We start from the raw sequence: 72,089 nt of genomic DNA on the forward strand, positions 1-72,089 counted from the left end.
AGAGGGGTGAGTGTGGTGGTGGTACCTGTACCAGACAGGGGGAGACAGGCCAGGGCAGACGGTGAACAGACAGGGGGAGACAGGCCAGGGCAGGCGGTGAACAGAGAGGGGTGAGTGTGGTGGTGGTACCTGTATCAGACAGGGGGAGACAGGCCAGGGCAGACGGTGAACAGATCGCCAGGTGGAATCCAAGCAGCAGTGCAGCAGGCAACGGGAGTAGCTTGGGAGAAGCTTTTATTTCTGCAGGCAGATTTCTTGTAGAAAATGCCAGTGGATGGTCTTTGAACAGCAGGGGGAGGGGGGCTTCAGAGGACGCTTCAAATACTACTGACACTAGTTGGGCCCAAAGGCCTTTTACTTCACACCTTAGTGCTAATTGAATTTGTATCTGGCATGTCCTTGAAAGCATGGGAGCCTTAACTCAGCATTCAGTCCCCATAAAGTAAAATATATCATTGTAATGTACTTTCATTTTGCTTTTTCTTCTTGGCTTTCAAAATAGCATCAGACCAAACACTACTCACTCAGTTCCAGGTTGGATGGTGTCCTCAGGTCTCTGCTGTTTGTTTGCTAGAGAACCCTCCGTATAGCTTGGAAAAAGAAAACCTTGGAAGCAGTAATCTCTCCAGTTAATTTTGGTCAAAATTAGGTTTTAGGTTTGGAGTTTTGATCTGGAGCGAAGGCCATGCTGTGGAGGGTAGCATCCTGCATATGTACCTGCCCAAAAAATCCAAATCTATCCTTTTGTAAAAAACATGTTAAACAATGTGAGGGCTCATTAAGCTGTGTGATCCTGCTGTCGTCTTCCTCTATCCATCTATACCTGCTCTCCTCACCGTGACCTCTGACCCATTCTGCTGTCCTCACCATGACCTCTGACCCATTCTGCCGTCCTCACCGTGACCTCTGACCCATTCTGCTCTCCTCACCGTGATCTCTGACCCATTCTGCTCTCCTCACCGTGACCTCTGACCCATTCTGCAGTCCTCACCGTGACCTCTGACCCATTCTGCTGTCCTCACCGTGACCTCTGACCCATTCTGCTGTCCTCACCGTGACCTCTGACCCATTCTGCTGTCCTCACCATGACCTCTGACCCATTCTGCTCTCCTCACCATGAACTCTAACCCATTCTGCTCTCCTCACCATGACCTCTGACCCATTCTGCTCTCCTCACCATGACCTCTGACCCATTCTGCTCTCCTCACCGTGACCTCTGACCCATTCTGCTCTCCTCACCATGTTCTCTGACCTTTGACCCGTTCTGCTATCCTCACCATGACCTTTGACCTCTGACCCATTCTGCTGTACTCACCATGTTCTCTGTTCTCTCAACACTGAGGAAATTAAAGACTTCTATCTGCTGACTGACTGGTGTGCACACTGTAGACTACTATGAGTTAGTGGTTGTTACATGCAGTGTCATACGCTGGCCACTAGGTGTCCCCAACCATTCTTATGGTGACAGTTACCAGGCAGTTCAGTTGAACCTTTATTCACATACTGGCATAAGACACTGAACAATAATAAATACATCTCATCAAAACACACACACACACACACACCAATATATACACACATACCTCCATTATATACAGTATACACACTCAGTTTATTAGATACACCACCCCTTTCACGATAATGAAATCGCTGCTACAGACAGCGAGTCACGTGGTCGTGACTTGCTATATAACGCAGGCAGGCATTGAGGCATTCGGTTACTGTTCGATTGAACGTTAGAATGGGAAAAACAAGTGACCTAAGCGATTTTGAGCGTGGTATGATTGCCGGTGCCAGGCGCGCCGGTTCCAGTTTCTCAGAAACGGCCAGCCTCTTGGGATTTTCAGGCACGACAATGTCTAGGGTTTACCGAGAATGGTGCGACAAACAAAAAAAAGCATAAAGTCAGCAGCAGTCCAGTGAGCAGAAACAGCTTGTTGAAGAGAGAGTTCGGAGGATAACAGACGGGCCACAAACAGGCAAATAACGGCACAGTTCAACAGTGGTGTGCAGAGCATCATCTCAGAATGCACAACTCGTCATAAATGGACTATTATAGCAGATGACCACCGGGTTCCACTCATATCAGCTAAAAACAAGAAGAAGACGCTCCAGTGGGCACACGATCACCAACACTGGACAATTGAGGAGTGTAAAAACATCGCCTTGTCCCACAAGTCCCAGTTCCTGTTGCATCATGCTGATGGCAGAGTCAGGATGAGTACATGTCCCCATCCTGCCTGGTGTCCACCGGTACAGGCTGGTGGCGTAATAGTGTGGGGAATGTTTTCCCAGCACACGTTAGGTCCCTTGATACCAATTGAGCAACGTTTGAACACCACACCTTGTAGAATCCATGCACCAAAGAAGTCAGGTTGTTCTGGAGCAAAGGGAGGTCCGACCCAGTACTAGATGAGTATACCTAACACACTGGCCACTGAGTGTACATATATTAAAAACAAAAAACTACATTTTAAGTGAGAATAGGCACTGGTCTGAAGTATAGGAAATTCCCATGAGCTCCAAAAATGCCTATTCCACCTATTCTCTACCAAGGGTTTCCAGCACACAGCTTCGACCTACTAGAGTAGTTATGTTGGTATTGTACTTCAGACCTGTAGGCAGGTTGCTAAGGATTCAAACCTCCTCATACAGCCTGATTCATACAGTACTATTAGAGGTGCAAGCCAAATTGATGGATTCTTCAAACACCACAGTAAGACAGTATCCCATCACGCTACCTTTTTATGCTTCATTTGTATTAAATGAAAGCAACCTTTGCTTTTATACTTACAAGACCATCAGGCTTGATTGATCTGTTTTGTCTTGTAACGCAATGCATACCTGTATTTCCTTAACTTTATTTTTAAAAAAAATGTAATTGAGAAAAATGATCATAATTACATATTTCTGGGGTCAGTTAGTAACAACATAACAACAGGTTGTGGTGTGTTGGACACAGTAGCTCAGATAAAGAGCCGGTCTGCATTCCTGATTTCTGGAACTGGTAGCTTACCTGTGTAATATTGACATATGCTCAGGACCACTTGTTTCAAACATGGTCCTGTTTTATCAGTTGCTGTGCTGATCAATGGACAGTTCATTACCTCTGTCAAAATAATACGTAGCTTAAAATTGTTTGTACTTGTATTTATTTTTGAAATAAAGATAGTGACGCAACAATACACATTTACAATAGGCCTAAATCTAAAAATACGTACAGCCAAATCATTAATATATACATGTAATGAACACGGGGGAGACAGAGAGATGGTTTCAAGCGCAGGGCGCAGCAGGTGTTTATTGGAAAGGACCACAGGAGGAGGCAGGTAGCTGGGTCCAGGGGCAGGCAGAAGGTCATACACAGGGGGTCCAAAAGGACAACAGTACAGGCAGGGAAAAGGCTAGTAACATAGTCTGGGAGATCAGGCAATAGGTTGATAACAGGGAATCCAATAGGCTATAGTACAGGCAGGGAATAGGCAAAAACGATCATACACGGGATGAGTAACTCACTGGAAACCCAGATTTCTGAAAGACGTGTGTCACAAAACAAACAATACCTCACAGTGATGGGGTGCAAAGAACTGAACTAAATAGTGTGTGATAATGACATACAGGTGTGTGAACATTAGAATTCACGTGATTGGGATCTGGAGAGTGAGCTGCGTTCAGGGGAACTAGGTGTTTGAGAGTGTGAGCTGGAAAGTGGGCTGGAAAGTGAGCTGCGTTCATGGAATCTAGGTGTTTGAGGAGTTGGAAGCAAACGTTACAATACACCACCGATCAAAATTTTGGGGTCACTTAGAAATGTCCTTGTTTTTTAAATAAAAGCAATTTTTTTTTACCATTAAAATAACATCAAATTGATCAGAAACACAGTGTAGACATTGTTAATGTTGTAAATGACTATTGTACCTGGAAATGGCAGAGTTTTTATGGAAAATCTACATAGGCGTACAGAGGCCCATTATCAGCAACCATCTCTCCTGTGTTCCAATGGCACGTTCTGTTAGCTAATCCACGTTTATCATTTTAAAAGGCTAATTGATCATTAGATAACCCTTTTGCAATTATGTTAGCACAGCTGAAAACTGTTGTGCTGATTAAAGAAGTAATAAAACTGGCCTTCTTTAGACTAGCTGAGTATCTGGAGCATAAGCATTTGTAGGTTCGATTACAGGCTCAAAATGGCCAGAAACAAAGACCTTTCTTCTGAAACTTGTCAGTCTATTCTTGTTCTGAGAAAGTAAGGCTATTCCATGCGAGAAATTGCCAAGAAACTGAAGATCTCGTACAACGCCGTGTACTACTCCCTTCACAGAACAGTGCAAACTGGCTCTAACCAGAATAGAAAGAGGAGTGGGAGGCCCTGGTGCACAACAGAGCAAGAGGACAAGTACACTAGAGTGTCTAATTTGAGAAACAGACGCCTCACAAGTCCTCAACTGGCAGCTTCATTAAATAGTATCCGCAAAACACCAGTCTCAATGTCAACAGTGAAGAGGTGACTCCGGGATGCTGGCCTTCTAGGCAGAGTTGCAAAGAAAAAGCCATATCTCAGACTGGCCAATAAAAATAAAAGATTAAGATGGGCAAAAGAACACAGACACTGGACAGATTAACTCTCTTTCTCTCTCCCCCTATAGCATGTTCCCCTTCCCAGTGGTGGCTGTGCCCTCTGTCTCTGCTGTGCTGGGTAGGACCAGTTTTCTCTCTCTCTTTGTTCCCCTCCCCAGCGGTGGCTGTGCCCCCTGTCTCTGCGATTGTCTCTGTGTCCTGATAGTGGACCTGAAGCTTGACAGGCGTCGTCTGAAGCCTTCTCCAGAGAAGAAGTAGAGCAGGGGGTCGAAGCAGGAGTTGGAGGCAGCCAGACAGAGTGTCACCACCACACTCTTCTGCATGTACACCAGCTCCGAACAGGAAGTGGCAGTCTGGGACAGGAAGCTGAGGTGGACAGAGCGCTGAATGTGGTACGGCATGAAGCACAGCAGGAACGCCAGCATCACAATGATGATCATTCGGATAGCCTTAGACCCCGCCCCCTTCTGGCGCTGTGCAGTATGTTGCCGTGACAGCAGGGCCCGGATGATCCCAGCGTAGCACAGCAGGATGACCAGGAAGGGAAGGACGAAGCCCACAGCCAATGATAAATAGTTGAGCATGATGAGCTTGTTAAGCCCGCCCCCTGTTCTGCGCTCTGGAGGCTCGAAGCACTTGGTCTTATTGGTGGCTGGGTGGAGGTGTTGACCAGTCATGAGGAAGGGGGAGGAGACAGCGCAGATGAACACCCAGATACAGACACACACCAGACGGGCGCGGCGCTCTGAGACCAGGCGCAGGTTCTGCACGGGGAACACAATGGCGAGGAAGCGTGTGACGGACATGGCAGTCATGAAGAACACGCTACAGTAGAGGTTCACGTAGAGGGCATAGGACGAAAGCCTGCACAGGAAGTCTCCCAGGTTCCAATGACCCTGAGGGAGAGGGTCAACAACAACAATCATTTATTTTAATAGCATCCTTAAGACCGGGATTCATTCAAAGGTGCGTTGTCGACAATGTGCCTTTTATTAAAGGCAGTTTCCCCCGAAGTAAATTACCTGTAAAAGTCAAGTGAAATGCGCTTGTCGACAACTCACCTTTGATTGAGTTCGGCAAAAACGCTGTTCCAGAGCACAACCCCCCCGAAAACAAGAAGTAGAAATAGTCCTACCTTATTAACGTAGTAGAGGACCCGTAGCGGCAGCGTGGAGACACACAGCAGGTCGGACACGGCCAGATTCAACATGTAGATGTGGAACGCAGAACGCTGACGGAACGTTTTAACCAGAACCAGCAGGGCGAAACCATTACCAGCCAGGCCGAACACAGTGATGATAGAGTACACCGTAGAGTACACCTGGAGAGACAGAAACACCTGGTAACAAATAGATACACCTGGAGAGACAGAAACACCTGGTAACAAATAGACACACCTGGAGAGACAGAAACACCTGGTAACAAATAGATACACCTGGAGAGACAGAAACACCTGGTAACAAATAGATACACCTAGAGAGACAGAAGCACCTGGTAACAAATAGATACACCTGGAGAGACAGAAGCACCTGGTAACAAATAGACGCACCTGGAGAGACCGAAAGACCTGGTAACAAATAGACACACCTGGAGAGACAGAAACACCTGGTAACAAATAGATACACCTGGAGAGACAGAAGCACCTGGTAACAAATAGATGCACCTGGGGAGACAGAAGCACCTGGTAACAAATAGATACACCTGGAAAGACAGAAGCACCTGGTTACAAATAGATACCCATGGTATTACACTGTAGAAGAAAACTGGTAACATAGATACACCTGGTATTACACCATAGTAGAAACCTGGTAACAAATAGACACACCTGGAGAGACAGAAGCACCTGGTTACAAATAGATACCCATGGTATTACACTGTAGAAGAAAACTGGTAACATAGATACACATGGTATTACACCGTAGAAGAACCTGGTAACAAATAGATACACCTGGTATTACACCGTAGTAGATCCTGGTAACATAAATACACCTGGTATTACACTGTAGTAGAACACCTTCTCTTTCTGTGAGAGACTGACCAGGTGAAAGCTATATGATCCCTTATGGACGTCACCTGTTAAATCCACTTAAAATCAGTGTAAATGAAGGGGAGGAGACAGGTTAAAGAAGGATATTTAAGCATTGAGAATTGAAACATGGATTGTGTATATGTGACATTCAGAGAGTGAATTGGCAAGACAAAAGATTTAAGACCCTTTTGAACGGGGAATGGTAGTAGGTACCAGGCGCACCGGTTTTTGTCAAGAACTGCAACTATGCTGGGCTTTTCACGCTCAACAGATTCCAGTGTGTTTCAAGAATGGTCCACCACCCAAAGGACATCCAGCCAACTTGACAACTGTTGGAAGCAACATTCATGTGGAACGCTTCGACTCCTTGTAGAGTCCATGCCTCGACGAATTGAGGCAGTTCTGGGGGGGGGGGGGGAAGGAGTCTACTCAATATTAGGAAGGTGTTCCTAATGTTTAGTATAATATATATATCTATCTATCTCAATTTGTCATGTCCTGACCAGTGAAAGGGGTTTTGTCATTGTAGTTTGGTCAGGGCATGGCAGGGGGTGTTTGTTTTGTGTGTTTCGGTGTTTTTGGTTTAGGTTCTGTTTTCTATTTCTATGTTTAAATCTAGTTTTCTATTTCTATGTTGGGGTTTTGGCAATGACCTCCAATTAGAGGCAGCTGGTTGTCATTGTCTCTAATTGGAGTCCATATTTAGTTGTGTTTGTTTCACTTGTGTTTTGTGGGTGGTTATTTTCTGTATAGCCTGGGAGCCTTATGGAACTGTTTTGCATCATTTGTTTATTTTGATTATGTCACGTCCTGACCAGTAAAGAGGGGTGTTTGTTTAATGTGTTTCGGGGTTTGTTGGGCAATGTTATATGTTAGTCTATTTCTATGTCTTTGTCTAGTTTATCTATTTCTATGCTTGGTTTATTGGTTTGACCTTCAATTGGAGGCAGCTGTTTCTCGTTGCCTCGGACTGAAGGTCCTATTTAGTAGGGGTGTTTTTTCATGGGTTTTTGTGGGTAGTTGTTCCATGTGTAGCTGTATGTCTCACAGGACTGTTTTTTTGTCGTTCTTTTTATTAAGTGCTTTTGTTTTCTTCTCAATAAACAAGAAGATGAGCATACACATTCCTGCTGCGCCTTGGTCCCATCTTTACGACAAACGTGACAGTTTAAGTGTTTTCTTGAAATAAATTAAGAAGATGAGCACTTTACCCGCTGCGCCTTGGTCCAATCCTTACGACGCCCATGACACAATTAGCTCGTACCCCTGCACATCAACTCGGTACTGGTACCCCGTGTATATAGCCAAGTCATCATTACTCATTCTGTACTTGTTATTACAGGTTTTACTTTTCTATAATTTCTCTATTTTTTCTCTCTGCATTGTTGGTAAAGGACCCATAAGTAAGAATTTCACTGTTAGTCTACACCTGCTGTTTATGAAGCAAGTGACAAAATAAATCTGAGTTTAACCTGTTGGGGATAGGGGGCAGTATTTGCACGGCCGGATAAAAAACGTACCCGATTTAATCTGGTCACTACTCTTGCCCAGTAACTAGAATATGCATATAATTAGTAGATTTGGATAGAAAACACTCTAAAGCTTCTAAAACTGTTTGAATGGTGTCTGTGAGTATAACAGAACTCATATGGCAGTCAAAACCCTGAGAGAAATCCTAACAGGAAGTGGAAATCTGATGTGTGGAATCACTTCAAACCTTTGGCATTGAAACACACAGGGACTTATTAATCATTTAGCACTTCCTAAGGCTTCCACTAGATGTCAACAGTCTTTACAAAGTGGTTTGAGTCTGCTATGGTAGAAACTGACCCAAAGAGAGGCTTGGGAAGTTGCTCACAGGGGGAGGGCCATTACTACTATGACGCGGGCGCCCATGGGAACCCTTTTGTTCCGAAACGTTTAGTAAGACAATGCAATTGTCCGCCTTGAATATTATTGAAACTCTGGTTGAAAAAGGCCCTAAAGATGTATGTTATACAACGTTTGACATGTTTGAACGAACGTAAATATATATTTTTTGCACATTCGTGACGACAAGTCCCGCGCGCTTCAGTACATTATGAGTAGCCTTCGGAACGTGCTAACAAGAAGGAACTATTGGGACATAAATTATTAACTTTTTCGAACAAAACTACATTTGTTGTGGACCTGGGATTCCTGGAAGTGTCTTCTGATGAAGATAATCAAAGGTATGGGAATATTTACAATAGTATTTTTGATTTTAGATGGTTCCAAGATGGCGCTAACATGTATCGCCTAGCCTATTTTTCTGAGCATACCACGTCGTTTATTGCAAAGTGTGATTTCCCAGTAAAGTTATTTTTAACCTGTTAGGGCTAGGGGGCAGCATTGACACGGCTGGATAAAAAACATACCCGATTTAATCTGGTTACCACTCCTACTCAGTAACTAGAATATGCATATACTTATTACATATGGATAGAAAACACCCTAAATTTTCTAAAACTGTTTGAATGGTGTCTGTGAGTATAACAGAACTCAAATGGCAGGTCAAAACCTGAGAGATTCCTTTACAGGAAGTGGCCTGTCTGACCATTTCTGGAACTTCTTTGCCATCTCTATCATTTACTAAGGATCTCTGCTCTAACGTGACACTTCCCACGTCGTCCATAGGCTCTCATAGCCCGGGAAAAAAGAGAATGTCGTCATTCCAGCCCCAGGCTGAAACACATTATCGCCTTTCTCAAGTGGCCCATCAAGAGACACTAGCTTATGCGCGTGACCCCGACCGCCCCCGCCTTTGGGATTTTTTCCTCTGTTTGCCGAAAAGGAGATTCCCTGTCGGAATTTTATCGCTTTTCTACGAGAAAAATGACGTAAAAATTGATTTTAAACAGCGGTTGACATGCTTCGACGTACGGCAATTGAATACTTTGAATTTTATTGTCAGGAATTGCGCCAAGCGCGCGACACTTCTTTACTATTTCGGATAGTGTCTGGAACGCACGAACAAAACGCCGCTATTCGGATATAACGATGGATTATTTTGGACCAAACCAACATTTGTTATTGAAGTAGACGTCCTGGGTGTGCATTCTGACGAAGACAACAAAAGGTAATGACATTTTTATAATAGTAAATATGATTATGGTGAGTGCTAAACTTGCCGGGTGTCTAAATAGCGAGCCCGTGATGCCTGGGTTATGTACTTAGAATATTGCAAAATGTGCTTTCACCAAAAAGCTATTTTAAAATCGGACATATCGAGTGCATAGAGGAGGTCTGTATCTATAATTCTTAAAATAATTGTTATGCTTTTTGTGAACGTTTATCGTGAGTAATTTAGTAAAATGTTAGCGAATTCCCCGTAAGTTTGCGGGGGGTATGCTAGTTCTGAACGTCACATGCTAATGTAAAAAGCTGGTTTTTGATATAAATATGAACTTGATTGAACAAAACATGCATGTATTGTATGACATAATGTCCTAGGGTTGTCATCTGATGAAGATCATCAAAGGTGAGTGCTGCATTTAGCTGTCTTCTGGGTTTTGGTGACATTGTATGCTGGCTTGAAAAATGGGTGTCTGATTATTTCTGGCTTGGTACTCTGCTGACATAATCTAATGTTTTGCTTTCGTTGTAAAGCCTTTTTGAAATCGGACAGTGTGGTTAGATTAACGAGAGTCTTATCTTTAAATGGCTGTAAAATAGTCATATGTTTGAGAAATTGAAGTAATAGGATTTTGAAGATTTTGAAAATCGCGCCACAGGATGGCAGTGGCTGTTACGTAGGTGGGACGAATTCGTCCCGCCGGTCCCATAGAGGTTAAATCTGGCAATGCGGTTGCATTCACGAGATGTTAATCTATAATTATTTGAATGACAATATTACATTTTAACAATGTTTTCGAATAGTAATTTTGTAAATTGTAGCGCTGATTCACCGGAAGCATTTGAGGTAAAATATTTTCTGAACGTCACGCGCCGATGTAAAATGCTGTTTTTATATATAAATATGAACTTATCGAACAAAAAATGCATGTATTGTGTAACATGATGTCCTAGGAGTGTCATCTGATGAAGATTGTCAAAGGTTTGTGCTGCATTTAGCTGTGTTTTGGGTATTTGTGATGCATCTAGTTGCTTTGAAAATGGCAGAGGTATTTTTTTCGCAGGGTATTCTAACTTAATCTAATGTTTTGCTTTTGCTGTAAAGCCTTTTTGAAATCAGACAACGTGGTTCGATTCAGAAGAGGTGTATCTATAAAATGATGTAAAATAGTCATATGTTTGAGAAATTTAAGTTTTAGCATTTATGAGGTATTTGGACATAAATATGGAGTATTTCCAACAAAAATAAAATTTATTGTGGAAGTGGGAGTCCTGGGAGTGCATTCCGACGAAGATCAGCAAAGGTAAGGGAAGATTTATAATACTAATTCTGAGTTTAGTTGACTCCAGAACTTGGCGGGTAACTGTATAGCTTGCTTTGATGGTTGAGCTCTGTACTCAGAATATTGAAAAATGTGCTTTCGCCGAAAAGCTATTTTAAAATCTGACACAGCGGTTGCTTTAAGGAGTAGTCTCTCTATAATTCTTTCAACAACTGTTGTAAAGTTTATCAACGTTTATGATGAGTATTTTTGTAAATTGATGTGCTCAATCACCGGTAGTTTTGGTGGGAATACAGTTTCTGAACATCACGCGCCAATGTAAAATGGGGTTTATGGATATAAATATGAACTTAATCGAACAAAACATACATGTATTTTGTAACATTGAGTCCTGGGAGTGTCATCTGATGATGATCAAAGGTTAGTGATTCATTTTAGCTGTATTTCTGGTTTTGGTGACGTCTCTCCTTGCTTGGAAAATGGCTGTGTGGTTTTTCTTGTCGAGGTGATGTCCTAACATAATCTAATGTTTTGCTTTCGCCGTAAAGTCTTTTTGAAATTGGACACTGTGGTTTGATTAACCTCTCTAGGGTAGGTGGCACCAAATCGTCCCACCTATGTAACAGCCAGTGTAATCCCGTGGCGCGTTATTCAAAAACCTCAAAAATGCAAAAACTTCCATTTTTCAAACATATGACTATTTTACACCATTTTAAAGACAAGACTCTCGTTAATCTAACCACACTGTCCGATTTCAAAAAGGCTTTACAACGAAAGCAAAACATTAGATTATGTCAGCAGAGTACCCAGCCAGAAATAATCAGACACCCATTTTTCAAGCTAGCATATAATGTCACATAAACCCAATCCACAGCTAAATGCAGCACTAACCTTTGATGATCTTCATCAGATGACAACCCTAGGACATTGTTATACAATACATGCATGTTTTGTTCAATCAAGTTCATATTTATATCAAAAACCAGCTTTTTACATTAGCATGTGACTAGCATGTGACTAGCATTCCCACCGAACACTGCCGGTGAATTTACTAAATTACTCACGATAAATGTTCACAAAAAACACAACAATTATTTTAAGAATTATAGATACAGAACTCCTCTATGCACTCGATATGTCCGATTTTAAAATAGCTTTTCGGTGAAAGCACATTTTGCAATATTCTCAGTAGATAGCCCGGCATCACAGGGCTAGCTATTTAGACACCCAGCAAATGTAGCACTCACCAAAGTCAGATTTACTATAAGAAAAATGTTATTAACTTTGCTGTCTTCGTCAGAATGCACTCCCAGGACTCCTACTTCAATAACAAATGTTGGTTAGGTTCAAAATAATCCATAGTTATATCCAAACAGCGGCGTTTTGTTCGTGCGTTCAAGACACTATCCGAAAGGGTAAATAAAGGTCACGAGCATGGCGCAATTCGTGACAAAAAAATTCTAAATATTCCATTACCGTACTTCGAAGCATGTCAACCGCTGTTTAAAATCCATTTTTATGCCATTTTTCTCGTAAAAAAGCGATAATATTCCGACCGGGAATCTGCGTTTAGGTAAACAGAGGAAAGAAAACAAAGCATTCGGTCGACGCGGGCACGCACCTGAGTCTCACAGTACTGTAACCAGCCACTACCCAAACGCGCTACTTTTTTTCAGCCAGAGCCTGCAAAGCCACAATTCAGCTTTTTGCCGCCTTCTGAGAGCCCATGGGAGCCGTAGGAAGTGTCACGTAACAGCAGAGATCCTTTGTTTTGGATAGAGATGGCAAAGAAGGCCAAGAAATGGTCAGACAGGGTACTTCCTGTACAGAATCTTCTCAGGTTTTGACCTGCCATTTGAGTTCTGTTATACTCACAGACACCATTCAAACAGTTTTAGAAACTTGAGTGTTTTCTATCCAAAGCCAATAATTATATGCATATTCTAGTTACTGGGCAGGAGTAGTAACCAGATTAAATCGGGTACGTTTTTTATCCAGCCGTGTCAATACTGCCCCCTAGCCCTAACAGGTTAAACTCTTAGACTATTGATACCAACAGAATAATAACAAGTCTTTGATATTAATTACTAGTCTGCAGCTAGGAATTCGGTATCATTGAACGCGAAGACCGATGAAGCATCTGTCCTATAACAACATTAATGAATGTCACTTTGAAATATCCATTCTGAGAGAGAGAGAGGGAGAGAGAGCGAGAGAACGTGAGGACAAAACTCTCCAACAGAACAAACTTTTCAACAAAGATCCCGACGACACACTGAGCGTAAATATATATATATTGATTGCAATTGTTCCCGAATGAGTGAGCGTTCATGTGCAAAGGTTTAGCATTTCAACTGTTATAATTATCAACTCTTATCAACCTTTTGTCTAACAAGCCGCCATGCCGGTTTAGCCCACTAGGGAACATTCTCCTATCATTTCCTTGTAACCATAGCTACTGTTTGTTATGCATTTCTGTGAATTACTTAGTTAGTAAATAAATGATTTTAAGACAATTGATGTATAGATGACTCATAGTGAAGACTGGTTTCGTGCAGATAACCAACAATTTACGACGTTTGGAATGAGACTGACGAGGTAAATGAATATATTATTAATCCGAAGACTAATAGATCAGATATTATCTGAAAGTTATATTAGGAAAATTAGAACTTTGAAATATGAATATTTTCCTTGGCGCCCCGACCTCCTAGTTAATTACAGTGACATGATTAATCAGTTTAATCGCGTAATAATAATTACAGAGAGTTATTTGATAAACATCTTCAGTTTAATGATGCCAAAGACACGACACTGGGCTAAAGCAAGGAAATCATGTTCTGATGCTGATTGGCTTGTTTTTAGGCAGCCAAGAAACAAGTGTTCTTCCCTTCTCAGGATGGCCAAGTCTGAATATTTTAAGGCTTACAACTGTTAACCTGAATGACCCTAGAAAGTTTTGGAAGGCTATTAAGTCTATGTCTGTTAACAGTAATGTTAATGAATTACCGTCATGTGTATTGAAGGACTGTTGCTGTATTTGACTAAACTGAAATGCTGAATTGTTTCAATGAGTACTTTGTATCATCTGGTAGGCTGTTTGATTCAGTATCCTCTGTACAACCCTGTGTGGATGAACCAGTGAGAGCTGGTCAAACTTTTAGCTTTTTGCCATTCTCAGTGCAGGAGGTACATAAAGCCCTGAAAACCTTAGATCAGAGAAAGCCTGCAGGTCCTGATCTTCTTGATCCCTGCTTTTTAAAACTGGCAGCCGATTTCATAGCTGAACCACGTAAACATCTGTTCAATCTCACCCTGGAATGTAATGAAATTCCAAAGATCTGGAAATCAGCATTTGTCCTACCACTTTGAAAAGGGGGAGATCTAACTGTTTGAAATAATTATAGGCCAATCGCAAAGCTGTCATCCCTGGCGAAAATACTTGAAACCCTTGTTAGTGAACAGCTAAAATAGTTTTTATATACTAAATGTATTTGATCAATGTACCAATCGGGCTTCAGGAAGAGGCAAAGGCCAATTACAGCAGCCATGAAGGTTTTAAATTATATCACTGAAGCCCTTGGCAAAAAAACAGCACTGTGTCTCACTTTTTATTGATCTCTCTAAGGCTTTTGTTACAGTTGATCATACTATAATGAGGCAGAGAGTGTCGAGCGTAGGTCTTTCGGAGCATACAGTTGCATGGTTTGTTAACTATCTGTCTGATGGTGCACTCAATTTGATGGGCTCATGTCTATTAAATTGTCTATCTGTAATGGTGTGCCCCAGGGCTCTGTACCTGTTCCCCTCTTATTCACTATTAAAATAAATAATTTATACAGAAATTTGCAAAATGCGCAACTTCACTTTTATGCTGATGATACTGTTATTTATTGTGTGTCTTGTCTCTCACATAAGCTTTCCAGAACTTGCAAACTGCTTTTTATACTGTTCAGCATACCTTGTGTCAATTGATAAAACTAAATTAATGGTGTTTTCTAAAGCAAGAAATAGACCTCTGAACCTTTCACCTATTACCATCTGTCATGGCAAGGAGATTGAGACTGTAACCTTGTAAATATCTTGGAATTTGAATTAACAACTGCCTCTTAAATTGCATATTCAAGAATTTACAAAAAAAGTTGGGATTATTTTTAGGAATAATTTTCCTAAATTTCAAATTTTCTTTTGAAGCCAGAAGGAGGCTAGTATCAGCTACATTTATGCCTATACTAAACTATGGGGATATTTTATATATGAATGTTTCCGCTGCAGTGTTGGAGATCAGTTGACACCCTTTACCATGGAGCATTGAGATTTATTATAAACTGCAAAACCCTTACGCACCACTGCACTTTATATACCAGGGTTGGCTAGCCTTCTCTAGTCAATCGCAGGCTCAGTCACTGGTACACGTTTATTTTCAAAGCCATTTTGGGTTTACTACCATTTTATTTGGCCGTTTTTATTGTTCAGAAATAAGGTGGGTACTCTCTTCGTTCGCTGGACTTTATCCTGCTAACTGTTTCAAATGTCCAAACTGAATTTGGTAAAAGGGCTTTTATGTACTCTGTGCCGTCAGCTTGGAATGCCTTACAAAATGCTTTTAAACTTGAAGAACTCATCCCGATTGGTGTTTTTAAATCATTGATGAAGGATTTTGAGACTGATTCCCTGACCAGTCAATGTTTTTAATTTGCTGTTTTATGATTGTTATACTCTTATGAATTCTGTTTTTTTACTAGATTACCTGTAGTTTTTCATGTCTGTCTTTAGTTGAGTAATGAATTGGTGCTGCCTATCTTCGACAGGCCAATCTCAATGAGCCCTTTCTTTTAAAATTAAGGTTAAATAAAAATAAGGTATTTCTGTTAGTTATTTTTGTATAATTTTGGGAAAATTTCTAAAAACCTTTGCCATTATGGGGTATTTTGTGTTGATTGAGGATTTTTTGTTTATTTTAGGGAATGATTTGTACCAAATACAATGTTCTTAGTTTTAGAGATTGTTACATTCCACAGTTTCTGTGTTGTTGTGGGTTTGTGTGTGTGTGTATTTCAGCAAAGGGATTCCTGGATTCTTCTAGCAGCTGATTGGTCGGCTTCATCAATGATTGGAGCTCTGAACCCTCCCTCTCGTCAGGGGAAACAGCTGTCCTCAATTACCAACTCCTTCTACAGCTGGATAAAAGCCAGTGTTCTTTTGTCAGGAAGTGAGAGCTTCTTTGATGTCCTGTGTTGGTTGTTAGTCTGTGAAAGTTTGTTGAAAGTATTCTGTAGCAGCTACTCCTGAGGTATGTGTATGCCAATAGGACTTAGTGTTTGTGATTATTGAAATTGTTCACTTTAAATTAGTAATTATTTTATTTATTCCCAGGGGGGAAGGGGAATGCACCTTGGGAGTGTTTAGGAAAGAGGCATGCGGGCATACGTAACCTGCAGTGTTTACTCTGTCTATGCACACTAGGTAAGACCTGGGTGGACCACCCCCTGTATTTTGGTTAGCTTGCCAGGTGGTGCTAAAAGATTAGGTGCGTAGGTAGGAGAGGGGACTCTAACTCTTGCTTTGGTTCCATCCAGCCCCTTTTCACCACAATACTGTGTTAGGAATAATAAATTCCCTGTAAATGGTATCTCTGCCTCTGTCGTCCTTCCCCCGCACCTACGATCACATACCTTTTACACTCCGTGGGGAGGTGAGTTGTAGCAGGCTGTTGCGTTCCCTCTGCTAAGAGGCATACGTAGCAGATGTCCAGGACCAGTTTATTACTGGCCACCCATTCCAAAACAGACCTCAACTCTTTGGTAAGGGTTTCAGTGAGGGTCATCCATTTTCAGATAAGAGGTCTGATTTTTCTACATGTAATGAATATGGTAGCTATGTCATTTTGCAGACACTTATGCAAAGCCATGTACAGTCATCCCTGTTCCAAATACTGTACAGTTCCTTCTATAGACCCATGCCTGTTCACAACATGGACAATGATTACTCTGAACATGCTGCTTCTGTTAGATTGGCTAGTGGTATCTCTCATTGCACAGCTTTCCCATAGAATATAAGCATATCAATGAGTGGGCATCTGGCCTTTGCATGAGGGCGGACAGATAGGGAGACATGGCTACCTGGTTACGGAATTCATCGATAGATGGACAGTTGGTGATGTTGTACCTCAGAGTCACGTTGTCAAACTCCTCTAGATCCATATCTGTAAGACAGACAGCAAGAGAAAGAGAGAGGAAGACACAGTATGAGAACACATTTCTAGAGAGTTCAAGTAGGCCTCCGCACATCATGAAAGTTGAAGGGGTTTTCAACAACGACAGGAATCCCGTACTAGGGCATAACCAGGAAACACTTCCAGTTATATTAAGTAGTTTTGTTTGCTTTGACCAAACGTGTTATTTAAAAGCTCTGCTGCATGGTGATTTTGAAGTAGATACACAAGACCAAAAGTATGTGGACACCTGCTCATCAAATATCTCATTAAAAAATCATAGGCATTAATATGGATTTGGTCTTTGCTGCTATAACAGCCCCCACTGTCCTGTGAAGGCTTTCCACTAGTTGTTGGAACATTGCTGCAGGCTCTTGCTTCCATTCAGTGATGAGCATTAGTGAGGTTGGGCACTGATAAGGCCTGGCTCGCAGTCGGCATTCCAATTCATCCAAAAGGTGTTTGAGGTTGAGGTCAGGGCTCTGTGCTGACCAGTCAAGTTCTTCCACACTGACCTCGACAAACTATTTCTGTATGGACCTCGCTTCGTACACAGGGGCATTGTCATGCTGAAACAGGAAAGGGCCTAATCCAAACTGTTGCCACAAAGTTGGAAGCACAGAATTGTTTACAATGTCATTGTATGCTTTAGTGTTAATATTTCCCTTCACTGGAACTTAGGGGCCCAAACCAAGAAAAACAACCCCAGAACATTATTCCTGCTCCACCAAACTTTACAGTTGGCACTATGCATTGGGGCAGGTAGCGTTCTCCTGGCATCCGCAAAACTCAGATTTGTCCGTCGGACTGCCAGATGGTGAAGCGTTATTCATCATACCAGAGAATGTGTTTCCACAGCTCCAGAGTCCAATGACGCAAGCTTTACACCACACCAGACGATGCTTGGCATTGTGTCCGTTCCGAGGAGAAGAGAACATCTATTGGATCAGGACTGTTCTGACAGTAACATCTATTGGATCAGGACTGTTCTGACAGTAACATCTATTGGATCAGGACTGTTCTGTTCTGACAGTAACATCTATTGGATCAGGACTGTTCTGTTCTGACAGTAACATCTATTGGATCAGGACTGTTCTGACAGTATCATCTATTGGATCAGGACTGTTCTGTTCTGACAGTATCATCTATTGGATCAGGACTGTTCTGTTCTGACAGTATCATCTATTGGATCAGGACTGTTCTGTTCTGACAGTAACATCTATTGGATCAGGACTGTTCTGTTCTGACAGTATCATCTATTGGATCAGGACTGTTCTGTTCTGACAGTAACATCTATTGGATCAGGACTGTTCTGTTCTGACAGTAACATCTATTGGATCAGGACTGTTCTGTTCTGAAGGTATCATCTATTGGATCAGGACTGTTCTGACAGTATCATCTATTGGATCAGGACTGTTCTGACAGTATCATCTATTGGATCAGGACTGTTCTGTTCTAACAGTAACATCTATTGGATCAGGACTGTTCTGACAGTATCATCTATTGGATCAGGACTGTTCTGTTCTGACAGTATCATCTATTGGATCAGGACTGTTCTGACAGTATCATCTATTGGATCAGGACTGTTCTGACAGTGTCATCTATTGGATCAGGACTGTTCTGACAGTATCATCTATTGGATCAGGACTGTTCTGACAGTATCATCTATTGGATCAGGACTGTTCTGACAGTATCAGGACTGTTCTGACAGTATCATCTATTGGATCAGGACTGTTCTGACAGTAACATCTATTGGATCAGGACTGTTCTGTTCTGACAGCAACATCTATTGGATCAGGACTGTTCTGTTATGACATTAACAGTTGTTGGGGCACGGAAACAGCAAAAAAAAAGAAGCTCCTTATGGAAAAATCAAGACACTTCTTAATGACTGCTATAGAAATGGGAACATAAGCAACTTATTCTTCCATACAGACGATCCCCTGTTAAGGGGGGAGGGGGGTTAGCAATGGGTGGTAACTCAGGATACTAGACAATGGGAACTCTGAGTCAGCCAATGTCAACCTGCACAATTCTGGAAGGGTGGCCACAGCAGGAAAGGGAGTGATTGAAAAAGCTTCTTCTACTTTCCTCAATGTACAAGTGGTTATCTCCACCCTGCTACCACGAAAATACCTCCACCCTGCTACCATACAGTGGGTAAAAGCAAGTATTTCCTGTGACTGTTCCTCAAAACAAAATGTCTACCTGGCCCACCACTCCACCCCGGACTTGAACAGCCTTTACGACCAGGTCCACCTCTACAAGGCAGCAGTGCCCACCTTCGCCAGGACCCTGAAGGATATCGCCCTCAACTGCAGCCCCAACACCTCACACAGGAGCAACAGATCAACGGATACCCAGACCAGCGAGACACTCTCCCAGATCTGCAGGACCTCTCCCCGGACTTACACAAAGAGGATCAATGTCGAGAGGACCCAAATCCAGACAGCACCACCAGCCACATCCAACCAATCAACACCCCCACAAGTCAACCATGCCCACACCCCATTTAGACCGATGCCCACCCCATGCCCCCCCACTCCCGCAAAGAGGGCAACAACATGAATGTCACACATACGCCCAGGCCGTGAGCAGAAAAACAGGCCCAACCCCCACTCTTACACAAGCCCAAGCCAATGGCATGTACCAGATGCTCAAAAGCTCTACTCATATGTACTGGTCTGAGGCTAAACCACACGACTAACAACATTGGACAGTTTATTGAACACAAACCCTTCACTATCTCATCCTGGAATATCCAAGGCCTGAGGTCATCTGCCTTTGGCCTAAACAGCAGGAACCTGGACTTCACCAAAGAAATCAGAAATACAGACATTGTCATCCTACAAAAAACATGGTATAGAGGAGATGGACCCACTGATTGTCCTCTAGGTTACAGAGAGCTGGTTGTCCCATCCACCAAACTACCAAGTGTGAAACAGAGAAGGGACTCAGGGGTTATGCTAATTTGGTATAGAGCAGACCTAACTCACTATTAAATTAGTCAAAACAGGAACATTTTACATCAGGCTAGAAAATTAAAAGGAAATTATCTCAAAAGAGAAAAATGTCCTCCTGTGTGCTACCAATAATCCCCATACTTTAATGAAGACAGCGTCTCCATCCTGGAGGGGGAAATCAATCATTTCCAGGCCCAGGGACATGTACTAGTCTGTGGCGATTGAAATGCCAGAACTGGACAAGAACCTGACACCCTCAGCACACAGGGGGATAAACACCTACATGGAGGTGACAGCATTCACTCCCCCATATGCCCCCGAGACTCCTACAACTCCTGCAGCTCTGTCGCACGCTGGGTATGTACATAGTCAATGGTAGGCTTCGAGGGGACTCCTATGGTAGGTACACCTATAGCTCATCTCTTGGCAGTAGTACTGTAGACTACTTTATCACTGACCTCAACCCAGAGTCTCTCAGAGCGTTCACAGTCAGCCCACTGACACCCCTATCAGAACACAGCAAAATCACAGTCTACTTGAACAGAGCAGTACTCAATCATGAGGCATCAAAGCCAAAGGAACTGAATACTATTAAGAAATGATATAGATGGAAGGAAAGTAGGGTGGAAACCTACCAAAAAAAACTATTAGGCAACAACAAATTAAATCCCTTTTAGACAACTTCATGGACAAATGTTTAACTGCAATAGTGAAGGTGTACACTTTGTAGAAAACCTAAACAGTATAATTGACCTTTCAGCTTCCCTACAAAATAAAATGTCAAACAGAAAACCGAAGAAAATGAACAACAACGACAAATGGTTTGGTGAAGAAGGCAAAAACCTAAGAAAGAAATTGAGAAACTTATCCAACCAAAATCATAGAAACCCAGAAAACCTGAGCCTACTCCTTCACTATGGTAAATCACAAAAACAATACAGAAATACACTAAACAAACAACACAAAGAGTTATCTATCCAAAACGGAGATGTATGGGTAAACCACTTCACAAATCAAATTTTTGGCCTTATAACAAAGAACAAACAGCAAAAACATATAGATGACCAAATACAAATCTTAGAATTAACTATAAAGGACTACCAGAACACACTCAATTATCCAATTACATTGAATGAACTACAGGTGTCACACCCTAATCGGTTTCACCTGTCTTGCACTTGTCTCCACCCCCCCACCAGGTGTCTTACATTTGTCCCCATTATCTGCTGTGTATTTATACCTGCGTTTTCTGTTTGACTGTTTCCAGTTTGTCTTGTCCAGTGTGTTCCTGTGCTCTAGTTTTTGTTTTTCACAGTTCTGACCTTTCTGCCTGTCCTGGTCCCACCTGCGGTCCTGTACCTGCCTTGTTCTGATTTGAATTATGACTCTTTGCCTGCCTTGACCCACCGATTGCCTTCCCCTTGTACTATAATAAACTCTGATACTATCCACCTCCTGAGTCCTGATAACAGGACAAAATACAAAGCAACCCAAAAAGAACTGTGGTGTTGATGGTATCCTCTATGAAATATACAAACTACAAATTCCAATTGGCTATAATTTAACAAACTTTAGCTCTGGCATCTTCCCCAATGTTTGTAACCAAGGACTGATCACCCAACTCCACAAAAGTGGAGACAAATTTGACACCAATAACTACCGTGGGATATGCATCAACTGCAACTTTGGGAAAATCCTCTGCTTTATAATTAACAGCAGACATATACATTCCCTCATGAAAATAATGTACTGAGCAAATGTCAAATTGTCTTTTTACCAAATTACCGTACGACAGACCACATATTCACCATGCACACCCCAATTGACAAACAAACAAAACAAAGGCAAAGGATTCTCATGCTTTGTTGTTTTCAAAAAAATATTTTGGCTCAATTTGCCATAAGGGTCTGTAATACAAATTGATGGAAAGTGTTGTTGGGGGAAAAACATACAACATAAAATTAATGTACACAAACAAGTGTGTGGTTATATTAGGCAAAAAAACATTTCTTTCCACAGGTCTGTGGGGTGAGACAGGGATGCAGCTTAAACCCCACACTCTTCAACATATATATCAACGAATTGGCGAGCACACTAGAACAGTCTGCAGCACCCGGCCACACCCTACTAGAATCTGAAGTCAAATGTCTACCGTTTTCAGATGATCTGGTGCTTATTTCCTCACACAAGTAGGACCTACAGCAGCACCTAGATTTGCTGCACAGATTGTCAGACCCTGACCTGACAGTAAATCTCATTAAGACAAAAATAATGGTGTTCCAAAAAAGGTCCAGTTTCCAGGACCACAAACACAAATTCCATCTAGACACCATTGCCCTAGAGCACAAAAAATAATACATACCTCAGCCTAAACATCAGCGCCAGAGGTAACTTCAGCAAAGCATTGAGTGATCGGAGAGACAAGGCAAGAAGGGCCTTCTGTGGCATTTAAAGGAACATAAAATTTGACATACCAATTAGGATCTGGCTGAAAATACTTGAATCAGTTATAGAACCCACTGCCCTTTATGTTTGTGAGGTCTGGGGTCCCTCACAAACCAAGAATTCACAAAATGTGACAAACGCAGAATTCTGCAAAAATATTGTCAGTGCAAAACATAACACATCAAATAATGCATGCAAAGCAGAATTAGGCCGATACCCACTATTTGTCAAAATCCAGAAAAGAGACGTTAAATTCAACAATCATCTAAAAGAAAGTGATTCCCAAACCTTCCATAACAAAGCCATCACCTAAAGAGGCAAGCTGGTCTTGGGGCTCTGTTCACAAACACAGACACCACAGAGTCCCAGGACAGCAACACAATTAGATCCAACCAAATCACGAGAAAATAAAAAGATCATTACTTGACATATTGGATAGAATCAACAAATAAACTGAGCAAACTAGAATGCTATTTGGCCCTAAACAAAGAATACACATTGGCAGAATACCTGACCACTGTGACTTACCCGAACTTAAGGAAAGCTTTGACTATGTATTGAGAAAGGCTGCTGTAGGCAGAATTGTCTCTCAAGGGAAGACAGGCTATGTGCACACTGCCCACAAAAGGAAATGGAAATTGAGCTGCACTTCCTAACCTCCTGCCAAATGTATGACCACATTAGAGACACATATTTCCCTCAGATTACACAGACCCACAAAGAATTAGAAAACAAACCCAATTTTGATTAACTCCCTTGTCTACTGGGTGAAATACCACAGTGTGCCATCACAGCAGCAATATTTGTGACCTGTTGCCACAAGAAAATGGCAACCAGTGAAGAACAAACACCATTGTACATACAACCCACATTTATGTTAATTTATTTTGTCTTTTGTATTTGAACTATTTGCACATAATATGACATGTGTAATGTCTTTATTCCTGTGAGTGTAATGTTTACTGTTCATTTTGTATTGTTTATCATTTTAATTTGCTTTGGCAATGTTAACATATATTTCCCATACCAATAAAGCCCTTTGAATTGAATTGAGTGGAGGGATGTTGAGAGGTGGACAATCAGTCTGCTGCTCTCTCCCTCTGCTGAGACTGACCATCTGCTGCTCTCTCCCCCTGCTGAGACTGACCATCTGCTGCTCTCTCCCCCTGCTGAGACTGACCATCTGCTGCTCTCTCCCCCTGCTGAGACTGACCATCTGCTGCTCTCTCCCCCTGCTGAGACTGACCATCTGCTGCTCTCTCCCCCTGCTGAGACTGACCATCTGCTGCTCTCTCCCCCTGCTGAGACTGACCATCTGCTGCTCTCTCCCCCTACTGAGACTGACCATCTGCTGCTCTCTCCCCCTACTGAGACTGACCATCTGCTGCTCTCTCCCTCTACTGGGACTGACCATCTGCTGCTCTCTCCCTCTACTGAGACTGACCCTCTGCTGCTCTCTCCCTCTGCTGACCATCAGATGCACCATCAGCCCAGTAAAATATGATTCAAAAGCGAATTATTTAAATGTTCTCTAACTCAGCTGTACCTCACAAGTAATACAACAACGCATCTATTACCAGTGTGATCATATAGATTACCTGAAATCTTGAATATATATTTTTTTAATTCCTCGAGCAACAATGCATTGGCAAGGCAATTCTAGCAAAGCCAGTATGTGGTGATAATGTATTGGGCCTATAGCTTACTGCTCAAACCTCATTGCTACAGATCTGTTTTTAATTGGTTAATGTTGCATAGGCTTACATATTTTAAGTCATGTTGAAAATAAATTTGAGCGATAGATCTCAGCGTGCATTTTGATCTCATTAAAGGTTGGTTACCACTGTTCTACAGTTTTCCCAGTTAACACTATCAACGTGTCCCTTTACTGTGGCAATTTTGATCTAGTCAACGCAATATTAGCCACTTTCAATGCAACATACCGAAACAAATTGGACTATGCAAGAGATTTTGTTGAAGGAAGATCTCATCTGAGAAGGATAATATTTCATTGACACGCACAACTCAGCCCGTTCTCCATGCAGCTACGTTAAACACGTGACAGACATCCTGCTAGTAGCTATGTTAACAATCTGACCTGACAGACATCCTGCTAGTAGCTATGTTAACAACCTGACCTGACAGATATCCTGCTAGTAACTATGTTAAACACCTGATAGACATCCTGTTAGAAGCTATGTTAAATACCTGACCTGACAGACATCCTGTTAGTAGCTATGTTAAACACCTGATAGACATCCTGCTAGTAGCTCTGTTAAACACCTGCTAGACATCCTGCTAGTAGCTATGTCAAACACCTGATAGACATCCTGCCAGTAGCTATGTTAAACACCTGACCTGACAGACATTCTGTCAGTAGCTATGTTAAAAACCTGACCTGACTGACATCCTGCTAGTAGCTATGTTAAACACCTGACAGACATCCTGCTAGTAGCTATGTTAAACACCTGACAGACATCCTGCTAGTAGCTATGTTAAACACCTGACCTGACAGACATCCTGCTAGTAGCTATGTTAAACACCTGATAGACATCCTGTTTGTAGCTATGTTAAACACCTGACCTGACAGACATCCTGCCAGTAGCTATGTTAAACACCTGACCTGACTGACATCCTGCTTGTAGCTATGTTAAACACCTGATAGACATCCTGCTAGTAGCTTTGTTAAACACCTGACCTGACAGACATCCTGCTAGTAGCTATGTTAAACACCTGCTAGACATCCTGCTAGTAGCTTTGTTAAACACCTGACAGACATCCTGTTAGTAACTATATTAAACACCTGATAGACATCCTGCTAGTAGCCATGTTAACCACCTGATAGACTTCCTGTTAGTAGCTATGTTAAACACCTGCTAGACATCCTGCTAGTAGATATGTTAAACACCTGCTAGACATCCTGCTAGTAGCTATGTCAAACACCTGACCTGACACACATCCTGTTAGTAGCTAGGTGTTTAACATGATAGACATCCTGCTAGTAGCTCTGTTAAACACCTGACAGACATCCTGCTAGTAGCTATGTCAAACACCTGATAGACATCCTGCTAGTAGCTATGTCAAACACCTGATAGACATCCTGCTAGTAGCTATGTTGAACTCCTGACCTGACAGACATCCTGTTAGTAGCTATGTTAAACACCTGATTGACATCCTGTTAGTAGCAATGTTAACATAGCTACTAGCAGGATGTCTGTCAGGTGTTTGACATAGCTACTAACAGGATGTCTGTCAGGTGTTTAACATAGCTACGAGCAGGATGTATGTCAGGTCAGGTGTTTAACATAGCTACTAGCAGGATGTCTATCAGGTGTTTAACATAGCTACTAGCAGGATGTCTCTCAGGACAGGTGTTTAACATAGCTACTAGCAGGATGTCTGTATGGTCAGGTCTTTAACATAGCTATAGCAGGATGTCTATCAGGTGTTTGACATAGCTACTAACAGGATGTCTGTCAGGTGTTTAACATAGCTACTAAAAGGATGTCTGTCAGGTGTTTAACATAGCTTCTAGCAGGATGTCTGTCAGGTGTTTAACATAGCTTCTAGCAGGATGTCTGTCAGGTGTTTAACATAGCTTCTAGCAGGATGTCTGTTAGGTGTTTAACATAGCTTCTAGCAGGATGTCTGTCAGGTGTTTAACATAGCTACTAGCAGGATGTCTGTGAGGTGTTTAACATAGCTACTAGCAGGATGTCTGTCAGGTGTTTAACAGAGCTACTAGCAGGATGTCTATCATGTTAAACACCTAGCTACTAACAGGATGTGTGTCAGGTCAGGTGTTTGACATAGCTACTAGCAGGATGTCTAGCAGGTGTATAACATAGTTACTAACAGGATGTCTGTCAGGTGTTTAACAAAGCTACTAGCAGGATGTCTAGCAGGTGTTTGACATAGCTACTAGCAGGATGTCTGTCAGGTCAGGTGTTTAACATAGCTACTAGCAGGATGTCTATCAGGTGTTTGACATAGACATCCTGCTAGTAGCTATGTCAAACACCTGATAGACATCCTGCTAGTAGCTATCAGGTGTTTGACATTGCTACTAGCAGGATGTCTATCAGGTGTTTGACATAGCTACTAGCAGGATGTCTCAAGTGTTTAACATAGCTACTAGCAGGATGTCTGTCAGGTCAGGTGTTTAACATAGGTACTAGCAGGATGTCTATCAGGTGTTTGACATAGCTACTAGCATGATGTCCATCAGGTGTTTAACATAGCTACTAGCAGGATGTCTCTCAGGACAGGTGTTTAACATAGCTACTAGCAGGATGTCTGTATGGTCAGGTCTTTAACATAGCTATAGCAGGATGTCCATCAGGTGTTTGACATAGCTACTAACAGGATGTCTGTCAGGTGTTTAACATAGCTACTAACAGGATGTCTGTCAGGTGTTTAACATTGCTTTTAGCAGGATGTCTGTCAGGTGTTTAACATAGCTTCTAGCAGGATGTCTGTCAGGTGTTTAACATAGCTACTAGCAGGATGTCTGTCAGGTGTTTAACATAGCTACTAGCAGGATGTCTGTCAGGTGTTTAACAGAGCTACTAGCAGGATGTCTATCATGTTAAACACCTAGCTACTCACAGGATGTGTGTCAGATCAGGTGTTTGACATAGCTACTAGTAGGATGTCTAGCAGGTGTATAACATAGTTACTAACAGGATGTCTGTCAGGTGTTTAACAAAGCTACTAGCAGGATGTCTAGCAGGTCTTTGACATAGCTACTAGCAGGATGTCTCAGGTGTTTAACATAGCTACTAACAGGATGTCTATCAGGTTTTTAACATAGCTACTAGCAGGATGTCTGTCAGCTCAGGTGTTTAACATAGACATCCTGCTATTAGCTATGTTAAAAACCTGACCTGACAGACATCCTTTTAGTAGATTTGTTAAACACCTGATAGCTACTAGCAGGATATCTATCATGTGTTTAAACACCTGACCTGACAGACATCCTGCTAGTAGCTATGTTAAACACCTGATAGACATCCTGTTAGTAGCTATTTTAAACACGTGACCTGACAGACATCCTGTTAGTAGCTTTGTTAAACAGCTGGCCTGACAGACATCCTGTTAGTAGCTATGTTAAACAGCTGACCTGACAGACATCCTGTTAGTAGCTATGTTAAACAGCTGACCTGACAGACATCCTGCTAGTAGCCATGTTAAACACCTGACAGACATCCTGTTAGTAGCTATGTTAAATACCTGACCTGACAGACATCCTGCTAGTAGCTATGTTAAACACCTGACCTGACAGACATCCTGCTAGTAGCTATGTTAAACACCTGACAGACATCCTGTTAGTAGCTCTGTTAAACACCAAATAGACATCCTGCTAGTAGCTATGTTAAACAGCTGATAGACATCCTGCTAGTAGCTATGTTAAACACCTGACCTGACAGACATCTTGTTAGTAGCCATGTTAAACACCTGACAGACACCCTGCTAGTAGCCATGTTAAACAGCTGACCTGACAGACATCCTGTTAGTAGCTATGTTAAACAGCTGACCTGACAGACATCCTGTTAGTAGCTATGTTACACAGCTGACCTGACAGACATCCTGTTAGTAGCTATGTTAAACAGCTGACCTGACAGACATCCTGTTAGTAGCTATGTTAAACACCTGATAGACATCCTGTTAGTAGCCATTTTAAACACCTGACCTGACAGACATCCTGTTAGTAGCTTTGTTAAACAGCTGACCTGACAGACATCCTGTTATTAGCTATGTTAAACAGCTGACCTGACAGACATCCTGTTAGTAGCTAATTTAAACAGCTGACCTGACAGACATCCTGTTAGTAGCTATGTTAAACACCTGACAGACATCCTGCTAGTAGCTACGTTAAACACCTGACCTGACAGACATCCTGTTAGTAGCCATGTTAAACACCTGACAGACACCCTGCTAGTAGCTATGTTAAACACCTGACCTGACAGACATCCTGTTAGTAGCTATGTCAAACACCTGACAGACATCCTGCTAGTAGCTATGTCAAACACCTGACAAAGTTGGCAAAGTTGGCGGAAATACGAGACATTGTTCAAACAAACCTGTGGTCGAGGTATGGAAGGAGTAAACATCTTGTGGCAATCCTGGAAGCAGAAAAAGCCAATGATAAAGCGGCTTATGTACCAGTGGAAAGTGCCAATTTAGAGGGCTATGAAGTGCACCTCGCTCTCTTGGACAAGACGATAAAAGAGGCCATCTCAGCAATGTCATCATGGGAGCGATGGATCCCTATAGAATGAAAGGACGAATTAGATGGAAGAGTCAAGGACGTAAGAGCATTCTACTACAGGCTTGAGTTAAGGAGACCTGAATTTGCCACTGCACGGACGACCAATGAGCGAGGCACAGGAGTGAAACTACTACCCCAACCGGCAACATCCACACCAATAGTGAGAATCAAGCCACTCTCGCTACCTATTTTCAATGGAAGCAGGAGAGAATATCACAGATGGGTGAAAGACTGGGAAAGCCTGCAAAAGCAGGGAGAGCCATCCGGATCAACTGAAGTTAAGAAAATTCAACTCCTGGAGAGTGTGGATGACAAAATCTCAAAAGACCTCAGACTTTCAACCTACACCACTGCTGATGATATGTTCAGAGTCCTGGAGAACAGGTATGGCAACAAGTCAACCATCATAGTGGAAATCCTGGAAGAGCTGGAGAAGATGCCACATGTGAAAGGGAACCAACCAAGAAAGGTCATTGATCTCATACAGTCAGTGGAGAAGGCTCTAGCAGATCTCACAGAGTTATCAAACTCTGGAGCCATAAATAACCCACTGGTAATTAGATCCATTGAAAGCAAGTTGCCTGACTTCATTAAAAGAGACTGGGTTATGTTCATGGTTGAACCTAGAAACGATGTCACATCAGACAACCACTTTGTCATGCTCTTGAAGTTCCTGAAAAGTCAAGAAGGCATACTGGAGAGACTCGAACAGCATAGAACTGAGGAGAAGGTGGAAAAATCAGATCATTTGGACAAGAAGTATGACAGAAAGATTGCCTCAACAAAAACCACAAGGAAAGAAGAGCTTGATGAGGTATGTGGTGTATGTGGTGATAGTGGGCACAACAACAAGATCTTCTTCTGTAGAAAGTTCAAAAGACTTAAGCTACCTGAAAAGAAAACTGTATTAAGAAAGCTGGGAGCATGCAGAACATTTCTCGGATGCCATGATGAAGATGGATACTGCAGAGACACTTTCCTATGCAGAAACAAAGACTGTAAAAGGGAAGGTGGTGCCCCAGACCACCATTTTTTCCTCTGCCCAAAAGGAGAAGTCAAAAGAGGGGAAGAGAGAGAGTGGAAGAGACTGCAAAGGTGAAAGCAAGCTAACAGAGGAACAAGAGAAGATCTTGTCTGAACTTTCCCAGGAAATGGCAGATCGATGCAGAAAGGCTTTCACCAACACCAACAAAACCGCAGTGACACTCGATGCTTCAGGCCAGTCTGAGCTACTGCAGAGAAATGGGCTCACTGAACTTCCTGTCATCATGATGTTGATGCAAGTCATGGCGAACGCAGAGCAGAAGATTGGGACTTTAATTGACCTTGCTTCAGACACAAACTACATTACCCATAAGGCTGCTGAAAGACTGAGGTTAAGACATGAGAAGATAACTTTAGTTGTTCATGGGGTTGGTGGTATGACCATGAAAGTGAACACACTAAGGTATCTCCTCAAAGTCAAGACACCTAAAGGGACAGAGAGAGCTCATGAAATGGTCTGCTATGGCTTGGATGAAATCGCCAGAGTGCATCAAGAAATTGAACCTGAGAAGTTGAAAAAATTCTTCCCAGAAGTCAAACTTACAGAATTGGAAAGGCCAGAAGAGGTCGAACTTTTCATTAGCCACCGAGAGGGAAGGCTCGCTCCCCAGAGGGTAAAAATCATGGGAGACCTCGTCTTGTGGGAGGGTCCATTGGGGAAAACAGTGGGTGGAGCACATCCCGACTTATTTGAAGAAGTGGAGGTTGCACTATATGAGTCCAAAACACACTTTGCTCGCTCCATGAGGACAGCAGCTGTCAAATATCAAGAAATCACAAGTCCAACAACTGACACAGCCCAGCTACAGCAGGAGGATGTGACTCTGACCAAATTTACAGCTGCCAGTAACCGTGAGTTCCTTGAGTGGTGGCACTGGGACAGCATCGGAGCTGCATGTGAGCCAAGATGTGGAGGATTCCGATGTGGAAACTGTCCACCGGGAGGAAAATAAATGACCCTGGCAGAGGAGCGGGAACTGGACATCATTAAACGAGGCCTCACCTACGAGAAGGGGGATGCTCACACACCGGTTCCACATTGGGATGCAAAGTATCCTTGGTAGATCCAGCCTCTCTCCCGAATAACAAAAGTACAGTCCAGGCTTGTTTCTTAAGGATGGAAAAACAACTAAGCAGAGATCCAGACTGGAAAGTCGCATATGCTACCCAAATCCATGAAATGGTCGAGCGAGGCGCAGCCATAAAACTCACCAACAAAATCATGGATGAGTGGAATGGACCAGTGTGGTACGTAAGCCACCTGGTGGCACCAAACCCTCATTCGGTAACAACACCGGTTCGTATTGTATAGAATAGTAGCCAGAAATACAAAGGCGTGAGTATGAATGATCTTCTTCTGAAGGGACCAGACGTTCTCAACCCTATAAGAGCTGTCTTGCTGAGGTTCAGAGAGGGGACGTATGCATCTCTAGGAGACATCAAAAAGATGTACAACTCTGTATGGCTGGAGGAGCGTGAGATGCATCTTCACAGGTTCCTCTGGAGGGACAGCCCAGTTGAAGAGAAGTGAATATGCAATAAACAGAGTCAACATTGGGGACAGACCTGCTGGGTGCATTGCTCAGTTGGCTATGAGAGAAACAGCACGCCTGCCCAAATTTCTTCACTTGGAGGATGAGCGCAGTCATTGAAGAGGACAGTTATGTGGATAACCTCTTAACCTCCCAAAATGACCTGGATAAACTTGACAAAATCACAGCAAATGTAGAAGAGATCTTGAAAGCTGGAGGGTTCTTCCTCAAACCATGGGTCCGGTCAGGGCAAAGTGGGAGGTAAGGAATGGAGGTGGAGGGTCTATCAAAGGCACAAAGTAAAACCTTAATTCTTCCAAATCAAATGAGGGACGAAGACAACAAAGCCTTGGGTATCGGCTACGGAATGGATGAAGACAAGCTCTACATGTTAACTTTTCAAAAAGGAAAAAGAAGATGAGAGTTGGGAAAAATCTTCTCAAGGAGGAGGTGAGAACTGAGACACCTAACCCACTGATTAGGAGGGCCCTCTTAAGCCAAGTGGCTGGACTGTACGACCCAATTGGCTTAGTTACACCTGCCAAACAGAAGGGAGCAATTCTTGTTCGAAAAGCATTCCAAGAGGGAAGGGGTGGGAAACTAACCCAAGAAACCTGGGACCAACCTCTCTCAGAAAGCCTCAGGGAAGAAGCCATCCAGCTTTTTGAAGAATATGTGCAGCTTGGAGAGGTGAAATTCCACAGGAGCCTCACACCAGCTGGCTGGGAAGGGAAACCGTGGGGCATCACATTCTCTGATGGAAGTGATAAAACCTATGGAGCTGTGATGTACTTAAGATGGGAGACAAGTCAAGGCACTAAAGTTCGATTTGTTGAATCAAAAGCCAAGCTGACACCCCTGGATCAGAAGGGAGACGCTGTAAAATCTGAGATCTGTGGTGCTGTCTTCGCAGCCAGGATCAGGAAGTATGTGGAAAAGCATGCTCGAATGAAGATCGAGAGATGGTTACATCTACTTGACAGTCAAACGGTCTTGGGAGCCATTCAAAGAGTCAGTTATGGGCACAAAACCTTCTTTGCAAACAGAGTGGGTGAAATCCAGAAGGCTGGACAAGTGCAAGGCTGGTGGTGGATCCGTGGGGATCTAAACATAGCTGACATCATAACAAGAGGGGGTGCTCCTGAAGATTTGAAGGAGAATTCCACATGGCAAGAGGGACCAGAGTTCCTAAAGTGGCCAGTGGAGGAGTGGCCTATAAAATCAGCTGGAGAGGTTGCAGCTCATGCCAGGGAGAGTGTAAACAAGCTCCAGAGGAAGGCATTATCAGGTGCATTGACAAGAGCTGAAGCGAGAAGTAGTCAGCAGAAAGAAGACCTACAAGGCACTCAGGAAAGTCCAAAGAGTGAAACTCAAGAGGGAATACCTGTGGTGAACCCAACTCTTCTTAGAAGGAAGCCCACTGGTTGGGTTAAAGATCTTGTGGAAGTAAGAAGATTCAGTAGCCTGTCCAAACTGGTGAGAGTCGTTGCCTGGGTTTGTCTAGCAGCCAAGCAGTGGCTGAAGAGGAAGGGCCGGGCCCCTAAACAGGCAAAGAGGGAGGTAAGATCACCCAAGCAAGCTGTGCCGACTGTCAAAGAACATGAAGATGCACTCAAAGACCTTTTTCTCGCAGCTCAAGAAGGTACAGATTTTTCAGACACAACTCTAAGCAGACTAACAGTGTACAAAGATGTGAAGTCTGGGCTGCTAGTTTGTGGAGGCAGAATTCAGACATTCAACGAAGATAAGACAGCAGTGCCAGTTTTACCCTTTGAAGCATGGGTGTCTACACTGCTGGCACAAGAATCCCACACAGCAAACCACGAGGGAGTGGCGGGAACCCTTCTCCGGATGAGGAAGAAAGCCTGGGTAATAAAAGGCCGTAGACTTGCCAAGAAAATGGTTGACAGCTGTGTGGTCTGCAGGAAAAACAAGGCAAAACATTGTCAACAAATCATGGCTGACCTGCCTCTAGAGCGAACAGGCCCAGCTGCACCTTTTGAATTCACCGCCATGGACCTGTTCGGCCCTTATGAAGTGAAAGATGAGAACTAGACTCAAAGTATGGGGAATAGTCTTCTGCTGCATGGCTTCCCGAGCCATACACACTGAAGTGGTGAGTGACATGTCATCTGAAGGATTCCTGCTAGCCTATCAAAGGTTCACTTCACTGAGAGGACACCCCAGGAAACTCTGGTCAGACCCTGGCACAAACTTTGTGGGAGCCAAACCCGCACTTCAAAAATTCCTGTTACCAACAAAATAAGTCTGAACTTGAAGACAGCTGCCAAGCATGGTACAGAATGGTCATGGAAGATCCACCCTGCAGACTCTCCCCATAGGAATGGTGCCGCAGAGGCAGCTGTCAAAGTAGTGAAGCGGGTGTTGAGCAACCTTGGTGGAGATGGTGGTTTTACGTGGGGAGAATTCCAAACTTTTCTCTTCATGGCAGCCAACCTTGCTAATGAGAGACCCATCGATGCAAGAACTCAAAGCAGAGAAGACTGTGGAGTACATCACCCCGAATTCTCTGCTTTTAGGACGTACCAATCCAAAGGGAGACACTGGAGATTTCCAGTTTGATGGCTACCCTTACAAAAGACAAACATATTCAAGCAGAGGTAAGCCATTTCTGGAAGAAGTGGAGCCAATTGGCTGGACCTAATCTGTTCATAAGGAACAAATGGCACACCAAAAAGCGAAATGTTGCTGTTGGAGATGTGGTCTGGTTGGCTGACCAAAACGCGCTAAGAGGACAGTACAAGCTGGCTAGAGTGGTCGGTGTCAATACTGACAGCAAAGGCATCATTAGAGATGTGCTTGTGAAGACTTCTCCCAGCTATCCTGTTCACATCAAAGTCAAACAGCAAAAAAGGGCCCACAAGAGCAAACGGTGAAAGAACGAAGAGGCTTCAAACCAAAATCCCAGGCACAATTCTTCATAGAGATGTCAGATGCCTTGTCATTCTACTACCCATTGAAGAACAAACAGAGTTGTGAAGGGCTTGTGACCTCTCTGGATTTGAAAAAACCATGAGCTCAAGTGGGAGGTGTTGAGCTGAATATCAGGAGTGAGTCAAAGAACTACACTTCCCAGAGTGCACCAGCAGCAGCAAACCGGCTGCTTGTCACCTGATCAATCATTTTCACTGATTTGGAGCACCTGTGAAGGCATGGAGGGCGTCAGTCATTCAGAAGAACAAACTTCAGAGGGAAAACTCCAAGTACACTCACAGTTTCAGTCCAAAGACGCCAATGGTAAAAGGCTTAAATGGTTAATTCATCTTAGTTATTTAGAATGTTATTTAAATGTTTAAACTAATTTAAGTTCATTAATGTTTAATTAAGATAGAACAAAAAGTTAAGGTCTAAACGTTTACAACCTAATTTACTGGCTAAATTACTGGACAGACCAATCAACTGAAGGCAAACCTTTGGATGGTGAACAAGAGGAGGACTTGACAATGTTAAACACCTGACCTGACAGACATCCTGTTAGTAGCTATGTTAAACACCTGACCTGACAGACATCCTGCTAGTAGCCATGTTAAACACCTGACAGACATCCTGCATGTAGCTATGTTAAACACCTGACCTGACAGACATCCTGCTTGTAGCTATGTTAAACACCTGACAGACATCCTGTTAGTAGCTATGTTAAACACCTGACCTGACAGACATCCTGCTTGTAGCTATGTTAAACACCTGACCTGACAGACATCCTGTTAGTAGCTATGTTAAACACCTGACCTGACAGACATCCTGTTAGTAGCTCTGTTAAACACCTGACAGACATCCTGCTAGTAGCTATGTTAAACACCAAATAGACATCCTGTTAGTAGCTATGTTAACCACCTGATAGACATCCTGCTAGTAGCTATGTTAAACACCTGACCTGACAGACATCCTGCTAGTAGCTATGTTAAACACCTGACAGACATCCTGCTTGTAGCTATGTTAAACACCTGACAGACATCCTGTTAGTAGCTATGTTAAACACCTGACCTTACAGACATCCTGTTAGTAGCTACAGTGCCTTGCGAAAGTATTCGGCCCTCTTGAACTTTGACCTTTTGCCACATTTCAGGCTTCAAACATATAAAACTAATTGTTTGTGAAGAATCAACAACAAGTGGGACACAATTATGAAGTGGAACGAAATTTATTGGATATTTCAAACTTTTTTAACAAATAAAAAACTGAAAATTTGGCTGTGCACTTTCAGTGCAGCAAACTCTCTCCAGAAGTTCAGTGAGGATCTCTGAATGATCCAATGTTGACCTAAATGACTAATGATGATAAATAGAATCCACCTGTGTGTAATCAAGTCTCCGTATAAATGCACCTGCTCTGTGATAGTCTCAGAGGTCCGTTTAAAGCGCAGAGAGCATCATGAAGAAGAAGGAACACACCAGGCAGGTCCGAGATACTGTTGTGGAGAAGTTTAAAGCCGGATTTGGATACAAAAAGATTTCCCAAGCTTTAAACATCCCAAGGAGCACTGTGCAAGCGATAATATTGAAATGGAAGGAGTATCAGACCACTGCAAATCTACGAAGACCCGGCCGTCCCTCTAAACTTTCAGCTCATACAAGGAGAAGACTGATCAGAGATGCAGCCAAGAGGCCCATGATCACTCTGGATGAACTGCAGAGATCTACAGCTGAGGTGGGAGACTCTGTCCATAGGACAACAATCAGTCGTATACTGCACAAATCTGGCCTTTATGGAAGAGTGGCAAGAAGAAAGCCATTTCTTAAAGATATCCATAAAAAGTGTTGTTTAAAGTTTGCCACTAGCCACCTGGGAGACACACCAAACATGTGGAAGAAGGTGCTCTGGTCAGATGAAACCAAAATCGAACTTTTTGGCAACAATGCAAAACGTTATGTTTGGCGTAAAAGCAACACAGCTCATCACCCTGAACACACCATCCCCACTGTCAAACATGGTGGTGGCAGCATCATGGTTTGGGCCTGCTTTTCTTCAGCAGGGGCAGGGAAGATGGTTAAAATTGATGGGAAGATGGATGGAGCCAAATACAGGACCATTCTGGAAGAAAACCTGATGGAGTCTGTAAAAGACCTGAGACTGGGACGGAGATTTGTCTTCCAACAAGACAATGATCCAAAACATAAAGCAAAATCTACAATGGAATGGTTCACAAATAAACATATCCAGGTGTTAGAATGGCCAAGTCAAAGTCCAGACCTGAATCCAATCGAGAATCTGTGGAAAGAACTGAAAACTGCTGTTCACAAACGCTCTCCATCCAACCTCACTGAGCTCGAGCTGTTTTGCAAGGAGGAATGGGCAAAAATGTCAGTCTCTCGATGTGCAAAACTGATAGACATACCTCAAGCGACTTACAGCTGTAATCGCAGCAAAAGGTGGCGCTACAAAGTATTAACTTAAGGGGGCTGAATAATTTTGCACGGCCATTTTTTCAGTTTTTTATTTGTTAAAAAAGTTTGAAATATCCAATAAATTTCGTTCCACTTCATGATTGTGTCCCACTTGTTGTTGATTATTCACCAAAAATTACAGTTTTATATCTTTGTTTGAAGCCTGAAATGTGGCAGAAGGTCAAAGTTCAAGGGGGCCGAATACTTTCGCAAGGCACTGTATGTTAAACACCTGACCTGACAGACATCCTGTTAGTAGCTATGTTAAACATCCTGCTAGTAGTTATGTTAAACACCTGACCTGACAGTCATCCTGCTAGTAGCTATGTTAAACACCTGATAGCTACTAGCAGGATGTCTGGCAGGTTTTTAACATAGCTACTAGCAGGATGTCTGTCAGGTTTTTAACAGACATCCTGCTAGTAGCTATGTTAAAGACCTGACCTGACAGACATCCTGTTAGTAGCTATGTTAAACACCTGACCTGTGCGACATCCTGCTAGTAGCTATGTGTTAAAATTATTTCTATGTTTAAATATAATTATTAAATCATTCTACCCTGAAACCTAACTATTAGTGATATGGTCTATGTAGCCTGTAGAATGAGTAACTAAAATGTTAAGAATAAATCTAACTAGGTTGGACTGGGGAAGAGAGGAATTTTGGTGTGTGTGTTTAAGAACACACAGAGGATCATTAAACTGTGGTTGACCCAACCTAGCTTGACGTCTGAGGGTTTAAGATATGAAAGGGAGTACCCCTCAAGGTTTCCCTAATCTCAGAGGAATGAAACTGTCGGCCGGGTAATTATCTACAGTGTTAAGAGATCTGGGGCCTTAATGTTCGTGTGTAATGTGTGTGCTTAAATAAAGAGCCTGGTATATAATAGATGTTTTTGTATATGAACTGCAGAGCGCCCTCGTGAATAAACATTCTTGACTATTGTAAGCTGGGAATTCTGTCTGTTTTATTTAAACCAGAACTTTACGAACTCTGAGTTGGAGACGGAGTATTTTAATTGAAGTTAACATTGAGAAAATAATCATCTTAACACTACGTTAAACACCTGACCTGAGAGACATCCTGCTAGTAGCTACATTAAACACCTGACAGACATCCTGCTAGTAGCTATGTTAAACACCTGACCTGACAGACATCCTGTTAGTAGCTATGTTAAACACCTGACCTGACAGACATCCTGCTAGTAGCTATGTTAAACACCTGACACTTCACTTTTCATTTAATTTTTTTGATTTACCTCTGACATTACAGTTTTTCAGTAAACAGCTGGGAAATATAAGACATAGACAAACATCCTGCTCAGGTACAGGGAAGTGTGTGTGTGTGTGTGTGTGTGTGTGTGTGTGTGTGTGTGTGTGTGTGTGTGTGTGTGTGTGTGTGTGTGTTTGACTGAAGTTTCTGCCAAAAAGTGAAGTTGTGCAAATATCAGCAGGACAGAGAAGTGAATGTGTTTCCAGGCATCTTGTCTGCACCCTATTCTCTTTATAGTGCACTTGTGTTTTCCAGGGCCCATAGAGAATTGGGTGCCATTTGGGACACACATTAAGATAGAAAACATAATGTTAGCTGTAGGCCAGAACACTGGTCCTCCTGGTGGTTTAACTACAATTGATTGTTTGGCCCTATTTCATTTGTGCCCTGGTTCCCCCAAGGGGAATAGCTCGACCTCTTGAAAAAGACTATGTCTGAGGTCCATCGGTACCTTGTGGGCTTTTGTGAAGGCTTTTATAACACACATGACTTCCAGACTTGTCTGCTTGGCCCCTAACATCTTACTAGCAAAGCTAAATCTTTTTCTAAACAAATAACAAAAAGAAAAGCATCCCCATCGCGGACACCGACGTCTTGCTCCCAGACAAATTAAACAACCTCTTTGCACGCTTTGAGGACAATACAGTGCCACCGACATAGCCCGCTACCAAAGACTGTGGGCTCTCCTTCTCCATGGCCGAAGTGAGTAAAACATTTAAACGAGTTAACCCTCGCAAGGCTGCCGGGCCAGACGGTATCCCTAGTCGCGTCCTCAGAGCATGCGCAGACCAGCTGGCTGGTGTGTTTATAGACATTTTCAATCAATCCCTATCCCGGTCTGCTGTCCCCACATGCTTCAAGAGGGCCACCATTGTTCCTGTTCCCAGAAAGCAAAGGTAACTGAACTAAATGACTATCGCCCCATAGCACTCACTACTGTCATCATGAAGTGCTGTGAGAGACTAGTCAAGGATCATATCACCTCCACCCTACCTGATACCCTCGACCCACTCCAATTTGATTACCGCCCCACAGACGATGCAATCGCCATCACACTGCACACTGCCCTATCCCATCTGGACAAGAGGAATACCTATGTAAGAATGCTGTTCATTGACTACAGCTCTGTATTCAACACCATAGTACCCTCCAAACTCATCATTAAGCTTGAGTCCCTGGGTCTCAACCCCGCCCTGTGCAACTGGGTCCTGGACTTTGACAGACCGCTCCCAGGTGGTGAAGGTAGGAAACCACCCTGCTGATCCCTAACACTGGGGCCCCACAAGGGTGCATTCTCAGCCCTCTCCAGTAATACCTGTTCACCCATGACTATGTGGCCATGCACGCCTCCAACTCAATCATCAAGTTTGCAGACAACACTACAGTGGTAGGCTTGATTACCAACAACAACGAGACAGGAGGAGGTGAGGGCCCTCAGAGAGTGGTGTCAGGAAAACAACCTCTCACCCAATGTCAACAAAACAACGGAGATGATCGTGGACGTCAGGAAACAGCAGACACCTATCCTCATCGACGGGACAGTAGTGGAGAAGGTGTAAAGTTAACCTGTTGGGTCTAGGGGGCAGCATTTGCACGTCTGGATAAAAAAAATGTACCCGATTTAATCTGGTTACTAATCCTACCCAGTAACTAGAATATGCATATACTTATTATATATGGATAGAAAACACTCTAAAGTTTCCAAAACTGTTTGAATGGTGTCTGTGAGTATAACAGAACTCATTTGGCAGGCAAAACCCTGAGACATTTTCTGACAGGAAGTGGATACCTGATGTGTTGTATTGACTTTAAACCTATCCCATTGAAAAACACAGGGGTTTAGGAATATTTTGGCACTTCCTATTGCTTCCACTAGATGTCACCAGCCTTTACAAAGTGTTTTGAGTCTTCTGGAGGGAGATCTGACCGAACAAGAGCCATGGAACGGTGATGTCCCATTAGACACCTGGCGCGCTAGTTCATGTTGGGTACCCTCGTTCCAATACGTTATAAAAGAGTATGCATTCGTCCACCTTGAATATTATTCATGTTCTGGTTAAAAAAGGCCCTAATGATTTATGCTATACAACGTTTGACATGTTTGAACGAACGGAAATATCTTTTTTCCCCTCGTTCATGACGAGAAGTCCGGCTGGCTTACATCATGTGCTAACGAGACGGAGATTTTTGGACATAAATGATGAGCTTTTTTGAACAAAACTACATTCGTTATGGACCTGTGATACCTGGAAGTGACATCTGATGAAGAGAATCAAAGGTAATGGATTATTTACATAGTATTTTCGATTTTAGATCTCCCCAACCTCTCTAGTCTGTATCGCAACGCGTATTTTTCTGGGCGCAGTGCTCAGATTATTGCAAAGTGTGATTTCCCAGTAAGGTTATTTTTAAATCTGGCAAGTTGATTGCGTTCAAGAGATGTAAATCTATAATTCTTTAAATGACAATATAATATTTTACCAATGTTTTCTAATTTTAATTATTTAATTTCTGACGCTGACTTGACTGCCGGTTATTGGAGGGAAACGATTACCTCAACATCAATGCCATAGTAAAACGCTGTTTTTGTATATAAATATGAACTTGATAGAACTAAAAATGCATGCATTGTCTAACATAATGTCCTAGGAGTGTCATCTGATGGAGATTGTAAAAGGTTAGTGCATCATTTTAGCTGGTTTTATGGTTTTGGTGACCCTGTCTTTGACTTGACAAAACATTACACACAACTCTTGTAAATGTACTGTCCTAACATACTCTAAATTTATGCTTTCGCCGTAAAACCTTTTTGAAATCGTAAAACGTGGTTAGATTAAGGAGATGTTTATCTTTCAAATGGTGTAACATAGTTGTATTTTTGAAAAATTTGAATTTTGACATTTATTTGGATTCAAATTTGCCGCTCTTGAAATGCACCTGCTGTTGATGGAGTGCACCACGGGTGGCACGCTAGCGTCCCACCTAGCCCCAAGAGGTTAAGTTCCTTGGCGTACACATCACGGACAAACTGAAATGGTCCACCCACACAGACAGCGTGGTGAAGAAGGCGCAACAGCACCTCTCAACCTCAGGAGGCTGAAGAAATTTGGCCTGTCACCTAAAACCCTCACAAACTTTTACAGATGCACAATCGAGAGCATCCTGTCTGTCAAGTAAATATAAATAAATTATTCGGAAGAAAGGCGCAGGAATGCGTAATAGGAGTTTTTATTTTACCAAATTGCAGCGTGCCGAGTAAAGGCACAGGGACAAAGACCAAATAAACACCTCTACAAAACAAAGGGTTGAGACCCAAACAGAAGAGCGAGGAGTACCTCTACCTCGAATAAATAACATAATCGCACAATGATTATCACACAGGACGAGACCTGTAATCATCTGCGCAATCCACAATGGCATGAAAGCCAAAACACACAGCAAAGGTACTCACACGACCAACGGACATAGTAACAATACTCGACAGGACAATGGTAAACCAAGGACACACTTATACAATTACTCATCACTCGGAATAGGGGCCAGATGTGCATAATGAAAGTTCCAGAGGGATCCATGACACTGTCGGGCTGTATCACCGCCTGGTACGGCAACTGCACCGCCCTCAACCGCAAGGCTTTCCAGAGGGTAGTGTGGTCTGCACAATGCATCACCGGGGGCAAACTACCTGCCCTCCAGGACACCAACAGCACCCGATGTCACAGGAAGGACAAAAAGATAATCAAGGACAAGCCACTGCCTGTTCACCCCGCTATCATCCAGAAGGCGTGTTCAGTACAGGTGCATCAAAGCTGGGACAGAGAGACTGAAAAACAGCTTCTATCTCAAGGCCATCAGACTGTTAAACAGCCATCACTAACATAGAGAGGCTGCTGCCACATACAAACTCAAATCTCTGGCCTCTTAAATAAATGGACTTAATAAAGGTATCACTAGTCACTTTAAATAACGCCACTTTAATAACGTTTACATATCCTACATTACTCATCTCATATGTATATACTGTTCTATACCATCTACTGCATCTTGCCTATTCCTATTCCATCCCCTTACATTGTGTGTCTAAGGTAGTTGTTGTGAAATTGTTAGATTACTTGTTAGATATTACTGCACTGTCAGAACTAGAAGCACAAGGATTTCGCTACACTCACATTAACATCTGCTATCCATGTGTATGTGACCAATCACATGTGATTTGATTTGGTGTATAGACATAATATGATATTTGAAATGTCTTTGTTCTTTTGGAACTTCTGTGAGTGTAATGTATACTGTTAATTTTTATTGTTTATTTCACTTTTGTTAATTATCTATTTCACTTGCTTTGGCAATGTTAACATGTTTCCCATTCCAATACAGCCCTTGAATTGAATTGAGAGAGAGAGAGCAAGCTCAGTTGGTAGAGCATGGTGTGTGCAACACCAGGGTTGTGGGTTCGATTCCCACGGGGGGCCAGTACCAAAAAAAAATGCATGAAATTAAATGTATGCATTCAGTACTGTAAGACACTCTGGATAAGGGCGTCTGCTAAATGACTAAAATGTAAAAAATGAGAGAGAGAGAGAGGTCCAGCAGGATGAGAGAGAGAGAGAGAGGTCCAGCAGGATAAGAGAGAGAGAGAGAGAGGTCCAGCAGGATAAGAGAGAGAGAGAGGTCCAGCAGGATGAGAGAGAGAGAGAGAGAGAGAGAGAGAGGTCCAGCAGGATAAGAGAGGCTAAGAGAGAGAGAGAGACAGAGAGGTCCAGCAGGATAGAGAGAGAGAGAGAGAGAGGTCCAGCAGGATAAGAGAGGCTGAGAGAGAGGTCCAGCAGGATAAGAGAGACTGAGAGAGAGAGAGGTCCAGCAGGATAAGAGAGGCTAAGAGAGAGAGAGAGAGAGAGAGAGGTCCAGCAGGATAAGAGAGGCTGAGAGAGTGAGAGAGAGGTCCAGCAGGATAAGAGAGGCTGAGAGAGAGAGAGAGAGGGAGAGCGAGAGAGAGAGAGGTCCAGCAGGATAAGAGAGGCTAAGAGAGAGAGAGTTCCAGCTTGAGAGGTCATGAAGGATAAGAGAGAGAGAGGTCCAGCAGGATCAGAGAGGCTGAGAGAGTGAGAGAGAGGTCCAGCAGGATAAGAGAGGCTGAGAGAGTGAGAGAGAGGTCCAGCTTGAGAGGTCATGAAGGATAAGAGAGAGAGAGGTCCAGCAGGATAAGAGGAGAGAGAGAGAGAGAGAGAGAGAGAAGGGGTGGCAGTGATTTTCTAGTCCAGTGAGGTCACATGGTACCTAGGTTTGAAGGGACACTTTTATTATTCTTTATTTAATTTCACCTTTAATTTAACCAGGTAGGCCAGCTGAGAACAAGTTCTCATTTACAACTGCGACCTGGCCAAGATAAAGCAAAGCAGTGCGACAAAAACAACAGAGTTACACATTGGATAAAAAAATGTACAATCAATAACACAATAGAAAAATCTATGTACAGCAAATGCAGGAAGATTAAGGTTTTTGACACTTTCTCTTGGTTTGACAATGTAAACATGTTCACCATGCCAATAAAGTCCTTTGAATTTTCTGTATTTTTATTTAACTAGGCAAGTCAGTTAAGAATAAATTATTATTTACAATGACAGCCTAGGAACAGTGGGTTAACTGCCTTGTTCAGGGGCAGAAGGACTGATTTTTACCTTGTCAGCTCGGGGTATTCGATCCAGCAACCTTTTGGTTAGCGGCAAAACACTCTAACCGCTAGGCTACCTGCTGGTTAATGGCCAAAGGCTCTAATCACAAGGCTACCTGCCGCCCCAAAAAGATGAAATGAACACCTGTAGTGTTATAGTAAATCATTTTGTGGTGTTGTTCTGCACTCTAGTTATCAATTTGTCTCCCTCTGCCATATGGATGCATTGTATGATAAACCGAGAGCAACTGGCGGCAAAAGAGCTGAGCACAGAACTCTGAGATTTACTGCAGCAGGTAACTTTGATTGTAAACTGCATCAAACCAAATCCAGTGTGCTCACGCTTGTTGGCAAACTTATGTGGAGATATGAGATCAGAGCCGTGGCGATTTTAGCATGTATATCTTGGTGCGCCCTTGGGATGCATGCCAGCAAAGCCTCTACACCACACAACACTAAACAATACATGAATTGCACTATAACGGTGACAAACGGTGCCCACAAACTGTTAAAGTCCCAACAGCAGAGTCCCAACACCTTACCACTGCTACACCTGGCTTTCAGCGGAGCCTTGTCTGGCAGCCAAACACTTCATTCAGCCTCATTTACTGCCTTTTAAAAAAACATACCTGATATGGCTGACTTGCTTAAACAAATGTGGTTTCTGCTGAAAATTGAGATGTAAAAACTATGGCATAAGGCTACGACAAGCGAATAAGAGGCAATCCGAAATTTCGATTAAGACATTAATGAGCGAGCGACAACGGACGTAGTCAATATAACTATTTGTTTAGCACTTTTGAAATGTACAGCGACAGAATTCAGAACATGGGCCATTCTTACAGTGTTCTCTCTATACAACAAGTCAGAACCATAGAATAAATAAAGGGGGCATATAAACACAAAATGAAAGCTCTTACAATATTCAATGATTACATTTCTCTAAAACAGGTTATAGGCTACATGTGCACTACCAAGTTAGAACAGAATGCGAAATTAAGAGGTGAAAATAGACTAAATTATTAAGGTGAGGCACATTAAATGCTGTTTAATTTGACACGTCAAATAACACAATTCTATTATAGAATGTTGTGTGTGCTGAATTTGCACGTGCCAAGTGCCACCACTGCTATCAGTAGCACTGTCAAAAGTGTAAAAATAAAGTTGGCAAACAAGCACACACCGGCCACGAACGATGTGTTTACAATACCGTGTTAGTGAAAATAGACCAAATTATTAGGGTGAGGCACATGGGCTACTAACAGCTTACTACACAACATACACTTAGTATTACTTTCTTAGCTACGGTATACATATCTCCCTGGCATATTACATCATAAAATACATTTTGGACTCACCTTGTGAAGGTGGTGCGGCGGTCCCTTGTGGCCAAATTTTGTCATGAAACTTTGTCATCATGCCGCCGCGAATTGAGAGCTTCGAGAAACTCCATAGTCCATAACAGTTCAGCATTATATACAGACAGTAAAAGGATGTTCAACATTGTTCAACATATAACATTAAAATTATACGTTGCTACACTGCTGTAAAACCACCAATCAGATATAATCAGGGTTCTTCTCTCTGCTGTAAAACCACCAATCAGATAACATCTGAACACATCTCAGTTCTGCAACTCAGCAGTCTGTCTGTCTGTCTGCCTGCCTGCCTATCCCTATATATGTCTGTCTGTCTGCCTGCCTATCCCTATATCTGTCTGTCTGCCTGCCTGTCCTAGGTCAGACTCACACACCTTTCCTTTCTAATCTCACACACGCTGCCCAGCCAAACACCTGGGGTGGCAGGTAGCCTAGTGGTTATAGCGTTGGGCCAGTAACCGAAAGGTTGCTGGATTGAATCCCGAGCTGACAAGGTAAAACAATCTGTTGTTCTGCCCCTGAACAAGGCAGTTCCCCGGTAGGCTGTCAGTGTAAATAAGAATTTGTTCTTAACTGACTTGGCTAGTTAAATTAAAAAAAATACAAACCTATTGGTTTACTAACACTGTGTGGGCCAGTAACCAAAAGCATTGCTCCCTAGGTGTTGACATATTTATAGCCTTAGACATGTGATCTCTGCTCAGACACTTTACCTGCTGCTGCTGAGGAAGAAGTTGTGTTCAAGTTTAAACAGTGACTGAGGGATGGCATTATCAAACAGTAGACTAAGGGTTTCCTATTGAAGTCAGAAGACCTCTTTCAAAAGGGAGCCCTGCAGCTCAATCAATGGGTAACTATAAAGTAACTCATTTAATACCATTCAGTAATCAGAGGTTTGTTCATATATACAGAGAGTTTCTTACCGTAACCTACAGACTGTTGCCTGACAGATGATAGAACCTGCTTCTCTGCTTCAGCCTCAGAGTACTGCTGCTGAGGGACACACTGATACAATCAGACAACTTCTGCTGCACCTCCTACCTAGGTCTCTCTCTCTTCCACTTCCTCTCTCGGACTCTCTCTCTCACATACACCTTCTCTCTCTTACTCTCTCTTTCCCTTTCTCCCTCTCTTATTCTCTCTCGCTCTCTTACTCTCTTAATATTTATCTTACCCTCTCCCTCTTTCTCTTACTCTCTCTATCTTACTCTCCCTTACTCGCTCTCTGACTCTCCCTCTCTTACACATACCTTTTCTCTCTCTCTCCCTCCCTCTCTATGAGTTTGTAGCTTCAACCCCTGCATCACACACACACACACACTAACTGATTAATGGACTGCTGAATGTATATGTCTTTCTCTTGCTTTGTTTGCTCTTTTCCATATTATGTCTATCTCTGATAAGATACCCAGGAAAGGGTTGAAAATAGCCCATATTAATATATGTAGCCTTAGAAATAATGTTCATGAAATCAATAACTTGCTAACATCAGATAACATTCATATATTAGTCATTTCTGAGACTCACTTAGATAATTAATTTGATGATACAGCAGTAGTAATGCAAGGAAATAAAATGGAAGCAGCAGCCAACAGTATCATGACACATGGTGAGACCCAGATGCAGACATGGGAGGCAGATGTTTGGAGTATTACAATATTTATTAATCCAATGGGGGTAAGGCAAGAGAATGGTCGTGGACAGGCGAAAGGTCAAAACCAGTTCAGAATCAAAAAGGTACCGAAGGGCAGGCAGAATCAAGGTCAGGGCAGGCAGGATGACCAGGCAGACGGGAAAGTAGTCCAGAGTCAGGCAGGGGTCAAAACCAGGAAGACTATCAAAAAGAGAATAGCAAAAGGAGTACGGGAAAAACACGCTGGTTGACTTGACTAACATACAAGACGAACTGGCACAGAGAGACAGGAAACATAGGGATAAATACACTGGAACAGAGATGGAAACTGCTCGGCATCCAACCGTAAGGTACTACAGAGGCTAGTGCGTATGTCCCAGTGGATCACTGCTTCCTGATGTTGGGTTCTAGTTTGAAATACTTGTATGAGGAATATATATGTTGGGGCCAATGGAGGTTGGAAAAGAACCAGGAGCCTAAAAGTTACTAAGTAAGGGAAAAGGAAATCACATGGTTGAGGTCACAGATAAGGATAGCTGTGGATTAGTGAGGAATGGGGGCTGAGGTCAGGTCAGGTCACTGATAAGGGTGGATAGCTGTGGATTAGTGAGGAATGGGGGCCGAGGTCAGGTCACTGATAAGGGTGGATAGCTGTGGATTAGTGAGGAATGGGGGCCGAGGTCAGGTCAGGTCACTGATAAGGGTGGATAGCTGTGGATTAGTGAGGAATGGGGGCCGAGGTCAGGTAACTGATAAGGGTGGATAGCTGTGGATTAGTGAGGAATGGGGACCGAGGTCAGGTCACTGATAAGGGTGGATAGCTGTGGATTAGTGAGGAATGGCGGCCAAGGTCAGGTCAGGTCACTGATAAGGGTGGATAGCTGTGGATTAGTGAGGAATGGGGGCCGAGGTCAGGTCACTGATAAGGGTGGATAGCTGTGGATTAGTGAGGAATGGGGGCCGAGGTCAGGTCAGGTCACAGATAAGGGTGGATAGCTGTGGATTAGTGAGGAATGGGGGCCGAGGTCAGATCACATGAAGGGAGAAAGAACACACACACACATCACATTTTGTCACACACACACATCACTTAAGTTTCTGCCTAGCAACGGAGATGTATTGGCTGTCTAGATTTGCAAGGAGTTGACTCCGCCCAGTGGAGGGTATAAATATAATTGATGTGGTTAGAGCGTTGGGCCAGTAACAGCTGTTTGACCCAGTGGGTGAATAAACTTGGTTTGAGATTTGACCAGTAGTCCGTTGAGTTCTAAATAAGCAGAGTAAGAACTGACACTGCCATCCAGGACCTCTATACCAGGCGGTGTCAGCAGGAAGGCCCAACAAATAATCAAATACTCCAGCCACCTAAGTCATAGACTATTCTCTCTGCTACTACACGGCAAGCGGTACCAGAGCTCCAAGTCTAGGTCCAAAAAGGCTCCTTAACAGCTTCTACCGCAAAGCCATAAGAACTGCTGAACAATTAAAATCGCCACCCGGACTATTTACATTGACCCCATCCCCCTTTCTTTTTACACTGCCGCTACTCACTTTACCGCTACCTACATGTACAAATTAACTCGACTAACCTGTAATCCGCACATTGACTAACCTGCACCCCCTGTATACAGTAGAGCTTAGTTATTGTTATTTTATTGTCTTACTTTTTAAGTACATTTTTTACTTTAGCTTATTTAGTAAATATTTTCTTAACTCTATTTCTTGAACTGCATTGTTGGTTAAGGGGTTGTAATTAATCATTTCTAGGTAAGAACACCTGTTGTGTTTGACAAATACAATTTGATTTGATTTGCAGTTAATGCACTTTGCCTTTGTCGGACAGTGTTGTTGTTGACATGGTGTTGTGCTCCTACTTACCTTCTGGCCGTGTCCGGGTACAACACAACCTTCTGGCCTGGCCTGGTACAACACAACCTTCTGGCCTGGTCCGGGTACAACACAACCTTCTGGCTTGGCCTGATACAACACAACCTTCTGGCCTTGTACAACACAACATTCTGGCCTTGAACAACACAACATTCTGGCCTTGAACAACACAACATTCTGGCCTGGTCCGGGTAAAACACAACATTCTGGCCTGGTCCGGGTACAACACAACCTTCTGGCCTGGTCCTGGAGAAACACAACCTTCTGGCCTGGTTTAGGTACAACACAAACTTCTGGCCTGGGACAACACAACTTTCTGGCCTGGTCTGGGTACAACACAACCTTTTGGCCTGGTCCGGGTACAACACAACCTTCTGGCCTGGCCTGGTACAACACCACTTTCTGGCCTGGTCTGTGTACAACACAACCTTCTGACTTGGTACAATATAACCTTCTGCCCTGGTCTGGGTACAACACAACCTTCTGGCCTGGTCTGGGTACAACAACCTTCTGGCCTGGTCTGGGTACACAAACCTCTGGCCTTGAACAACACAACATTCTGGCCTGGTCTGTATAGAACACAACCTTCTGGCCTGGTCTGGGATAAACACAACATTCTGGCCTGGTCTGGGTACAACACATCCTTCTGGCCTGGTCTGGGTACAACACATCCTTCTGGCCTGGTCTGGGTACAACACATCCTTCTGGCCTGGTCTGGGTACAACACATCCTTCTGGCCTGGTCTGGGTACAACACATCCTTCTGGCCTGGTCTGGGTACAACACATCCTTCTGGCCTGGTCTGGGTACAACACAACATTCTGACCTGGTACAACACAACCTTCTGACCTTGTAAAACACAACCTTCTGGCCTTGTAAAACACAACATTCTGGCCTTGTAAAACACAACATTCTGGCCTTGTAAAACACAACATTCTGGCCTTGTAAAACACAACATTCTGGCCTTGTAAAACACAACATTCTGGCCTTGTCTGTGTTCAACACAACCTTCTGGCCTGGGTACAACACAACCTTCTGGCCTGGCCTGGTACAACACAACCTTCTGGCCTGCTTCAATACAACCTTCTGGCCTTCTACAACACAAACTTCTGGTACAACACAACCTTCTGGCCTGGTCCGGGTATAACATAATCTTCTGACCTGGTACAACACAACCTTCTGACCTGGTACAGGGGAACCTTCTGACCTGGTCTGGTACAGCACAACCTTCTGGCCTGGTCTGGTACAGCGCAACCTTCTGGCCTGGTCCTGTACAGCTCAACCTTCTGGCCTGGTCCGGGTACAGGGCAACCTTCTGTCCTGGCCTGGGTACAGCACAACCTTCTGGCCTGGTCCAGGTAGAGCACAACCTTTTGGCCTGGGCTTGGTACAACACAACCTGGCCTGGTTCTGGCCTGGTCCGGGTATAACATAATCTTCTGACCTGGTACAACACAACCTTCTGACCTGGTACAACACAACCTTCTGGCCTGTTCTGGTACAGCACAATCTTCTGGCCTGGTCTGGTACAGCGCAACCTTCTGGCCGTGTCCGGGTACAGCGCAACCTTCTGGCCGTGTCCGGGTACAGCGCAACCTTCTGGCCAGGTCCGGGTACAGCATAACCTTCTGGCCTGGTCTGTTACAACACAACCTTCTGTCCTGGTCTTTTACAACACAACCTTCTGGCCTGGTATGTTACAACACAACCATCTGGCCTGGTCCGGGTACAACACAACCTTCTGGCCTGGTCCGGGTACAACACAACTTTCTGGCCTGGGCTGGAATTCAAGTGGTTAGAAGGACATTTCATCTTTGTCTCTTTCTCTTAATGAGTTGCTGTGTGTTGGCTACAGTAGTTAGAGGATTTTAGCTAATGGAGTAGCAGATACAGAGGAAATGAGAAACCAGATTAAAGTTTCCTGTAGAGGAAAAGTGTAATTCAGTTACAACTCAGTTTTACAGAGAGACTATTATACCGTTATACCCCCCAGGGAGGGGGAGGTGGGGAGAGAGAGCCTTAACACTCAGGCTGACTGGCACCCAGGACAAACATCAACATTACAGTAATGAGCATTATTATACTAACATCATTAGTGTATAAGTGGTTTACTCCATCGGAAGTCTGTGTGTAGTTATAGGTATGGGAGATTCTCAATTGTACAAAAGTCTGTCCTCTTCTCGACTCCTCCATCCTCTCTCCTCCCTTACCTGGAAACGTGGTCGAGTGGTCGAGGAGAGTTTTATTTAGTTAGTAGGCGAACAGAGTATTCTTGCCTCCTCCTGGCAAGGAAGCACAAGAATATGAGTCCTTCGCCGTGGAGTTTTTGAAAACCCATTATGAATCAGCTGCTGTTTACTCGGAAGAGAAAAGCATATACCTATTGAAATCATCCACTACTTGTCCTTTATCTGAACATATTAAACCATCCACTACTTATCCTTTATCTAAACATATTAAAACATACACTACTTATCCTTTATTTGAACATATTTAACCATGCACTACTTATCCTTTATCTGAATATATTAAACCATACACTACGTATCCTTTATCTGAACATATTTAACTAGCTACATTTCTTTTGACTACTTAACACATTTATTTTGGGATTCCATCCCTGTAGATGTAATTTACATGATGATGAGCGAGTGAGGAAGGAAAGTCTAATTAACTGCCATCCCTGAATGACCTCTCCTAGGCTGGGATTCAGTACCGTCATTTATTTATCATCTCTGAATATGACCTCTCCTAGGCTGGGATTCAGTACCGTCATTTATTTATCATCTCTGAATATGACCTCTCCTAGGTTGGGATTCAGTACCGTCATTTATTTATCATCTCTGAATATGACCTCTCCTAGGCTGGGATTCAGTACCATTTGCGTTAGTTAAATTTGTTGCAGCGTGCTTGACATTAAAAGGCTATTTCGAATTGAGCCGACATCCACAATGGTTATCGTGAAAGCCATCTCCACGAAAGTCAGGGAAAATGCCTTTAAAATGCGTATTGTCATTGTCCAGTGCGCTGTGCTATGAATTGAATCCTAGCCCAGCCTCTCCATGTTCAGACTAGCTGGTCACTACAGAGCGTTGTTTATTGGAAGTCATTATGATTCTACTGAAAATCTTTGTTGTCATTCCAGTAGCTCTCTGTAAGGATAGAGCTGAGAGCTCTCTGGTCTCTAGTCTCTCCTATACATCACTCCCTGTTAGGATAGAGATGTACCTCTCTGGTCTCTCCTACCCATCACTCCCTGTTAGGATAGAGATGTACCTCTCTGGTCTCTCTTACCCATCACTCCCTGTTAGGATAGAGATTTACCTCTCTGATCTCTCCTCCCCATCACTCATTGTTAGGATAGAGCTGAGAGCTCTCTGGTCTCTCCTCCCCATCACTCCCTGTTAGGATAGAGATGTACCTCTCTGGTCTCTCCTTCCCATCACTAACTGTTAGGATAGAGCTGAGAGCTCTCTGGTCTCTCCTACCCATCACTCCCTGTGTGGAAAGAGATGTATATTGTAATCTTAATACACTCCTTACATTTTGTATGAAATTGCACTTATTCAGCTTTCTTGCTTGTAAATAGACTTGCTATTGTGATGTTGTTTTTTAATATTTGATTTCGTCTGTAAGTATTGTGATGTTGTTTAATATTTGATTTCGTCTGTAAGTATTGTGATGTTTTTTAATATTTGATTTCTTCTGTAAGCATTGTGATGTTGTTTTTTAATATTTGATTTCAATTGTAAGTATTGTGATTGCTGGAAAATGAATTTCCACATTGCGGACATGAATCTTAATCATGTTAATGCAAGACACATAGTCACATCATATACAGTGGGGGAAAAAAGCATTTGATCCCCTGCTTATTTTGTACGTTTGCCCACTGACAAAGAAAGGATCAGTCTATAATTGTAATGGTAGGTTTATTTGAACAATGAGAGACAGAATAACAACTAAATTATCCAGAAAAACGCATGTCAAACATGTTATAAATTGATTTGCATTTTAATGAGGGAAATAAGTATTTGACCCCCTCTCAATCATAAAGATTTCTGGCTCCCAGGTGTCTTTTATACAGGTAACGAGCTGAGATTAGGAGCACACTCTTAAAGGGAGTGCTCCTAACCGCAGCTTGTTACCTGTATTAAAAGACACATGTCCACAGTAGCCAATCAATCAGATTCCAAACTCTCCACCATGGCCAAGACCAAGAGCTCTCCAAGGATGTCAGGGACAAGATTGTAGACCTACACAAGGCTGGAATGGGCTACAAGTCCATCGCCAAGCAGCTTGGTGACAAGGTGACAACATTTGGTGCGATTATTCGCAAATAGAAGAAACACAAAAGAACTGTCAATATCCCTCGGCCTGGGGCTCCATGCAAGATCTCACCTCGTGGAGTTGCAATGATCATAAGAACGGTGAGGAATCAGCCCAGAACTACACGGGAGGATCTTGTCAATGATCTCAAGGCAGCTGGGACCATAATCACGAAGAAAACAATTGGTAACACACTACGCCGTGAAGGACTGAAATCCTGCAGCGCCGGCAAGGTCCCCCTGCTCAAAAATACATATACAGGCCCATCTGAAGTCTACCAATGAACATCTGAATGACTCAGAGGACAACTGGTGAAAGCGTTGTGGTCAGATGAGACCAAAATGGAGCTCTTTGACATCAACTCAACGTGTTTGGAGGAGGAATGCTGCCTATGACCCCAATAACACCATCTCCACCGTCAAACATGGAGGTGGAAACATTATGCTTTGGCGGTGTTTTTCTGCTAAGGGGACAGGACAACTTCACTGCATCAAAGGGACGATGGACGGGGCCATGTACCGTCAAATCTTGGGTGAAAACCTCCTCTCAGACAGGGCATTGAAAATGGCTCGTGGATGGGTATTCCAGCATGACAATGACCCAAAACACACGGCCAAGGCAACAAAGGAGTGGCTCAAGAAGAAGCACATTAAGGTCCTGGAGTGGCCTAGCCAGTCTCCAGACCTTAATCCCATAGAAAATCTGTGGAGGGTGCTGAAGGTTCGAGTTGCCAAACGTCAGCCTCGAAACCTTAATGACTTGGAGAAGATCTGCAAAGAGGAGTGGGACAAAATCCCTCCTGAGATGTGTGCAAACCTGGTGGCCAACTACAACAAACGTCTGACTTCTGTGATTGCCAACAAGGGTTTTGCCACCAAGTACTAAGTCATGTTTTGCAGAGGGGTCAAATACTTATTTCCCTCATTAAAATGCAAATCATTTTATAACATTTTTGACATACGTTTATCTGGATATTTTTGTTGTTATTCTGTCTCTCACTGTTCAAATAAACCTACTATTAAAATTATAGACTGATCATTTCTTTGTAAGTGGGCAAACACACAAAATCAGCAGGGGATCAAATACTTTTTCCCCCCACTGTACACTTTTAAGCACAACATATTCGTTCTGTTGTACTCAAATTCAGAGAGTCTAAAGTCTTTCTCCCCTGACCTGCAGGAATGAAACATTCTAATTCATAAACAAAACATCAGAGTTGACGGTACTGTACAAATTAGAGTGAACCAACAGGACTGACAGGTATCATCTTCATTAACTTTAGTAAGTTAACATGTTTCATGTTTAAACAGTGTAATGAAAGGAGTTCCATGGTATTGACATGGTATTGACTGAGGAGCTATCTATCCATAAAGGAAGCAGCAGCCTTGAGCAGGATTCATATTACATTGAGAAACAGAAAGACATACGTGCAGACAAAAAGAAATGCAGAACGAGCCACAAACAGACCAGAACTATATAAACATCAACTTTGGCTGTTAAGATAAGAGATATGTGATCGAGTCTGTATGTCTGTCTGCTAACTAACTTCCTGTGGCTTGACACACAAACCAACAAAGCACTTTCTTAGACAGACGCGACAAACGGACAGACAGTGTGTTGTGTAGGTGGCAGAGGAGTGTCAGGCTCTAAAGAAAACAGCAGAATGTTACTGTCTAAAAACAACAGCAGAATATTACTGGAGTCTAAAGACAACAGCAGAATATTACTGGAGTCTAAAGACTACAGCAGAATATTACTGGAGTCTAAAGACTACAGCAGAATATTACTGGAGTCTAAAGACTACAGCAGAATATTACTGGAGTCTAAAGACTACAGCAGAATAATACTGGAGTCTAAAGACTACAGCAGAATAATACTGGAGTCTAAAGACTACAGCAGAATAATACTGGAGTCTAAAGACAACAGCAGAATAATACTGGAGTCTAAAGACAACAACAGAATACTACTGTCTAAAGACAACAGCCGAATGTTTCTGCAGTCTAAAGACAACAGCACGAATATTACTGTAGACTAAAGACAACAGCAGAATATTACTGTAGACTAAAGACAACAGCAGAATATTACTGTAGACTAAAGACAACAGCAGAATATTACTGTAGACTAAAGACAACAGCAGAATATTACTGTAGACTAAAGACAACAGCAGAATATTACTGTAGACTAAAGACAACAGCAGAATATTACTGTAGACTAAAGACAACAGCAGAATATTACTGTAGACTAAAGACAACAGCAGAATATTACTGTAGACTAAAGACAACAGCATAATATTACTGTAGACTAAAGACAACAGCATAATATTACTGTAGACTAAAGACAACAGCAGAATATTACTGGAGTCAAAAGACAACTGCAGAATGTTACTGTCTAAAGACAACTGCAGAATGTTACTGTCTAAAGACAGCAGCAGAATGTTACTGTCTAAAGACAGCAGCAGAATGTTACTGTCTAAAGACAACAGCAGAATATTACTGGAGTCTTCAGACAACAGCAGAATATTACTGGAGTCTTTAGACAACAGCAGAATATTACTGGAGTCTAAAGACAACAGCAGAATATTACTGGAGTCTAAAGACAACAGCAGAATATTACTGGAGTCTAAAGACAACAGAATAATATTACTGGAGTCTAAAGACAACAGCAGAATGTTACTGTCTGAAGACAACAGCAGAATATTACTGTCTAAAGACAACAGGGAATATTACTGGAGTCTAAAGACAATAGCAGAATATTACTGGAGTCTAAAGACAATAGCAGAATATTACTGGAGTCTAAAGACAAAGCAGAATATTACTGGAGTCTAAAGACAACAGCAGAATGTTACTGGAGTCTAAAGACAACAGCAGAATATTACTGGAGTCAAAAGACAAGAGCAGAATATTACTGACTAAAGACAAGAGCAGATTGTTACTGTGTCTAAAGACAACAGCAGAATATTACTGTCTAAAGACAACAGCAAAATGTTACTGTCTAAAGACAACAGCAGAATGTTACTGTCTAAAGACAACAGCAGAATGTTACTGTCTAAAGACAACAGCAGAATGTTACTGTCTAAAGACAACAGCAGAATGTTACTGTCTAAAGACAACAGCAGAATGTTACTGTCTAAAGACAACAGCAGAATGTTACTGTCTAAAGACAACAGCAGAATGTTACTGTCTAAAGACAACAGCAGAATATTACTGTCTAAAGACAACAGCAGAATGTTACTGTCTAAAGACAACAGAATAATATCACTGGAGTCGTTAGACAACAGCAGAATATTACTGTCTGAAGAAAACAGCAGAATATTACTGGAGAATAAAGACAACAGCAGAATATTAGTGTCTAAAGACAACAGCAAAATATTACTGGAGTCTAAAGACAACAGCAAAATATTACTGGAGTCTAAAGACAACAGCAATAATATTACTGGAGTCTAAAGACAACAGCAAAATATTACTGTCTAAAGACAGAATAATATTACTGGAGTCTAACGACAACAGCAGAATATTACTGGAGTCTAACGACAACAGCAGAATATTACTGGAGTCTAAATACAACAGCAGAATATTACTGGAGTCAAAAGACAACAGCAGAATGTTACTGGAGTCAAAAGACAACAGCAGAATGTTACTGTCTAAAGACAACAGCAGAATGTTACTGTCTAAAGACAACAGCAGAATGTTACTGTCTAAAGACAACAGCAGAATGTTACTGTCTAAAGACAACAGCAGAATATTACTGTAAAGACAGCAGCAGAATATTACTGGAGTCTAAAGACAGCAGCAGAATATTACTGGAGTCTAAAGACAGCAGCAGAATATTACTGGAGTCTAAAGACAGCAGCAGAATATTACTGGAGTCTAAAGACAGCAGCAGAATATTACTGTCTGAAGACATCAGCAGAATATTACTGTATAAAGAAAACAGCAGCATATTACTGGAGAATAAAGACAACAGCAGAATATTACTATAGTCTAAAGACAACAGCAGAATGTTACTGGAGTCTAAAGACAACAGCAGAATGTTACTGTCTAACGACAACAGCAGAATATTACTGGAGTCTAAAGACAACAGCAGAATGTTACTGTCTAAAGACAACAGCAGAATATTACTGTCTAAAGACAACAGCAGAATATTACTGTCTAAAGACAACAGCAGAATGTTACTGTCTAAAGACAACAGAATAATATCACTGGAGTCGTTAGACAACAGCAGAATATTACTGTCTGAAGAAAACAGCAGAATATTACTGGAGAATAAAGACAACAGCAAAATATTACTGGAGTCCAAGACAACAGCAAAATATTACTGTCTAAAGACAGAATAATATTACTGGAGTCTAAAGACAACAGCAGAATATTACTGGAGTCTAACGACAACAGCAGAATATTACTGGAGTCTAAATACAACAGCAGACTGTTACTGGGGTCTAAAGACAACAGCAGACTGTTACTGGAGTCTAAAGACAACAGCAGACTGTTACTGGAGTCTAAAGACAACAGCAGACTGTTACTGGAGTCTAAAGACAACAGCAGACTGTTACTGGAGTCTAAAGACATCACCAGAATATTACTGTCTAAAGACAACAGCAGAATATTACTGTCTAAAGAAAACAGCAGAATATTACTGGAGAATAAAGACAACAGGGAATATTACTGGAGTCTTTAGACAACAGCAGCATATTACTGGAGTCTAAAGACAACAGCAGCATATTACTGGAGTCTAAAGACAACAGCAGAATATTACTGGAGTCTAAAGACAACAGCAGAATATTACTGGAGTCTAAAGACAGCAGCAGAATATTACTGGAGTCTAAAGACAGCAGCAGAATGTTACTGTCTCAAGACAGCAGCAGAATGTTACTGTCTAAAGACAACAGCAGCATATTACTGGAGTCTAAAGACAACAGCAGCATATTACTGGAGTCTAAAGACAACAGCAGCATATTACTGTCTGAAGACAACAGCAGAATATTACTGGAGTCTAAAGACAACAGCAGAATATTACTGGAGTCGTATAGACTACAGCAGAATATTACTGGAGTCTATAGACTACAGCAGACTGTTACTGGAGTCTAAAGACATCACCAGAATATTACTGGGTCTAAAGACAACCGCAGAATATTACTGTCTAAAGACAACAGCAGCATATCACTGTCTAAAGACAACAGCAGCATATCACTGTCGTCTAAAGACAACAGCAGCATATCACTGTCGTCTAAAGACAACAGCAGAATATCACTGTCGTCTAACGACAACAGCAGAATATTACTGTCGTCTAACGACAACAGCAGAATATTACTGTCGTCTAACGACAACAGCAGAATATTACTGTCGTCTAACGACAACAGCAGAATATTACTGTCGTCTAACGACAACAGCAGAATATTACTGCTAAAGACAACAGCAGAATATTACTGCTAAAGACAACAGCAGAATATTACTGCTAAAGACAACAGCAGAATATTACTGCTAAAGACAACAGCAGAATATTACTGCTAAAGACAACAGCAGAATATTACTGTCTAAAGACAACAGCAGAATATTACTGTCTGAAGACAACAGCACAATATAACTGTCTGAAGACATCAGCAGAATATAACTGTCTGAAGACATCAGCAGAATATTACTGGAGTCTAAAGACAACAGCAGAATATTACTGTCTAAAGACAACAGCAGAATATTACTGTCTAAAGAAAACAGCAGAATATTACTGGAGAATAAAGACAACAGGGAATATTACTGGAGTCTTTAGACAACAGCAGCATATTACTGGAGTCTAAAGACAAAAGCAGAATATTACTGGAGTCTAAAGACAACAGCAGAATATTACTGGAGTCTAAAGACAACAGCAGAATATTACTGGAGTCTAAAAGACAACAGCAGAATGTTACTGTCTAAAGACAACAGCAGAATGTTACTGTCTAAAGACAACAGCAGAATGTTACTGTCTAAAGACAACAGCAGAATGTTACTGTCTAAAGACAACAGCAGAATGTTACTGTCTAAAGACAACCGCAGAATGTTACTGTCTAAAGACAACCGCAGAATGTTACTGTCTAAAGACAACCGCAGAATGTTACTGTCTAAAGACAACCGCAGAATGTTACTGTCTAAAGACAACCGCAGAATGTTACTGTCTAAAGACAACAGCAGAATGTTACTGTCTAAAGACAACAGCAGAATGTTACTGTCTAAAGACAACAGCAGAATGTTACTGTCTAAAGACAACAGCAGAATGTTACTGTCTAAAGACAACAGCAGAATATTACTGTAAAGACAGCAGCAGAATATTACTGGAGTCTAAAGACAGCAGCAGAATATTACTGGAGTCTAAAGACAGCAGCAGAATATTACTGGAGTCTATAGACAACAGCAGAATATTACTGTCTGAAGACATCAGCAGAATATTACTGTCTAATGAAAACAGCAGCATATTACTGGAGAATAACGACAACAGCAGAATATTACTGAAGTCTAAAGACAACAGCAGAATGTTACTGGAATCTAAAGACAACAGCAGAATATTACTGTCTAAAGACAACAGAATAATATTACTGGAGTCTTTAAACAACAGCAGACTGTTACTGGAGTCTAAAGACAACAGCAGAATGTTACTGTCTAACGACAACAGCAGACTGTTACTGGAGTCTAAAGACAACAGCAGAATATTACTGGAGTCTAAAGACAAAGGCAGAATATTACTGTCTAAAGAAAACAGCAGAATATTACTGGAGAATAAAGACAACAGGGAATATTACTGGAGTCTTTAGACAACAGCAGCATATTACTGGAGTCTTTAGACAACAGCAGCATATTACTGGAGTCTAAAGACAACAGCAGAATATTACTGGAGTCTAAAGACAGCAGCAGAATATTACTGGAGTCTAAAGACAGCAGCAGAATATTACTGGAGTCTAAAGACAGCAGCAGAATATTACTGGAGTCTAAAGACAGCAGCAGAATATTACTGGAGTCTAAAGACAGCAGCAGAATGTTACTGTCTAAAGACAGCAGCAGAATGTTACTGTCTAAAGACAACAGCAGAATATTACTGGAGAATAAAGACAACAGGGAATATTACTGGAGTCTTTAGACAACAGCAGCATATTACTGGAGTCTTTAGACAACAGCAGCATATTACTGGAGTCTAAAGACAACAGCAGAATTTTACTGGAGTCTAAAGACAGCAGCAGAATATTCCTGGAGTCTAAAGACAGCAGCAGAATATTACTGGAGTCTAAAGACAGCAGCAGAATATTACTGGAGTCTAAAGACAGCAGCAGAATGTTACTGTCTAAAGACAGCAGCAGAATGTTACTGTCTAAAGACAACAGCAGAATATTACTGTCTGAGGACAACAGCAGAATATTACTGTCTGAAGACAACAGCAGAATATTACTGGAGTCTATAGACAACAGCAGAATATTACTGGAGTCTATAGACAACAGCAGCATATTACTGGAGTCGTTAGACAACAGCAGAATATTACTGGAGTCGTTAGACAATAGCAGCATATCACTGGAGTCGTAAAGACAATAGCAGAATATTACTGTCGTCTAAAGACAACAGCAGAATATTACTGTCGTCTAAAGACAACAGCAGAATATTACTGTCGTCTAAAGACAACAGCAGAATATTACTGTCGTCTAACGACAACAGCAGAATATTACTGTCGTCTAACGACAACAGCAGAATATTACTGTCGTCTAACGACAACAGCAGAATATTACTGTCTGAAGACAACAGCAGAATATTACTGGAGTCTAAAGACAACAGCAGAATATTACTGGAGTCTAAAGACAACAGCAGAATATTACTGGAGTCTAAAGACAACAGCAGAATATTACTGGAGTCTAAAGACAACAGCAGAATATTACTGGAGTCTAAAGACAACAGCAGAATATTACTGGAGTCTAAAGACAACAGCAGAATATTACTGGAGTCTAAAGACAACAGCAGAATATTACTGCTAAAGACAACAGCAGAATATTACTGCTAAAGACAACAGCAGAATATTACTGCTAAAGACAACAGCAGAATATTACTGCTAAAGACAACAGCAGGATATTACTGACTAAAGACAACAGCAGAATATTACTGTCTAAAGACAGAGTAATATTACTGGAGTCTAAAGACAACAGCACAATATTACTGGATTCTAAAGACAACAGCAGAATATTACTGTTAAGACAACAGCAGAATAATCTTGGAGTCTAAAGACAACAGCAGAATATTACTGTCTGAAGACAACAGCACAATATAACTGTCTGAAGACATCAGCAGAATATTACTGGAGTCTAAAGACAACAGCAGAATATGACTGGAGTCTAAAGACAGCAGCAGAATATGACTGCAGTCTAAAGACAACAGCAGAATATGACTGGAGTCTAAAGACAACAGCAGAATATGACTGGAGTCTAAAGACAACAGCAGAATATGACTGGAGTCTAAAGACAACAGCAGAATATGACTGGAGTCTAAAGACAACAGCAGAATATGACTGGAGTCTAAAGACAACAGCAGAATATGACTGGAGTCTAAAGACAACAGCAGAATATGACTGGAGTCTAAAGACAACAGCAGAATGTTACTGGAGTCTAAAGACAACAGCAGAATGTTACTGGAGTCTAAAGACAACAGCAGAATGTTACAGGAGTCTAAAGACAACAGCAGAATGTTACTGGAGTCAAGACAACAGCAGAATGTTACTGGAGTCAAGACAACAGCAGAATGTTACTGGAGTCAAGACAACAGCAGAATGTTACTGGAGTCAAGACAACAGCAGAATATTACTGTCTAAAGACAACAGCAGAATATTACTGTCTAAAGACAGCAGATTGTTACTGTCTAAAGACAACAGCAGAATGTTACTGTCTAAAGACAGCAGCTGTCAGGGATTTCTTCGTCTTCTGACGATATAACGAAATCATCGTCGGAAAAGGTAGACCAATACGCAGCAGGTATGTGATTGTTCATTTTGAACATTTATTCACTTCAAAACGAATACAAAAACAACAAACAAGAAAACGACCGATTCACTGACAGTCTGCAAGGCATAAGGCTAACACAGAACAATCACCCACAAAAGCAAACAAACACACCCTACTATATGGGACTCTGAATCAAAGGCAGATAGACAACACCTGCCTTCAACTGAGAGTCCCAACCCCAATTAATCAAATATAGACATACACTCACTAGACTCCACATAGAAATACCTAAACATAAACCAAAACACGGAATTACTAAATCAAACACCCTTTTTACAAAACACACCACCCTGAACCACATAAAACAAATACCCTCTGCCACGTCCTGACCAAACTACAATACTAATTAACCTTTATACTGGCCAGGACGTGACAGTACCCCCCCCTTAAAGGTGCTAACCCCGGAAGCACCTTAAAACGAAAAAACTAAAAAAAACAACCCCAAACAAAACCAAAATTCCCCTCTACTAAAGGGAGGGAAGGGAGGGTGGCTGCCGTCAACGACGGCACTGTGCTACACCCCCCCTCCCCAACCCACCTATATCTGGAGGTGGCTCTGGTTCCGGCCGTTCCAGGCTGTCGGGCCACTCTGGCATCGCCGGGGGGCAGTCGGGCCAGTCTGGCATCGCCGGGGGGCAGTCGGGCCAGTCTGGCAGTTCGGGACAGTCTGGCAACTCGGGACAGTCTGGGCAGTCTGGCAACTCGGGACAGTCTGGGCAGTCTGGGCAGTCTGACCACTCCGGCAGTTCAGCGCAGTCTGACCTCTCTGGCGACTGTTGACTGGCGGGCAGCTCTGACGACGACTGTTGACTGGCGGGCAGCTCTGACGGCGACTGTTGACTGGCGGGCAGCTCTGGCGGCGACTGTTGACTGGCGGGCAGCTCTGGCGGCGACTGTTGACTGGCGGGCAGCTCTGGCGGCGACTGTTGACTGGCGGGCAGCTCTGGCGGCGACTGTTGACTGGCGGGCAGCTCTGGCGGCGACTGTTGACTGGCGGGCAGCTCTGGCGACTGTTGACTGGCGGGCAGCTCTGGCGACTGTTGACTGGCGGGCAGCTCTGGCGACTGTTGACTGGCGGGCAGCTCTGGCCACTGTTGACTGGCGGGCAGCTCTGGCCACTGTTGACTGGCGGGCAGCTCTGGCCACTGTTGACTGGCGGGCAGCTCTGGCCACTGTTGACTGGCGGGCAGCTCTGGCCACTGTTGACTGGCGGGCAGCTCTGGCCACTGTTGACTGGCGGGCAGCTCTGGTGACTTGACTGGCGGGCAGCTCTGGTGACTGTTGACTGGCGTGGCTGGGTTGACGCACTTGTAGACTGGTGCGTGGTGCTGGTACTGGGCTTACCAGATTATGAACACGCACCTGCAGGCTAGTGCGGGGAGCGGGAACAGGACGAGTCGGACTGGGTTGACGCACTTCCGGGTCCGCACGAGAGACAGGAGCTGGAAACCCAGGGCTATGGAGGCGCACAGTCAGTCTAGATCTTACCTCCTGCACAACCCGCCTTGGCTGGATGGAACTAGTAGCCCTGTACGAGCGGGGTGCTCGTACAGGGCAGACTGGGCTGTGCAGGGGCCTGATGGTAGCCGTGCGTAGAGCAGGAGTTGGGTAGCCTTGTCGTCGGAGGCGTACCGGCGACCAGATGCGCTGCGCAGGCATCCTCCTACCAGGCTGGATGCCCGCTCTAGCACGGCACCTGCGAGGGGCTGGAATAACGCGCACCGGACTGTGCGTGCGTATGGGTGAGAGAGTGCGCTCCTCAGCGAAACATAGCGCTCTCCACCCCATATGCTCCTCCATATAACCACGGGTAGCTGGCTTCCGGCTCTTCTTACGCCTAGCCAAACTACCCGTGTGCCCCCCCAAAAAAATGTATTGGGGGTGCCTCTCGTGCTTCTCCCTCAGCGCGTCCATGGCCTCGTACCTACGCCTCTCTGCCTTGGCTGCCTCAATTTCCCACTGCGGGCAGCGATACTCCCCAGCCTGGTGCCAAGGTCCGGCCCCGTCCAGAACTTCCTCCCAGGTCCACTTCTCCCACCAGTCCAACTCGAATTCCCTCTGCTCCTTCCTCTGCTGCTTGGTCCTTGAGTGGTGGGTGATTCTGTCAGGGATTTCTTCGTCTTCTGACGATATAACGAAATCATCGTCGGAAAAGGTAGACCAATACGCAGCAGGTATGTGATTGTTCATTTTGAACATTTATTCACTTCAAAACGAATACAAAAACAACAAACAAGAAAACGACCGATTCACTGACAGTCTGCAAGGCATAAGGCTAACACAGAACAATCACCCACAAAAGCAAAAACAAACACACCCTACTATATGGGACTCTCAATCAAAGGCAGATAGACAACACCTGCCTTCAACTGAGAGTCCCAACCCCAATTAATCAAACATAGACATACACTCACTAGACTCCACATAGAAATACCTAAACATAAACCAAAACCCGAAATTACTAAATAATAGACACCCTTTTTACAAAACACACCACACTGAACCACATAAAACAAATACCCTCTGCCACGTCCTGACCAAACTACAATACTAATTAACCTTTATACTGGCCAGGACGTGACAGCAGCAGAAAAGTACTGTCTAAAGACAACTGCATGATATTACTGACTAAAGACAACAGCAGAATATTACTGTCTAAAGACAACAGCAGAATATTACTTGAGTCTTTAGAAAACAGCAGAATATTACTGGAGTCGAAAGACAACAGCAGAATATTACTGGAGTCTAAAGACAATAGCAGAATGTTACTTTCTTAAGACAAAAGCAGAATATTCCTGTCTAAAGGCAACAGAAAAATAGTACTGACTAAAGAAAACAGCAGAATATTACTGTCTGAAGACATCAGCAGAATATTACTGGAGTCTAAAGACAACTGCAGAATATTACTGTCTGAAGACAACAGCAGAATATTACTGTCTAAATTCAACAGCAGAATATTACTGGAGTCTAAAGACAACAGCGGAATATTACTGGAGTCTAAAGAAAACAGCAGAATATTACTGTCTAAAGGCAACAGTGGAATATTACTGGAGTCTAAAGACAACAGCAGAATATTACTGTCTGAAGGCAACAGCACAATATAACTGTCTAAAGACAACAGCAGAATAATCTTGGAGTCTAAAGCCACAGCAGAATATTACTGTCTGAAGACAACAGCACAATATAACTGTCTAAAGACATTAGCAGAATATTACTGGAGTCTAAAGACAATAGCAGAATATAACTGTCTGAAGACATCAGCAGAATATTACTGGAGTCTAAATACAACAGCAGAATATTACTGTCTAAAGACAATAGAGTAATATTACTGGAGTCTAAAGACAACAGCAGAATATTACTGTCTAAAGACAACAGCAGAATATTACTGTCTAAAGACAACAGCAGAATATTACTGTCTAAAAACAACAGCAGAATGTTTCTGTCTAAAGACAACAGCAGAATGTTACTGTCTAAAGACAGCAGCAGAATATTACTGTCTAAAGACAACAGCAGAATATTAATGTCTAAAGACAACAGCAGAATATTACTGTCTAAAGACAACAGCGGAATATTACTGGAGTCTAAAGACAACAGCAGAATATTACTGTCTGAAGACAACAGCACAATATAACTGTCTAAAGACATTAGCAGAATATTACTGGAGTCTAAAGACAATAGCAGAATATAACTGTCTGAAGACATCAGCAGAATATTACTGGAGTTTAAAGACAACAGCAGAATATTACTGTCTAAAGACAATAGAGTAATATTACTGGAGTCTAAAGACAACAGCAGAAAATTACTGTCTAAAGGCAACAGCGGAATATTACTGGAGACTAAAAACAACAGCAGAATATTACTGTCTGAAGACAACAGCACAATATAACTGTCTAAAGACAACAGCAGAATATGACTGGAGTCTAAAGACAATAGCAGAATAATACTGTCTGAAGACAACAGCAGAATATGACTGTCTGAAGACAACACAGAATATTACTGTCTGAAGACAACAGCAGAATACACCTGTCTAAACGCAACAGCAGAATATTACTGGAGTCTAAAGACAACAGCAGGATATTACTGTCTAAAGACAACAGCAGAATATTACTGGAGTCTATAGACAACAGCGGAATATTACTGGAGTCTAAAGACAACAGCAGAATGTTACTTTCTAAAGACAAAAGCCGAATATTCCTGTCAATAGACAACAGCAGAATAGTACTGACTAAAGACAACAGCAGAATATTACTGTCTAAAGACAACAGCAGAATATTACTGGAGTCTAAAGACAACAGCAGAATGTTACTGTCTAAAGTCAACAGCAGAATATTACTGTCTGAAGACAACAGCAGAATATTACTGGAGTCTAAAGACAACAGCAGAATGTTACTGTCGAAAGACAACAGCAGAACATTACTGTCTAAAGACAACAGCAGAATATTACTTGAGTCTAAAGACAACAGCAGAATATAACTGCAGTCTAAAGAAAACAGCAGAATATTACTGTCTAAAGACAACAGCAGAATATTACTGTCTAAAGACAACAGCAGAATATTACTTGAGTCTTTAGACAACAGCAGAATATTACTGGAGTCTTTAGACAACAGCAGAATATTACTGGAGTCTAAAGAAAATAGCAGAATGTTACTTTCTCAAGACAATAGCAGAATATTCCTGTCTAAAGGCAACATAAAAATAGTACTGACTAAAGACAACAGCAGAATATTACTGGAGTCTAAAGACAAAAGCAGAATATTACTGGAGTCTAAAGACAACAGCAGAATGTTACTGGAGTCAAAAGACAACAGCAGAATATTACTGTCTAAACGCAACAGCAGAATATTACTGGAGTCTAAAGACAACAGCAGGATATTACTGTCTAAAGACAACAGCAGAATATTACTGGAGTCTACAGACAACAGCAGAATATTACTGGAGTCTAAAGACAATAGCAGAATGTTACTGTCTAAAGTCAACAGCAGAATATTCCTGTCGATAGACAAGAGCAGAATAGTTCTGACTAAAGACAACAGCAGAATATTACTGTCTAAAGACAACAGCAGAATATTACTGGAGTCTAAAGACAACAGCAGAATATTACTGGAGTCTAAAGAAAACAGCAGAATATTACTGTCTAAAGACAACAGCAGAATACACCTGTCTTAACGCAACAGCAGAATATTACTGGAGTCTAAAGACAACAGCAGGATATTACTGTCTAAAGACAACAGCAGAATATTACTGGACTCTAAAGACAACAGCAGAATATTACTGTTTCTAGATAACAGCAGAATATTACTTGAGTCTAAAGACAACAGCAGGATATTACTGACTAAAGACAACAGCAGAATATTACTGGAGTCTAAAGACAACAGCAGGATTTTACTGACTAAAGACAACAGCAGAATATTACTGGAGTCTATAGACAACAGCAGAATATTACTGGAGTCTAAAGACAACAGCAGAATGTTACTTTCTACAGACAGAAGCAGAATATTCCTGTCGATAGACAAGAGCAGAATAGTACTGACTAAAGACAACAGCAGAATATTACTGTCTAAAGACAACAGCAGAATATTACTGGAGTCTAAAGACAACAGCAGAATATTACTGGAGTCTAAAGAAAACAGCAGAATATTACTGTCTAAAGAAAACAGCAGAATATTACTGGAGTCTAAAGACAACAGCAGAAAATTACTGTCTAAAGACATGTCATTTAATTGTCAGCCATTTTTTCTGTTTATGCAACTTAGTGCTAGTTTGACCACCAGAGGGCATCTTTGAGAAGCATTCAATATTCCATATTGGCATTACCAGAGACAGGTTTGGCACATGGGAGACCTCGAATCAATTCTCAGATGGGGAGGAAGGAGTAGACTGTCCTTGTAAATAAGAATTTGTTCTTAACTGATTCCGTATGTGTTATTTCATAGTTGTGATGTCTTCACTATTATTCTACAATATAGTAAATAGTAAACATTTTAAAAAATCCTGGAATGAGCAGGTGTGTCCAAACTTTTGACTGGAACTTGCTTATTTCATTTGATAAATATTATGGTGTTTCTATTCCATGGAAATGAAAAACCCTCTGGGTTTCCATTAGGATGGAACAGAAAATATTGCACTGTCTTCACTATTAGAAAATAGTAAAAATAAAGAAAAATCCTGGAAATAGTAGATGTGTCCAAATACGGTGCTGTACAATGTGACGGTCAGGAGCAGTGGATTGAAAGATTCTAAATTAATATCTAAGGGGCATAACATTTCCACACCCTAATTGCAGTGTAACCAAACTTTCAGTTGAGCGTTCAAGCTCTTTGCCTTCTCTACCAGAAGTTGATGCTGTTGCTACTGTATGCAACCTCTTGCTAGCTAGTTAGCATAAGAAATGACTAGTTAGACATTTCTCGACTTTGTGTGTGCTCTTAAATTCAATCTGGGGTGCCTGCGCTCATAAATTTAGAGCGTTGTCAGATTGTCAGTTTGTAAATTCAGACCGTTTCGCTTTTGCAGTGCACACTTGATTTGAGCGTGCTGGTCTTACAACGGCAGTCAAGCTCCAAAGCTAACGTTGGCTAGCTTGCTAGCTACTTCCAGACACAAATGAGACCACTCTGACCATTTTACTCACCCTAGCAGAGCTGGTTAGGTAGTTTTTGTGTTAACTATAGTGTTGGGGACTGTAACTGTGCTGCTGGAAACAATTTAATTATGCTTTTTTGCTGATGTTTACTGACACCGGCCATATTCAACGGGTGTTGAGCGCTTGTAAATTCATTATTCTGCACTCTGGTACACTCAGACGAGTGTGCTCTGAAATCGGTGTAGATAGCCAGAGCGAATTTACAAAAGCACCCGAATGTCCATTGACAACACACAACGACTATATCGTTTAGCTAAGCTTGATGTATAACTACTAACTTTAGGTAGCTAACTAACATACCGGTACATACTGCTGTAATGATATGTTATGTGGTTCGTTAGGACAGCACCTTCAGTTGTGCATCAATAATTCTGCAGAGCAAGTTTGTATGAAGGTGTGTTTATTCACAGGCATATTTTTATATGCTATGGAGGTACATTTGTGTGTTTTTGTCAAGAGCAAAACTTTTTTATTTTCAATCAAAAATAATTGATCTGAAAGCAACTTTTTACGACACAAAGTAAGTCATAGCGGACACCTACGACGAAGGACTGTGTGATGATGGCATCTCAGGTAAGCAGCACTGGGAGTTCTTCCGTCCAACACCTACGAAGAAGGACTGTGTGGTGATGGCATCTCAGGTAAGCAGCACTGGGTGTTCTTCCATCCAACACCTACGAAGAAGGACTGTGTGATTATGGCATCTCAGGTAAACAGCACTGGGCGTTCTTCAGTCCAACACCTACGAAGAAGGACTGTGTGATGATGGCATCTCAGGTAAGCAGCACTGGGCGTTCTTCCATCCAACTTTTACATAGCTAGTAGTTAGCTTCTATGATTCAGTGTTGGTTCATAACATTCTATTATATTACATACATACATACCCTAGAATGATAAATCATGCAATTATTATTCTCAATCATAGTCGATATATAATCATATTTCACTACAGTGTACCGGTTATATTTTTTTACAGAAGGATGAAAGAACACAATATGTCTGTCAGGGAATACTATTCTGATATGTCAGATGAAGAGTTAGACCGGAAAGACAGGGCCATTAAGGCAAGGATGCCCCCATGCGGGCTTTAGAATGGTCAAAGGAAGTCTCAGAACAATGGGTCATCGTATACAATGGAGAAGAGTCTTTTCAGCGTGTAGATGGTGCAGGTATCATTGCCAGAATGATCCAGCTTCGTTGCATTGCTCGGCAAAAATACTCTGTTCCTGCTCCCCTGTCTCTCGTCCACATTGATACAAATCATAAATTGATAAGGTACTAATAAGGTATTCTTTCTTATTCTTACTTATTCGTAGACACATGTTCAATCATGTATGTAAGGGAAGACCCCCTCCAAATGGACAAAAATGAATGGGAACATATTGGCACTGTACGAATCATACACCCAATGGACAATACCACCCAATTTGGTCCACATTCATCCAAATCATATTGCAAATTTCATATGGCAAATGCCAAGTGTCACACCCCAAAAATCCTATAGATGGCGAGCGCGCTCCACCGTGAATTTTCATATTGCAAATGTAACACAAGTTAACACCCAAGAGTCACATTTTTAAAAAGTGAAGAAAAAAAAACAGAAAACTTATCACCCCCTTAAAAAAGTGCTTTCTGGACCGTTTTGCGAAATTCTTTACATTTTTTGTCAATTACACATGTATAAGAGCTGTATGAACATACTTTTGACATATTTTATTGACGTAATTTTTGTTGTTGTTTTTGCTTGTACATAAGGCATATGTTTTGTCCATTTGCAATATGATTTCATAGGAAGTCAAAAGTGACTTTTTTCTTTTTCTTTGCCAAATGCCATTAGAAATGTCCAAATGAAATGTCCAATAATTTTTGTTGTCAATTATACATGTATGAAAGTATTGAATATGCCAAATCACAGCAAATATCCAATAGATGGTGAGCACGCTCCACAGTGAATTGTCTTATTGCAAATGTAACACAAGTCAAGACCCAAGAGTCAAATTTTGAAAAAATGAAATTGTTTTCAAAAACTTATCACCCCCTTAAAAAAGTGCTTTCTGGACCGTTTTTCAAAATTCTTTAGATTTTTTTGTCAATTACATATGTATAAGAAGTGTATGAACATACATTTGACATATTTTATTGACGTAATTGTTTTGTTTGTTTTTGCTTGTACATAAGGCATATGTTTTGTCCATTTGCAATACGATTTCATAGCAAGTCAAAAGTGACTTTAAAAAAAGCCAAATGCCATTAGAAATGTCCAAATGAAATGTCCAATTATTTTTTTGTCAATTATACATGTATGAAAGTATTGAATGTGCCAAATCACAGCAAATATACAATAGATGGCGAGTGCGCTCCACAGTGAATTTTCTCATTGCAAATGTAACATAAGTCAAGACCCAAGAGTCAAATTTTGAAAAAATTAAAGAATCTTCGAAAACTTATCACCCCGTTAAAAAAGTGCTTTCTGGACCGTTTTTCGAAATTCTTTCGATTTTTTTTGTCAATTACATATGTATAAGAACTGGACAAACATACTTTTGACATATTTTATTGACACAATAGTTTTTTTGCTTGTACATAAGGCACATGTTTTGTCCATTTGCAATATGATTTCATAGGAAGTCAAAAGTGACATAATTTTTATCTTTTTTTGCCAAATGCCATAAGAAATGTCCAAATGAAATGTCCAATTATTTTTTTGTCAATTATACATGTATGAAAGTATGGAATGTGCCAAATCAGGATGTTTGTCCATTTGCCATGTACGATCATAGGAAGTCGATTTCCAAACCCAAAAGTCAGTGAACCATGTCCAAATGGCATTTATACTGCCCAAATGATATATAGCCCTATGTTAAGCCATGACTCAACCTAGATGGTCTATTTGTCATGTATGATGAGGGAGAAGTGGGACTCTGTTGTTTTTTAACGATTTTTTGAAAAACGTCCAAAATGACCTTTACCATCACGAATTTGACATGCTCAAAAATACTGCAGAAATGCAAAATTGACTTGCACGATGAACACCGGGATGGCCAGGCAGTGACTGTGGTTCCTCTCCATTGCTCGTTGTGGTGTTTTCATCATGTCCATTTGGTGATGTTTTTCACTATTGAATCATATTGCAAATGTACAATATGTTGCAATTTTTTGCAATATTTTTCAATGGGCATTTACCATCATAAATTTGACATGCTCAAAAATACTGCAGAAATGCAAAATTCACTGGCCTGATCAACTCGAGATGGCCAAGCAGTGCTAATGGTTCCGCTACATCGCTCGATGGTGACATGAGAGAAGTGGGACTCCATTAGTCAATTAGATATCATTCTGACACCAAACTGATACCATCTGACACCAAATCCACTTTTTCCAACTCGTTTAGAAGCCAACTATCACATATATCAGAGCAGGC

At 42.1% G+C, this 72,089-nt stretch overlaps 1 protein-coding gene across 2 annotated transcripts; it reads right to left on the reverse strand.

Annotated features, from left to right (window-relative positions):
* Positions 1-3,271: 3,271 nt before the first annotated feature.
* Positions 3,272-46,319, reverse strand: LOC106583733 (cysteinyl leukotriene receptor 1). 2 transcript variants are annotated; one of them, XM_045724289.2, is made up of 4 exons: positions 46,106-46,319; positions 17,109-17,191; positions 5,717-5,902; positions 3,272-5,477 (listed from the first exon to the last, which is right to left on the reverse strand). In XM_045724289.2, exons 2-4 carry the CDS (start codon positions 17,187-17,189, stop codon positions 4,644-4,646), a joined length of 1,101 nt encoding a protein of 366 aa, XP_045580245.1. In that variant the 5' UTR covers positions 17,190-17,191; positions 46,106-46,319; the 3' UTR covers positions 3,272-4,643. The 2 variants fall into 2 exon arrangements, with proteins under 2 accessions (XP_045580245.1, XP_045580244.1); XM_045724288.2 differs by lacking the exon at positions 46,106-46,319 and adding an exon at positions 23,137-23,216.
* Between the last annotated feature and the right edge of the window lie 25,770 nt (positions 46,320-72,089).

Source organism: Salmo salar, chromosome 09 (genome assembly GCF_965601325.2).
Source record: "Salmo salar chromosome 09, fSalSal1, whole genome shotgun sequence".
Lineage (NCBI taxonomy): Eukaryota > Metazoa > Chordata > Actinopteri > Salmoniformes > Salmonidae > Salmo > Salmo salar.

Bases quoted from the DNA above. Each gene is read 5' to 3' on its own strand.
- LOC106583733 (XM_045724289.2), bottom strand. From the start codon at position 17,189: ATGGATCTAGAGGAGTTTGACAACGTGACTCTGAGGTACAACATCACC. The intron at 5,903-17,108 runs GTAGCCATGTCT...CTGTCTCTCCAG, and splicing joins TCGATGAATTCCGTAACCAG to GTGTACTCTACGGTGTACTC. The intron at 5,478-5,716 runs GTAGGACTATTT...CCTCTCCCTCAG, and splicing joins TCCTCTACTACGTTAATAAG to GGTCATTGGAACCTGGGAGA.